This window comes from Gossypium raimondii, chromosome 13, assembly GCF_025698545.1.
Source record: "Gossypium raimondii isolate GPD5lz chromosome 13, ASM2569854v1, whole genome shotgun sequence".
Lineage (NCBI taxonomy): Eukaryota > Viridiplantae > Streptophyta > Magnoliopsida > Malvales > Malvaceae > Gossypium > Gossypium raimondii.
In genome coordinates, this window is record NC_068577.1 from 15568592 (window position 1) to 15640680 (window position 72089).

A 72089-nucleotide genomic window follows, 5' to 3' on the forward strand; every position below is an offset into this window, starting at 1 on the left:
CAAAAATTTAATGCTTGCAAACTCTCAAGTTAAATTCCATATTTTGTGAACTTGTGTTGTGTTTCCAATCGTTATCATTCCAATTAAAATATCATATATATTTTCTAATAAAAAAACAAAGCTGATGTGATATAGTTTATATATATTGTCATTTGTCACGTTAATATGATGACAATTATAGTTAATAGGGTTGATAAAAAAATTATTAAGTATAGATTTTCGGGCAATTTACAAAAAAAGCCCTTTTTTTTCAAAATTTACCGAAATGTGATGATTTTTTTATTATTTACCGGAATGGACCATTTTTCGGGAAATTGCGTCCACGTCGGCGCGATGTCGAGTGCGATGTCGGGACAGGCGTCACGTCAGCAGCGACCTGGCGACGTGGAAGGAAATCGCGTCCTTGAGGGGCGATTTCCTTCCACGCCGGCAGTCGCTACCGACGTGGACGCGATGTCTCGACACGTATGCTGCCTCGGGACGCGATTTTGACGCATTTTTCACGTTTGGTTTTTTTTTGGCTTTTAGGGTTTAGGGTTCAGGCTTTTTAGGGTTTTTAGGTCCCAGAATAAATTATTTTGAGTTGACGTTTCTGGTCAAATAGTATAAAATCGCCTCTACCAGGATGCTATTTGAGAAGAAATTGTGAAATCGCGCCCTCGTGGACGCGATTTTGCTACAGTAGGTCATGTAAGAAATATTTTTTTTGACGTTTCTGAGCAAATAGTATAAAATCGGCTCTACCAGGATCTATTTGAGAAGAAATTATGAAATCGCGCCCTCGTGGACGCGATTTTGCTACAGTAGGTCACGTAAGAAATAATTTTTTTGACGTTTCTGAGCAAATAGTATAAAATCGCCTCTACCAGGATGCTATTTGGGAAGAAATTGTGAAATCGCACCCTCGTGGACGCGATTTTGCTACAGTAGCAAGTTTGGGCTGAGGCTATAAATTAGGCAGAAAATGTTCTTAGAAAGCATAAGTCATAGCAGAAACAATTTAGAAAGGCTAAGAAAGTTAGAGTTTCAAAATGAGTGAACGTATTAATGCTGTCATTTACTACGAGTGGTAAAAAGGAGAGCTCCCCGACGGCCCCCCTTGCGATCCCTCCTGCGCCACTGGCCTAGATATCGGTGGTCCGCTCGGCATAACAGGAAATGGAGCTGAACCGGGCATTTGGCTCCAACCTGCCATAGGATTCGGAAAAGGATACATGTAAGGGTTAGGGTACATATAAGGGCTAGGAAACACACCTGGCATCATAGGGAAAGGCGGTTGCGTGGGCATCATCTGTTGAATTGCTGCGTCAGGCGGTTGCGTGGGTATCATCTGTTGAATTGCTGCGTCAGGTGACTGCGTCGGTGCTCTTGTTGGGGACGGTGATTGCATGGCCGCTGATGATGAGCCGGGTGACTGTCTGGGCCTCGTTGAGGGGTTGCCTTCGTAGTCTTCTCGTCTTGGATTTAAAGGCCCGCGCATTTCCCTTCTGACACGTATTTGCCGCTGCCTCTCCTCTGGCGTAAGTAAATACGGCTTGCCATGGATCCTAAACCATGGCATGTATTCTGGAACGCACGCTAACTCCGGAACGATGATTTGTTCCCGAGTAGGTAGATATTCATGCCGATTTTCCCACATTTCTGTGTACTCGGACTAGTATCTAGGCCAATCTGTACCTAATAGCCGAAGGTCGATTTTGTGGTGATCATCAAACACCTCAGGGTCCGTAAGAATCGGTTGTCTACATCCAAACTGTCGTAGCACTCTGTTTGTTTGGTGGGGCTCCACGGTTGCATAGTTGATCAACACCACTTTCGTGTGCCAAGTGTTCGGATTTTGTAAAACTCTTCCGGGATTACTGCCCGAATTGCCGGATCCTTGTATGGTGTCCATTGAAACTATATGAACATGATAGAAATATTAGTTATATACATAATACTAAATATCAATCGACTAGCGAATGTATGGAAATATCTATTTGCAATAATACTTACTTTTGCTTCCGACCGTTGCTCCAATAGAAGCCGTATATCTTCAAGTTCAGACGGTAATCCACGATAACTTGTCGGATGGTTCCACCTAATTAAATAAATTTTTAGCATACTTTTATTCTTACAAAATCTACATAATAATTCCAAAATGTAATATAAAATTTACCTCGTTACGAGTGGGAATGTATATGGGTGGTTCACTCGAGGACGTAGAAATGGAAAGCGAAACCGTGCCTATGATTGCAGTAGTGACAGGCAACCTCCGATGTTTGCTCTCCTCGGCCGCGTCACCCCGCACATCTCCCGATATAATGTTGCCATGACGGCAGACCCCCAACTAAATTCACTGGCTCCTCTAAAATCAACGAGTTTTAGCAGCCACATTAGATGTACACGGCTCCTTGACGTGTCAGCCATCAGATAATCTCCAATTATTTGAAGAATGTATGATCGAGCATATCGGATTCTTTCAATTTCGGTTGAATTTTCCTTCGGATCGGGAAAGGTGGCATGTAACCAGCCCATCTCGACCTTACCTCCATCCATTTTATCCGGAATAGCGCCCAAAAGCTCGTAGCACACCGCCTCCCAATTGCTAGATTGGGCAGACCCAGTGACTGGGTGTCGTCCACGGGCAATCCCAATTGCAGATGGACATCTTCTAGAGTGATAGTGCACTCTCCACATGGAAGATGAAATGTGTGCGTCTCGGGTCTCCACCTCTCGATCAACGCACTGATCAGTTTCGGGTCCAACTTGCATCCTCGGCCTACCGTCGCCACGTGCTAGAAACCCGCTTCCCGCAGGTAGTTCTCTACTAACGGTGATGGAGGAGCATGCATATTCCGGATATTGCATTCCAATACCCGATCTTCAGACTTTTATAACAAATAATAAATTAATAATTATCTAAAAATACATAAATAAAAAAAATCTTAAATAATATTTAAAAATTAAATTTAATACTTACCATTTTCATTTGCTCCACCAATATGTGATTCCTATCAAGACGAATTAATGATCCGACCATTGATGAAAATATAAAAAAATTAAAATTATTTTAAAAATTTAAAAAATTTAAAATTATTTTAAAAAATGAAATTGAGGGGAAATTGAAATTAAATATGGATTTGAGAGAATTTTGGAAGGAAATTGAGAGGAAATTGAAATTAAATATGGGTTTGAGAGAATTTTGGAAGGAAATTGAGAGGATTAGAGAGGAAAAATTAGATAGGATTTGTTTGTGAAAAAAAATAAAGGGGTGGAGGGTATTTATAGTTTTCTTTTGACCGTTGGGGGGGTAACGGTCAAAATTTTGACCGTGAAGTCTTGTTCACTTGTTGCCTACATCAGCGTCCACGTCAGTACGACTGCCGACGTGGACGCGATGTCTCGACATCGCACTCGACATCGCGCTGACATGGACGCGATTTCTCGAAAAATGGCCCATTCCGGTAAATAATCAAAAAATCGGCCCGTTTCGATAAATTTTGAAAAAAACCGACTTTTTTTAGTAATTTGCCCCAGATTTTCATATTGAAACAGAGAAATCCAGCCAAAGATAATATTATAATATTTATTAAAATAAATGATAAAATATGATGAGAACTTTAATAGATTTCTTTAAAAATTATTATAGGTTTACCATAAGTACAAATTTTAAGATTCAATCAAAGATAATTAAATATTACAATATTTATTAAAATAAATGCTAAAAATAGAAGAAGAAAAAAACAGTTCAAGATAATTAGCGATTACACATATTAAAAATGAATATTAACAATTTTAATATTAAAACTAAATAATTTAACAATATATATATGAAATAAATAGCCTATAAAAATCACAAATAATATTATTTAAATTAATGTTAATATTCAAATTATGATGATTCTTGTATTGTTTTAAGATTAAATAATATTAAAATATTTTAAATTACATTGTTTTTTCGATTTCTTTTAGAAATATGTTATAAAATATATTATAAAGCATCGCATGAAAATATAAACTAATTATAAATTCTAAATAAATTAAACGGATGATATTTGTTACATGGTGAGTAAGTAACTATTTCAATTTATTTTTATACTTGAATTATACCATTGCTATCTCATGCAGTTACGATCCCAATTCAAAGGTTTAAATGTTTACAATTTTCGTAATTTAACCGATGGATGTAAGTATGATAATGAAAATGATTGTATAAATTTATGATTCTATGTCTTCAATAATAGAATGACAAATTAGATTTTTTTCTCATGATATTCAGCTTTTTCTCCTAACAAAATTCAAATCTAACTAAAAATACTAAAAATCTAGAGGAAAAATCAGATTTGTCATTCTCCTATTGGAAAGGGATAGGATGACATAGAATCACAGTTTTTTACAATCCCTTCTTTATTATGCATACTTTCTTGGAATATAAAAATGCCTACGTAACCAAAATTTCACTATAATTTATGATAAAAAGAGAGTTATTTCTTTGAGTTTTGAAATTTTTACTTTTTTAATTTACAAAAACTCAAACAAAGCATTGAATAATGAGGAAATATATCATCCATTGAAATCTATTAATTAATGAAATTAATATATAGAGAATTCAAGTTCGATTAAAAAGGAAAAAGAATTATAAAGTATGATGTGGTGGTTGTTCACCTTATCTTTTAACTATAAGGTCAGGGGTTGAAGTAAAAAAAATCTTTTTTTTTTGTCCAAGTCGCTTGCTTCTTATATTTTGTTTTGCTCAGTGGTGGTACCAACCTTCATGCCGGCTATCGCTCGCCTTTTTTCTCTCCCATCAACTCTTTCTTTCTTCCTTCTTCTCATCCACTATACATGCCTTCTCTCTTTTCAGTTTACAGATCTATTTTGTAGGTATCTTTGTTGTCTTCACAAGTTGTGATGGACAGAAGACGGTGCCTGTCGTTCGTTAAAACTTCATCAGCCACTAGTAGTTTTTCTTGGAAAGTGAGTGGCTCTTCGTCAACTTCTTAATCTGTTTCTGTTTTGAGAGTATTTTAGAATACTAAATTATTTCATGTGTCGATTTGAACCCATGTTGTCTTAAGTTTTATATGTTTTTTTGTTTGTTTTTCCATTGTTTAATAATTTTTCAATTTTAGAAGTTTTTGTCTGCTCTTTTAGCACTTTTTTTAGTATTGCTTATGCATGTAATCTTAGTTTTACAAGTGATCTTAGTTTTACAAGTGATTTTAGGGATGATTTTGTTGTCTTCTTCTGTAGTTTGGGGAATGCTTGATTCTTTTGTCGATTTTTGCTCGCCGCTTTGGACCATCCGAGGCTGATTTCCTTATCGTATTAAGTACTAGCAATCAGTCCAGATATGTTATGCTTGAATTGTGACAAAGCCAATTGTCAACGAGTCATAATACTCTATTGATGCTGAGGTTAAAGCCTTTGTTGTGTTGATGGAGTTTGTTCTTCACCATCTACGACAGTGTTTGCTATTTTTTTCTCTGAATTGTATGGTTTCATTCGTTAAATGAATTAATAAATTTACCTTTCAAAAAAAGAAACCATGAGGTCGGGGGTTTGATCCTCATCCATGAGAATAGAGCATATTTTATTACCAACCGTTTACTTCTTTAAAAAACACTCCCAACGAAAAGATTTATCATCACTACCTAATTTTGACAAAAAAAAAATCATTATATCTTTGACTGTGTTTAGTCACAAATTTTAAAAAAGTAATTTGTTCAAAAAAACTTTTACGCAATGAAAAATAAATTAACAAATTGAAATGCAATAAATCAAAATCAATACAGTTTAAAAAGCATATAAAACAATTTAAGATTCTTTTAAAAAAATCATTTCAATACTAAAAATAAATGACACATCAACTAAAGCATTAAACGTTAGTAATTATATGCAAATTATGGCAATAATTTTGAAATGGAATTTATTTTTTGTTTTAATTACTTTTTGAAACGGTACGTTTAGCTTAGTGAGTGAAACGGTGCGTATAGTTTGTTAGACAGCTGTAGGACCGTTACCTTCTCGCTCTCGATTATCAAATAAATTAATTGCTACAACCCTAAACCTAAATAACCCTACTTACGGTAATATCTCTTCAAAATCTCCACATATATTTTACTTTTACTCATTAACCACAATTCTTATATTATACAAAGAATCACGTTTTGACTTCAAAGTTCAAATCCATTTTAACTTTAGTTCAAATATGTGTTTCCCTATTTGTAAATTAATATCTTTACATTATTACATTACCGCCGCATTAGGATTAATCTAATCTAATCTAATATTTCCTTACTATAATGCAATATATAGTCATAATATTATATTCGTAAAAGTATGTCTCTACTCTCATTTCATTGAGTTGGTGTCATTCTCAATCAACTCATCACTCAATTTAAAAATTACGGAAATATCATTTTGTAATTAAAATAAGTTATATTAATCAATGGTAGTTTAGTTTTTCATTTTTAAAAAAACCAATACATATATGCATGTGATGAGATTTGTACCCAAATCAATCAATGCATTAGTAAAACATTTAATTTCTCACTTAGTTAAAATTTTATTTTGATATTTTTATACACTTTAGTTTTATCATGCACACTTTATTACTTTTATCATTTATATATAGAGAGATATTATATATTAATAATGTATTTGATTAAGTTGGTGTCATAAGTTATCCCGACACCAACTCAAGATTGATAACAATACAATGATAAACGATGTGTTTTTTTTAATTTTAGTATCTTATAAATTTCATACGTTATTATTAATTAGTTTCAAGCCTTACTTTTTATTATTTATTTTATGTTATTTTTAAACACACATTTTCATTCATATTTGTGGTTTTCACATGCATACGTGTGTATACTGAATTCTAGTATAATTTATGGTTAATTATTTGGTACATGACGGAAATTTTTAATTCCACAAGCGGGTTGACATTTCTTCACATGTTCTATTTATTTGTTTTTAAGTTTTTAAAATACAATTGACCTACCGTAATTTGAGATGTCAAATTAGGCTCTTTCGAGTACCTAATGAGCTTGTTTTCAAGTTATTTACGAGTCTTTTTTATTTTTTTATCAATTCTTAAATTTTAGTATCAATGATAGGTTTTCTTATATATTTTACCTCTTTTGAGACCCAAATTGAAAAAACTATGTATGAGAATCTAATGATTGATTTGAGCTTATGTAGGGAGATGACTAAGGTCAAACATGAAGGAAGGCCTCAACTGTCGTGAGTGTCGCGACATTGATGTCAGGATGTCGCGACAACGAGCCTCCATCACCTCAAGGGAGCAGGACTTCAATGAGAAACAAACTTGGAGCAGTCTACCGAGGATGTTGCGACACTAGGTGTATTGTGCCGCAGTACCAAGCTTGAAGTCATAACTCCCAACCTTCAGGGTCGCGATACCACTGCTGATGGTTAAAGTGAAGGAGCCAAGGCCACTATCGAGTGTGTCGCGACACTAGCTACTTAATGTCGCAACATTAAAAACCCCCAAAGCTAAGATCATGCCCACTACCACGAATGTTGCGACATTGAGGTCTAACGGGTGAAAAACTGTAAGGGCAATTTTATATCCAGACAAGTTTAAGTCACTTTGTATGTAAGGGTTTAATTGTCAATATTAGATTAAATGTTAGTAGACTATAAACATTACCTTATAAGCTTTTGAGACCAGTTTTTTGTGGTTGAACATCTTTCTTTAGTTTTCATATTTTTAAGTTAGGTTTCTTTCTTTTTTTTTTCTTTTCATTTTTAGGTTAGATTTTTCCTTTTATTTTTGTTCTTTTATTTCTTCTTCTTATTAAAGACTTTTGTAAATGAAGATGAATCAAGCTTTTGGGTTTCATTGGTTCCACATCTAAATGAGCATTTCTTGCCCTTACCTTTATATTATGCATATCAACTATTCGATTAAATGTCTATTTGGGTGTTAAGCTTTATCATGTGTTGATATTGCTTGTTGGTTAATTGATGAATTGATTGTTAAATTCAGTTAATGTATATGCTTGATTGTTTGGTTGTTCTTTTATATCGAAATGTTTAATACGCTAGAATTGAAATCTCTAGTGAAAAATCTAGATAAATAAGACCGAACAGAGAGTTTATCGTTAAATAGTTCAATATAATTGTGTCGAATAATGAGGTCAAGAGGAGATCTATATGTCTAGGTGAGACTGAGAGGAGAGCTTAGGTGGTATATTTTAGTCTAAGATGAGATCGAGAGGAGATTTCTAGCTAAGAGTGGTAAACAATATAATTAGTATAAGCTTATTAGCTTAGTTAGCAATTAATGAATCAATCGGTCATTGTTTTAATCATTTACATTGTCTAAAACAATAGGAAAAAGTTTAGCTTAATTTGTTTAATAATTGTTTAAATTTAGTTTATATATTTGAATTTGCACTAATAATTTCCGACTAGGTAGATTAATAATTGCTTAACTTGATAAACACATTTACCAATTTCGCAATCCATTGGGTTCGATCCTTGGAATACTCGAAGTGTTCCATTGTAGTAGTTATAAATATTACAACTGACTTGTCACACTTGTAGCACACTGCTATATTTCTAATTATATTTGTGTTGATTCATAGTTTTGGTGCATGCACGTCAGGATGCGATTAACAACTTAATGACACATGACGAAATATCAACTCTACTTTTGGAGTTAAAAATTTCCACTGTCATTTACCAAATAATTATTCATAATTTAATCACTTTACAGCAAAAAAATGCTCTTACCATACCAAAAGTTTTTCTCTAGTTAAACTACACCCAAGGTTACTAAATTATTAGTAAGTCTATATTTTGGTCACTAAAATTCAAAATGTTACTAAACGGTCATTGATGTAACGACCCAAAAGCCAGTGGTGTCAGAAAGTGTATTTTCGAGAGTCCATTTCTATAAACCGACCCATAATCTGTAGGCTAATTGAATTTCAAATAGGTAATTTCATTTACGTGGTGTTTAAATTAAGTACGGGGACTAAATTGCATAATTGATAGAAGTACAATTTATAAAAGAATTGTAATTTGAAATAAATAGGAAGGACTAAAGTGGCAATTAACCATTAAATGGGTTAGTGCCGTTTAGGTGTGTAATTGTTTGTTATAATATATGTTAATAATAATAAAAGAAAAAAATGAATTTTTATAAAATAATCAAATAAAGGAACACTTAAAGTAAATAGAGAATTTTCTCGTATCTTCTTTTTATTTACAAAAGAATTCTATATATAAGCCATTGGCATTCAATGTAACATAAATAAATGAAGCCTATTTAATCGCTTCATTAACATGTACATTAAACATCTTTAATAATGAATGGGGGTTTAACTCATTACTTTTTTAAATGTTTAAAGGTTATAGACATCAATTTAATGTATTTACAACACTCCTCCTTAGATGTCTTTTAAATAAAAATGTGTCTCATTAAAACCTTTATTAGGAAAAATCCAGTGGGATAAAAATCTAATGAAGGAAAAATAGTACACAATCTCTTATTACAAGTTGCCTCGTTAAAAACCTTTACCAAGAAAACCTAGTGGGATAAAACCTTGGTTAAAGGAAAAGAGTGCAATGTGTTTTTGACTCCCCCTAATGGCAATATCACATTACATCTTTCAGTTGACGTACCAATCTTGTGTAGTATTCTTTCAAATGTTGAAGTTGGCAATGCCTTGGTAAAAAGATCTGCTAAATTATCACTAGAACGAATTTGTTGAACTTCTATATCACCATTCTTCTCAAGATCGTGAGTGAAGAATAATTTTGGTGACATATGTTTCGTTCTGTCACCTTTGATATAACCACCCTTTAATTGAGCTATACACGTTGCATTATCTTCGTATAAGATAGTTGACATCTTTTCCTGTAAAGGAAAATTACATATTTTCTGGATATATTGGGTTAATAAACTTATCCAAACACACTCTCGGCTTGCCTCATGCATTACAATTATTTCAACTTGATTTGAAGAGGCAACAACTAATGTCTACTTTGTCAAACGTCATGATATGGCAGTACCTTCACATGTAAATAAATATCTCATTTGAAATCGACCTTTATGTGGATCTGATAAATATCCAGCATCAGCATAGCCAACTAATAGGGATTTTGAATCATTTGAATAAAATAACCCCATATCAATGGTCCCTCTGAGATATCTAAATACATGTTTAATTCCATTCCAATATCTATGTGTTGGAGAAGAACTAAATCTTGCTAACAAGTTTACAACAAAAGCTATATTAGGTCTTGTGTTGTTTGCAAGATACATCAATGCTCCTATGGCATTTAGATATGGTACTTCAGGACCTAGAAACTCATCATTCTCGCAAGGACAAAATTAATCTTTATTCACATCTAACGATCGTACAACCATCGGGGTACTCAATGGATGTGTTTTATCCATATAATTTTTTTTAAGATCTTTTTCGTATAAGTTGATTGATGGACATGAATTCCATCTTTTAAATACTTGATCTGCAAGCTAAGACAAAACTTTATTTTTCCAAGATCTTTCATCTCAAATTCTTTCTTTAAATAATTTACTACATTTTGAAGCTCTTCAGGAGTTCCACTAATATTTAGATCATCAACATAAATAGCAATTATCACAAAGTTTGATCCATACCTTCTTATAAAAACACATGGGCAGATTGGATCATTTTTATAACATTCTTTTAACAAATATTCACTAAGACAATTGTACCACATACGTCCAAATTGTTTTAATCTATATAAACTTTTCTTTAATCTGATTGAGCAATTTTCCCAAGAAACTCTATATCTTTCAGGGATTTTAAATCCTTCTAGGATTTTCATATAAATTTCAATATCAAGTGTACCATACAAATAGGTTGTAACAACATCCATTAGATGCATGTCAAGTTTTTCACGTATTGCCAGACTAATAAGGTATCTAAACGTAATTGCATCCACTATAGGAGAATATGTCTCTTCATAATCAATGTTAGGTCTTTGCAAAAATCCTTATGCTACAAGTTGTGCTTTATATGTTACGACTTCATTTTTCTCATTTCATTTTTGCACAAATATCCATTTATATCCTATCGGCTTTACATATTTAGGTGTTTGGGCTATAGGTCCAAAAACCTCACGTTTAGAAAGTAAATTTAATTCTGCTTGAAGTGCGTCTTTCCATTTTGGCCAATCTTTTCTATTTCTACATTCCTCAATAGATTTAGGCTCAGGATCATCATTTTCTTTTGTTATTTCAATAGTAAAATTATAAAAAAAATTGTTGTCGACAACTATATTTTTTCGATTCCATCTTTTTCTTGAAGTAACATAACTTATTGAGATCTCTTCATTATCACCATTTTCAGTACCTGAACCTCTTTTAGGGTTTTTAATTAGTTATATCTTTGGCCTATTCTTGGGCACTTACCTCCACAATATTACCATCTTGAATAATTGCTCATTTCCTTTTACTAGGATTTTTATGTTTGGAACCGATTGGCCTTCCACGTTTTAGGCGTGGATTACTTTCTTTTGCACTAACAATTTGCTCGATTGGGATATCAATTCGTATTAAAACATTTTTAGCTGGTATGTGAGATTTTGTAATTCTCTTTAGGTTAGTAAATGAATATAGCAGTTGATTGGCGATGTTTTGCAAATGTATGATCCTTTGAACTTCTTGTTCATATTGACTTGTGCGAGAATCTAATTGAAATAATGATGACCCATTCTATGTAATTTCTTTTACCAATTTTATTTTCTCTCCCCCTAATGTTGGGAATGTTGTTTCATCAAAATGACAATCAATAAGTCGTGCAGTAAATAAATCTCCAGTTAATCGTCATATTTAATTATAGAAGGAGATTCATAACCAACATATATTCCCAACCTCCTTTGAGGACCTATCTTTGTGCATTGTGGTAGAGCAATTGGAACATATATTGCAAATCCAAAAATTCTAAGATTGGAAATATTTGGCTCCTAACCAAAAGCCAATTGTAATGGGGAGTACTTATTATAACTTGTTGGCCTTAAGCGCACAAGTGCTGCTGCATGCAAAATAGTATATCCCCAAGCTGTAATAGGGAGTTTTGTTCTCATAAGCAATGGTCAAGCTATTAGTTGAAGGCGTTTGATAAATTATTCAGCTAAACCGTTTTGTGTGTAAACATAAGCTACAGAATTTTCAACTTTTATCCTAATTGACATACAATAATCATTAAAAGCTTGGGATGTAAACTCACCAGCATTATCAAAATGAATAGTTTTGATTACATAATCTGGAAATTGTGCTCTTAATTGAATTATTTGAGCAAGTAGTCTCGCAAATGCCAGGTTGTGAGTCGATAATAAACACACATGTGACCACCTACTAGATGCATCTGTCAATATCATAAAATATCTGAATAGTCCACATGGTGGATGAATGAGCTCACATATATCACCTTGAATACGTTCCAGAAATGCGAGAGATTTAGTCCCAACTTTAGCTGGTGATTGTCTAATAATCAATTTTCCTTGAGAACAAGCAACACAAGATGAATCCTTGAATTCAAGAATCTTTTGGTTCTTTAATGGGTGTCCAATTGAATTCTCAATGATTCTTCGCATCATAATAGATTTGGAATGGCCTGACCAGTCATGCTAAATAGTAAAAGTATGTGGTTCTACAAACTTCTGGTTTGTAGTAACATGTGACTCAATTACACTAATATGTGTATAATATAAACTTGATGAAAAAGCAGGTAGCCTTTCCAAAATATATTTCTTTCTACATTCAACATTTGTAATATATAGATAATCAATATTTTTCTCATTCATAGTCTCAATATGATATCAATTAAGATGAATATCTTTAAAACTCAATAAATTTCTTTAAGACTTATTGGAATATAAAGCATCATCAATGAAAAATTTTGTACCTTTAGGTAATAATATAATAGCTCTTTCAGAGCCTTCAATAAGCTTTGAACTACTCGATATTGTATTAACATGGACATTACTTATTGTCAAATGAGAAAAATATTTTTTTATCTTTGAGTATCGTATGTGTTGTAGCACTATCTCGCAAGACATATGCCTCCATTGATTTTGGGTCCATTGAAATTTTGTTGAATATTTATGTTCTTCATAAAACAAACAAAATATAATATGAGAAACATTGCAAATATTTATTAAATATATAAATTATTCTTTATGTAAGAAAATAAAGCATACTTAAAACAACATAAAAATATCAAAATAATATCAATTTCTCTAATGATTCTCAAAGAAATCTGTCACATCTAGGTGAGTTATATTATTAAGGTCATTAAATTTATCACCCTCGTAGGCATGATTGGTTTTAGTATTATAGTGAATATCTTCATCTTTTGCCTCCATTTCATCATTTTGGGATAAAATTTGTCTCTATATGCTTTCCCTTCTTTTTAACGGATGCTTGATAAAGTTTTACTAAATACTCAGATGTACGACAGGTACGTGACCAATGCCTCTTCATACTACATCGGTAGCATATATTCTCAACAATCTTTGAAGGATTATTTTGACCATTTTTTTCTTGTATTTCATTGTTATTCTTTTTTTGGTGGTTAGAAGTATTATTGTTATGACTACCATGATAACGATTACTAGTACGTCCTCGACCACGTCCTCTACTATGTCCACGACCACGACCTCTATATTTTATATTTTCATAATTATCGTGTACTGCTACATTCACTTCAGGGAATGGTGCAGAACCAGTGAGATGAATTCCATGATTTTTCATCAACAGCTCATTATTTTGTTCAGCCACCAAAAGACATGAAATTAATTCAAAATACCTTTTAAAACTTTTTTCACGGTATTGTTGTTATAGGAGCACATTAGTAGCATGAAAAGTTGAAAATGTTTTCTCTAACAAGCCTCATCAGTTATGTTTTCTCCACATAATTTTAGTTGAGAACTAATTTTGAAAAGTTCTAAATTTTATTCACTTACAATCTTAAAATCTTGCAACCGTAAGTGCATCCAATCATAATGAGCTTTAGGGAATATCACTGTTTTCTGATTGTCAAATCATTCTTTCAAATTTTTCCACAATTCAATAGAGTCTTTCACAATGAGATATTCCACTTTTAATCCTTCATGTAGATGTTGACGAATGAAAATCATTGCTTTTGCCTTGTCTTGATTAGATGCTTCTTTATATGCTAATATACTATTTCCTAGACCTTTAGCATCTAGGTGAATTTCAGTATCTAACACCCATGACAAATAATTCTTGCTTGAGATGTCTAAGGCCGCAAATTCAAGTTTGGCAAGATTTGACATTATAATCACTTGAATCAAAATAAAAAAGATATTAGTAAAATAATAAGCATTCTCAATCATAAAATAATTCAATTATATATACCAAATTTGCTAAATAATAATATGTATGTCAACTATTGGCATAGAGAGGAATAGTCATAATAATAACTTAACACAAATTACATTAATTGAAATTTCTTTTAATAAAAAACATGTATATATAATTATCATTATTAGATTTGAGTTGTGAAAATAAATGTGCAAATGTTACCCAAAGCAAATATTTCATCTAGAAAATAAAATAAAAGAATTATGAAAATATATATACCGTATATAGTTTAACGGAAGTTATACAGGAAAATTATATAAAGTCGAAATGACGTGAACTTCAGTATGAACTTGTAAAAGCTCGTACTGATAACGTGTTATAAAACAATCAAATAAAAGAACACTTAAAGTAAACAGAGAATTTTCTCGTATCTTCTTTTCATTTACAAAGAGTATAAGCCATTGACATTCAATGCAACATAAATAAATGAAGCTTATTTAAATGTTTCATTAACTCGTACATTAAGCATCTATATTAATGAATGAGGGGTTTAACTCATTACTTTTATAAATGTTTAAAGGTTATAGACATCCATTTAATGTATTCACAACAAAAATGTATTAAAAAGTGGGAGCGGGTGAAAAGAAACATATTTGTTTCTTCATCCTATAGACCATCAATGCAGGGGAAGAAAAAAAATTGGAGAAAGATTTTTGGGTTCTCTAAGGTTGAAGCTTAATTAGGTTAGTACAATTTTATCCGTTTCTAATAATTTTTATGTTTTTAGAGTCTTCATAATTCAACCTAGCTGACCCATGTTGTAATTTTTGATACTGTTAAAGTTTGATAAAGTTATCATTGTTAGATAGTTAAAGCTTTTGGTGATATCTTGATACTTTATTATGGTTGTTTTAATCTGTAGTTAACATCGACACGGATTCCTCGAAAAAGAAAGGAAAAACAAAGTCGTCGACAAATAGCTCGGAGTTTACAGTTTGTGTTTCTATAATTTGAACTAACTTATAAAATGTTGCATACTAATTTATTTATTCATGGTAAGATTATAAGGTGAGATTACTTGTTCATTTGTAATTATTTGAATCGATTGATTATTATGAGGATTAAATTTAGTATATTTGGAAAATGTGTGTATTCTTCATAAATGTGAAAATTGAACATGATTTGGAATAATTGTGGTTGCTATATATGTTGAATCAATGTTTATTTAATATAAATAAATGTGAATTGAGACATTGATTGATATTGAATAATGAAATGGAAACTTTATTAACTGTTCGGGTAGAGTCAGATATAGTTGGCATGCCATAGGATAGGAAGAGTTTAAGGATTCTTTAACTATGAGTTGATGAGGCACTGGGTGCAAATTTCCTTCGGTTTAACCGATGAGGCATTGAGTGTCAAATTATTTATAGTGTTGGGCACAACTATTTACTTTGGATTTATCCGATGAGGCACTGGGTGCCAAACGGGTGTGTTGGTTGGATCCGTGTATCCGTCCGAGTCCGAATCGTGTTAATAGGGAAAGAAAATGATAAAATCAAAATAATTATTTTGATCTGGTAAATGACATTGAAATGACAATGCTAATAAAATAGAAAATGTTTCGAAATGAAATGAAATGTGAATTGAAAATTAAAATAGTGAATGGTTATGTGAATAAGGAATGGTGTTGATTTATGTATGAAATGTACTGAATTATGGTTGATGTGATCATGGTATACATGGAATTAGGCTTGAATAGAATATTATATGTTAATTGAATTTGTCATGTATTATTATTAGTAAAATGTATTTGATAAATTAATGCATATTTTAACTTGCACGCTCGATATGACATTTGTATAGCATTATCTAGTTTTAACTTGAGCAATTTGTATTGTATTTTGCTTTTAATGTTTAGATTATAGAAATATCACTGAGTTATACTAAACGTACGATTTATTTTCCTGTGCGCAGGTTAGGTACCTATCGATTCGATTGTCGACTCAGCATCCAGCGACAATCCCGAACTCAAATATTGGTGAACTGTTCATTTTGGTCTTGGCATGTACCTAAGGTGTTTAATAATTAAATGGTTATTTTGTATTTAGTTAGCCTTTTTGAGATTATGTAAAAATAAATAAATGTGATGGAAATGGTCATGTGGTTGATAATTTGATAGGTTGCTTTGGTAATATGCTTAATGTTTTCTTAGTTGAGAAAAATATTATGCTAGGCAATTTAGTTGGTTGATGCTTGATTTTGGTTTGATAGATAATATGCTTAGATTATAAGTAAGAAATGTTTTGGTAAGTTTAATACTTAAATATGTGATGGTTGAATGATTGAATGTATACATGTGTGGCTTGAATAATTGAGATAACATTGAAGGTATATTTGTAAGAATAAATGTGGTCATGGCTAGTTTCGAATTGTTGAATGAGGTGCTAATTTGACATATTGGTTAGGCACTTAGGATGGTTGTGTAAAATGATGAGTTTGACTTGAAGTGATAACTTTTAAAGATGTTAAATTTGTTTTAAATGATAGCTTGTAGCTTTGTTTTGAAATGCATTTTCCAGGTACATACGGTCAGGGGACACAACTGTGTGTTCCCTATATGCAGGTTTCCCTTATATTTTTTTATTCAATTTAATTCTTGTTCATTACCAAATTGTTTTTAGGCTTCAAATACTTAATATTTATTTGAATTAGATTGAATCATGGTCATATATATGCTCGTATGTAATTATTTAATATTTGTTCATGATTTTGAATTGTAAATTATTTTAAATTGTTTATTATTGTGTGTTAATTGTTCGTAGCACCTTATGGCTCGGGTCCGGTGACCGGACCGGGCGAGAGGCATTATAATTGAACTATTCAAAAGTTTTCATTTAAACCACTGAGCTGTTAAAATCGCTACTATACAGCTTTCTTTGTTTGCACCGCCTGCAGCAATCGAAAACTCTAATTCATCTTCTCTTCAACAATTCAATTTTTTTTCATGAAACGCTCTAAACATCACAAATCTACAAACCAAAATCCAAACAGTTTTCTTCTCTAATCTCCAATATTGATTGTCAAATTTACTTGGATCTAAGTTATGTTGTTCTACTTTCTACTTGTCAATAGGTACTGATCCACTACATCGATCGTCGAATCGTCACTTGAAGCTCTCTATCCGAACTTTTAAAAAAAAATATTTAACCATCTAGTGATTTGAATAAAAACTTTCAAATAATTTAATGACTTAAATGAAAACTTTTAAATAATTTAATAATCATTTTATAATTTTTTGAAATTATATAAGGTAAAGCTACTTATCATTTACCTTCTTTTTTTCTTTTATATTTGAATGGTTGCCCCTAAAACATTTAGGGCCAGTTCTTCTGGCCGGTTGAAAAGTACTTTTACATATAAAAGTGCTTTTGGGTGAAAAGTAATGAAGAACACACTTCATTTGGGGCCAGTAGACTAACTTTTTTGAAGTACTTTTGGGCAGATGAAAAAGCAGAAAATTTCTGCTTTTCCGGCCAAAAAGTGCTTCTAAGTTGCTCTTTTACTTTTTTAGCCACACACACAAACTGGTTCTTTTTGCTCTCATCTCTTCTCTCATCGTTGGTTCTTTGTTCCTCTACTGCTTCTTTGATCCTCTACTGGTGCTGGTTCTCATCGCTGGTCCTTTGTTCCTCTGCTGCTTCTTTGATCCTCTGCTGGTGCTGGTTCTTTGTTCCTCTGTTGGTGCTGGTTCTTTGTTCCTCTGCTGGTGCTGGTTCTTTGTTCCTCTGCTGGTGAGTTTATCTTTTTTTTTATAGGATGAGTTTTGTTGCCTTAAATTTTATGCATGATGAAACAGATGATATTGGTTGCTAAGATAATGGACAAAACAAATGATGTTAGCATAGGGTTTCTGGAATCAAAACCCAAACCGAAATTTAACCATTTCTTTGTTTTGGCATGCTTTATTTATTTGGGGGGTTTGTAATCCATGCATTCATCCTAACAAAAACTAAAAACATTGAGTTAAAATAGAAAACCTATTTCTCTAGCTCTGTGTCTCTCTTTATCCGTATCCATCAGTTTTGAAAACCCGGATTCAATGTTCTACCACTCCCACCAAATACAGCAATCCCTTAATGCAATCTTTGAGTTCCTGTATAACAACAGACCAATCAATGTGGTAAAGCACAAACCTTCACAAAGGAAACAGTTTCAAGTTCAATCATTCTAATCTAACTTAAGGAAGCAAACCTTTCTTAAATGAATGTAAAGTTCAAGCTAAAAGGAAAAACCAATCAATGAATTAATTAGAGCCTAGACTTGATCATTCTAATATACCAAAGTCCAAATCAATGTGACATAAAAACACTTAAAAAGCATAATAGCTATATTTAATAGATTTTGTTTTCAAACAATAGGTTATTGCATTCTAATTCCACTAACAAGCCAAAGACAAGAAACATATAGTTCAAATTGGTGGGTTTTCAAATAGTTAAAACTTTTGAATATAATACTCAATTAATTTTCCGGTTTCCAAACATTTCTCAACAACCAAACGAACTTTGAATTCCACGATTATTGCAATTTTCGGTAATAGATTAAGAGTTTATGACATTCTTAACCCCATTGATAAGTCGAATATAAGAAACATATCGTCGAAATACTTCAAAACTGAATGATTCATATAATCTAATACTTATATTAGCTTTCCAAGCATTTTCTCAACAACCAAATAAAACTTTCAAGAACTTCTAAATTACGATTGAAATAAAATAAAAGAAAAGACAAAAAAAGATATTCTAATATGGTTGCCTAAATGCAGGAAAGAACAGATTAGATCCACTAACAGAAATCAAATCCTAATAAAATACTCATCGATAGAGATTCAGAAATATAATGAAACAAATTAGATATAAATAAAAAATAAGAAAAATAATAATTGAATAATCAAAACTGAAAATTTCCATTATCGAGTATTAGAATTTTCGCTGGTTAGCAATGGAGAAGATGAAAGGAAATGGCAAACCTCATCTCTATGCGTGCACTTTTACTTAAAATTCAATATTAAGTCCCAAGCAATCTGAAGAGACATTTGGGAAGCAATTAGGTAAAAGAAGGGGGAAAAAAAGAAAAAGAAGAAGATATCAAAGATGGGGGGAGAAAAAGTTATCGAAGAGAATGAGAGAATGGCAGAGGAGGCGTGAGAGAAGAAAATAATGTAAAACGTCTTTTGACTGAGTTGATTTTCTTGAATGAAACAAAGGGACTAAAATCTCACAAATATATAGAAAATTTTGTCAATAGCAATAATAATAATTAATAATCATCTTAAAGAGACTATTTTTAATTACATAAATATTAATTAAAAACTTGTGCCTATAAATGTTTATCAAGAGTAATTTTAGCCCTTAATTCTCGTGATTTTTTTTCATTTTTTAATGATGGTAATGATAAAGTTATATCATTTTACCATGTTAATCAATTTCTTGGATTACTTCATTATTATCATTATTACTGTTATTTGTTCATGTATATAGTTAAAATTTTGATACACATGTAAACATATATACTTATGTGACATTTGATTTTCTTGATTGCTTTACTCGCTGAAACGAATTTGTTCGTATACACAATAGATGAGTACTTCGGCTGTTGAAGTTAGTGATGAAAAAGTAAAAGCAATGTGGGATAAGAGATTGACAGAAATATTTTGTTATATTTGTATTAAAGAGATATTGAAAGGCAATAGGCCCGGTACTCATTTCACAAGAGATGGATGGTTGAAAATAATGACAAACTTTGAGAAAGAAACGAGCAAGGGTTTTTCACAAAAACAACTTAAAAATAGGTGGGATGCCCTAAAAAATAATGGAAAGCTTGGAAGAAACTTAAAGGCGAAGATAATGGTTTAGGGTGGAATCCTATAAAAAGAACCGTTGATGCATCGGATGAATGGTGGGAGAGTAGGCTCTAGGTACATTAATAATTCTAATTTTTTTTTATTTTTTTCTTATTTATGATGTTATTGATAATTACTGTTATTAAACTATCATTTTATATATAGGTTGTGCCTGAAGCTAAAAAATTTAGAACATCGGGCATTGATCCTGAATTCGAAGGGAAGTTGGACCAAATGTTCATGGGGATAGTTGCAACAGGTGATAAAGCATGGGCACCTTCTTCTGGTACACTCCCTACTGATTTTTTTGAGGATGTTAACAACGAAATACCTGAAGAGAATGAAGAAGAAAATATGAGAAATGATGTTCACATTTTAAATGGTGTTCACATTTCAAATGATGTTCACATTTCAAATGATGTTCAAATTGATGGAAACAGTCAAAAAAGAAAAAACCCTGAGATGTCAAGTTCACATTTTAAAACTGGAAGAAAGAAATCCTCAAAGCAAATTGGAGGGGCTGCAAGATTGTCCAGTCAAATAGAAAAATTATGCAATGTAGCTGACAATATGAGTCAAGCCACATCTAGTTTAACTCCTGTTATGGATCCATTTGGTATTCCACAAGCAGTCAAAATGCTTGACAGCATGTCGGAAGAAGTTCCAGAAGCTAGTCCACTATACTTTTTCGCACTTAGATTATTGCTCAATAAGGACAAGCGATTTATGTTTTTATCAATTAATCCCAATATTAGAGCTTTGTGGCTTAAGACGGAAATGGAGGATAGTTGAAAATTTTCTGATCTTTTAGGGTTCAAAGATATCTATTATGTGACTAAACAACAATGCTAAACTAGTTTTATCAATAATTATTTATGTTTGGTTTTTGGATATTGAATTTATGTTCTACTTATTTATGTGTAATCTAGTTTTATTAAAAGTTGTTTATGTTTGGTCTTTAGATATTGAATTTATATTCTACTTATTTTTTACTAAATTAGTTTTATCAATAGTTGTTTATATGTGATTTTGGATATAAAATTTATTCACATGTGATGAGTATAGTCGAGGATTATAGCAGTGATGAAAGTGACGATGAAAGGGAAAAGAAAGAGATTTTACAACGCATGGAATGTTTTAACCGATTATTTGTTGTTGCATCTTCTTCCATGCAATTATATTACGAGAAGTATATATTGAGGCAACCATGCATGGATTCAAAACAGTCAGGTGAGACATGGATCCGAGAGATCCTTGACGGTCACGAATCACGTTGTATGATTAATTTTAGGATGCCTAAAATGGTATTCACAAGTTTGCTGAGAGTTTTGGAGACAAGATACAACTTGCAAACTTCAAGAAACATATCTTCTACTGAAATGTTGGGAATTTTGTTATACATCTTGGGCACCGGTGCAAAAGTTTCCCAATGTCGAGAAAGATTTCAAAGGTCTGGATCAACAATAAGTCGACACTTTGCAGTTGTGCTTGAGAAAGTTTCAAGGATGGCCATTGATCTAATTGCACCCGAAGATCCTTTTTTTAGCTCAATACCCGAACAAATACGTAATGATTCTAGATATATGCCGCATTTTAAGGTTAAAATTTAATTTTATATTATTATATTTTAATATATTTGGTCGACTAAAAATATGCACGAGATTAATATGATTATTTGTTCAGGATTGCATAGGTGCAATTGATGGTACTCACATTGCGGCTATTCTTCCACCAAATGAACAAATTCCCTATATTGGAAGAAAATGTATCCCGACTCAAAATGTTATGGCAGTATGTGATTTTAATATGTGTTTCACATTTGTCATGGCTGGATGGGAAGAATCAGCACATGACACTAAAATATTTCTTGATGCAATTCGAGATCCAAAATACAAATTTCCGCACCCTTCAAATGGTTAGATATTTTATTTATATGTGATTTTTTAAATAATAAAGTATAAGTTCTTTAATTGATAATTTTATTAAAAAAATTCTTGAATTAATTGTTTGTTATATTATGACTTATAGGAAAATATTATCTTGTTGATTCTGGGTATCCTCAAATGAAAGGTTATCTTGGACCATATAGAGGTCAGCGATATCATTTACCTGACTTCCGTAGAGGTAGACCGATATCTGGTAAAGAAGAGATATTCAATCATTCACATTCATCATTACGTAGTGTGATTGAACGAACTTTTGGTGTTTTGAAAAAAAAATGGGTCATTTTAAGGGATATGCCAAGTTATAGTTTTGAAAAGCAAACGATGATTGTTATTGCTACAATGACGATACACAATTTTATCCGAAAACATGTCGATCGAAATGATGTAGATTTTATGGAATACGAAGATATTAACTGGGCATATGAGAATAATATTGATTCAGAAAATGCGCATGGTCGAGAAAGTGATGATGATGACGACAACGACGATGATAGTGATGATGGCGGTGAATCAAACAATTTTAGTAGTTTTGAAATGGAATTAACAAGAGATGCTATAGCTTCTAGTTTAATAAATTCACTTTAAATTGTAACTGCTATTGTAAAATTTTTAGTATATATATGTTATATACAAATATTATCCCTTTTAAAACTTCAATCCAAATATATGTAATATTTTAATTTGTTAGGTTTATGTTTTCTATGTTATGTTAATATCTAATATAAGTTATATAATCAAATACATTTTAAAATAAAATAATACAAATGTGTTAAAAGCATTAATTAAAAATAAAAATAATTTTTATAATAATACAATTGTGTCAATATCTAATTAAAATATTTAATTATTATATTTAAATATTTAAATATAGTTTATATATTCTAATTAAATTTAATAAATAATTAATATTAATTACTTAGAAATATTTAAAATTAATATTATATATTAAAATATTAACAATAAGTTATAATAAATTATTTTTTTATATTTTTGCTAAAATATCATAATATTAACTAATTTGAACATTATTTAAATACATATTTGTTACTTTATAATATCATGTCTAGAATGGACATTTTATTCTTCAAAAGCACTTCTCAAAAGCATTCTGAAAAGCACTTTTCAAAAACAATGAAGAAGTGGCCCTTAGAGAGAAAAAAGCGTATTCATTACTTCCTTCCTCTACTGCACCACTCAAATCCAATTTCTAAACCAGTTCAATATCTATCTAGAATGGTCTGTTGCCGAGTAAACTATATAGTTTTATGTATTTCTACTTTTTTGTCTAACTAGGAAATACTGTTCTCTCAATTATTTCTTATATTGTATAATACTTTCGTTTTATATTTTTACCGGCAATATTTTCATTTTCAATATCCATTTTAATTCAATTATTGGTATGAAATATTCTAACTTAAATTTCTTTTCCCATTTATACATGTAGCTAGTAGTTCTACAACTACAACTACAACACCATACAATTCAAGCCAACATGAAATCGTTTCCATCAATGTTTAGTTTTACTTACATCTCATCATAAGTTGCGTCAGGTTCAGGTTAGGTCGATACAAAATTTTAGACCCATTTGTTAGATTTGGGTTGAAAATAGATCTAAATTTTGTCCAAGTCTGATCCAGATTAAAAATATTAAACTCGGGTCCGATCCGGCCCTTTCGTAGTAAAAAAAATTAGATTATTATTTTTATATAAAAAAATTTTAAAATTACAATACATCAAAGACACTAAAAATATTAAAATAAATATTTTCTAAAAAATTAAAAATATATTTAAAAAAAGCCCTATACTTAAATAACACTAAGATAGTTGCAATTTAACAAGCAAATTTCTCTGAAATAATAGCAAAATTAACAATAATATAAGAGTTATACAATATCTAAATAATGACAACAAAATAGTAATAATATAAAAGTAAAATGACATCGAAATCCAAACAAGACAACAACAACAAAAACATATGAAGTTTAGGTCAGTTCAAGTCGGGCCAAGGTAAAAAAAATCTACCAAGACTTAGCCCATTTTGAAATGAGCCCTATTTTTTCTAAACTCATTTTTTGTACCGATATATTTATTCAGAACCTTGTATTTTGTATGACAAATCTTTAGACCTGAACAAATAATCGACCTCTAATTAAGTCTAATTTTATCTACATATTAAATTTCTAATTATGTAGCCATAAATTAAAATATCTTCCTAATATGTTTATTATTATGCATATTATATTTATCCGCTTTAACTAAAATAAATAAATAAATAATAAAACCCATGTTATATTGTATTATTTTATTGACATTTTTCATATTTAGCCCTTTTATAGATTGCGTAAAACTTAAACAATTCTTTATCAGATCTTCTTCCATCACAAGCCGTTTTAAATCTACTTACACAATTACATTATATTAAAATCGCTTACCATAATTTTTAATATTAATTCTTATGTACGTTTATCACAAGAATACCTTACATGACTTTTTGCATATCAGAAGGAGATCCAAAGGAGGAATCAACTATTTTTGAGGATTGAGTCTTAGAGTTTGTTTCATTGAAAATTATTTTCGGAAAATGATTTTAAAAATAATTTTTTGAAAAAGTTAATATTTTCATTGTTTGGATGAATTTGTGTAAAATATTTTTTTGTTTGATAAATTTTTAAAAGCTATTTTCAATTAAAAAATACATTCGAGATTTTTTATCTTTTATTGTTTAATTGAGTTTATTTTATATCTACTAATTTATATTTTACATTGTTTTTACATATATTAAAAATATTTTGTTAAATTCAACTTCATTACTGACGTCATTTTTAGTTACATGACTACCAAGTGCATATTTTTATTTAAACATGTGACATCAACAAAACGATAAAAAATTAACAATGTCAACAATTAAACTTGATTTTCAAATTTGAAAAAGTAGAGGGCTAAATTCTTGAAAATAAAAGTACAAAGACTAATTTGCAAATATGTGAAGAGTACATAGACTTATGACATATTTTAACATTTATACTACAAAACATTTATTATTAATATATTTATAATTTTAATAAATATTTGTTATTAAAATATTAATATTGAATATTTTGAATAATATATGAAGAATATTATTTAAAATTTTTATTTTAAAATTTATTATTAAAATAAAATTGAAATATTAAATAATTTATTAAAATAATAAAAATCATTATATGACTAAATATAAATAATTAAATATGTATGTTTAATTATATCAAAAATATAATATTTTATATTAATATTTTAAATATTTTTAAAATAAAAATAATATTTATTATCAATATAATAATATTAAGCTTGATTTAAGTTAATTTTATATAAAAATAAAAATACTTATAAATGAGTTCTTTTCGAAAAATGACTTTGTAATAGCCCACTTTTTAGTGGTTTCGAGACCACAAATCCGACAAGTGAGTTCGAATAATTAGTATTTAAATTATACGAGTTAATAATACTTTTTATTGAATTCTGATTTGAGGAATTTTAACCAATTGAATTAAAAGTTAGTATGAGTGGTTTGGTTCAAAAGCCAAGTGGTTATTGAAAATGAAGTATTAGGACCTCGTTTTCGTAATTTAAGGCCGTAAATATTTTTATTAAATATTTACAGTCGTATTATATTTGAATTAAAGTTTGGTTCGATAATTTTGATGATTTATTGCTTAATTACGGTAAAACGATTAAATTGTAAAAGAGGTAAAAGTCAATTGTTACAGATTTAAAATAGTAAAAGGACCGAAATGGTAATTAACCATGGTCAAAAAGTCCAAGCGGTGGTGGCATTATTAAATCCACTAACCTTTGGGTTATTTGCTCATTTAGTCCTAATTAGTTTAGGACTAAATTGAAATTAAGCTTGTTTAGTTAAAATTTAAAATAATTAAAGGACCAATTGTGAAATTAAACCTTCCTTGGTTGGTAATTATACCATATACTTAAATTCTGGACATTTATGGACATGATTTAATAGTTCTACAAGTTATATTATCATCATTTTTTCTTTCTTCTTCATGGGGGATAACAGAATACACCATGGGAGGACCTTGCAAGTTTCGGCCAAGCTAGGGTTCCTTATTTAGTAGGTAATTGTTGCCCATTTTTAATAATTTTTATGTTTTTGAGCTCATATTAGCTTAATCTAGTTAACCTCAGGGACTAATTTATAATACTATTAAATGTTTTGGATTATGCCGTTGATGAAATTGAGTTGTTATTGAAGTTTTATGGCAGAATATTAAGCTTGGTTGCTAGATAGGGCTATTTTGTAAAGTAGTTTTTGTTTATTTTAATGTTCAATGACTAAAATGTAAAAATAGTAAAAGTACAAGGACTTGATGCAAAATAACAGCAAGTATTTGCTGTTATGAAGGGGTTAATAGATCAGCTAAGCTTAGATTTAAAAGAAAATGGTTAAATTGCATGATTTGGACCTAGGGATCAAATTGCATAAAAATGAAATATTAGAGGTAATTTCATAAAAATGTCAAAAATGAATTAATTGGATAAAATGAGTTATTTTACTGTTGGAATTAGTTAATTGAATGCAAATATTATTTTAGATCAAGAACGAGTGGAAAACCAAGGAAAATAGAAAATTATCGAATAGTCCCTATACTTTTGTCATTGCTGCAATTTAGTCAGGTAAGTTCGTTTGGTTTAATTTTAGTACATTTATAAATGTATTATATAAACCTAATTGCATAATGTTGAATTTTATTGATGTGTGTAATTGAAATGGAAATAACGAATTGAAATAACGTCAATCACTGGCTGAGATACTCTGAGCCGTTACTGCAAATCAATCTTGTAAGTTCGTACGTTTATTTATACTTATAATGATTTTTATATTCTTTGTTAATATAATTTTCTTAAATTATATATTGTATAATGGTATGATCTTGAAAAAGAAAAAAAATGGAATATTGATTCTACTAAAGTGCTCAACGAGTAATATCTATTGATACTACTGAAAGTGCTCAACGAGCAATATCTACTGATCCTACTGAATGTGCTCAAACGAGAAATGTCTACTGATTATACTAAAAGTGCTCAAACAAACAATATCTACTGATACTACTGAAAGTGCTTAACGAGTCATATCTACTGATCCTACTAAATGTGCTCATACGAGCAATGTCTACTGATTCTACTGAAAGTTCTCAAACAAACAATATCTATTGATACTAATGAAAGTGCTCAACAATCAATATCTACTGATCCTATTGAATTTGCTCAAACGAGTAATGTCTACTGGTTCTACTGAAAGTGCTTAAACGAGCAATATCTACAAATTCTACTGAAGTGCTCAATGAGCAATATTTACTGATCCTACTGAATGTACTCAAACGAGAAATGTCTATTGATTCTACTGAAGTGCTCAATGAGCAATATCTATTGGTTCTACTGAAAGTGCTCAAACGAGAAATGTCTATTGATTCTACTTAAGTGCTCAACGAACAATATCTACTAGTTCTACTGAAAGTGCTCAACAAGAAATATCTATTGATCCTATTGAATGTGCTCAAACGAGCAATATCTATTGATCCTACTAAATGTGCTCAAACGAGCAATGTCTACTGGTTCTACTAAAAGTGCTCAACGAGCAATATCTATTGATCCTACTGAATGTGCTCAAACGAGCAATGTCTACTGGTTCTACTGAAGTGCTCAAGCGAGCAATATCTATTGTGTCTACTGAAAGTGCTCAACGATCAATATCTACTGATCCTACTGAATGTGCTTAAACGAGCAATGTTTATTGATTCTACTGAAGTGCTCAATCGAGCAATATCTACTGGTTCTACTGAATAGTTGCTCAAACGAGCAATATCCACTGATTATACAGAATGTTTTCTCAAATGAGCAATACCCACTGATTATACTGAATGTTTGCTGAAACGAGCGATATCCAATGATTATACTGAATGCATGCTCAAACGAGCCATATCCACTGGTTACGTTAAATGAGGTCTCACTGGACTGATGGTTCGGAAATAAATACTAAAATAATGTTCTAATCATTATTCATCCATCGAAAGTTGTGATTGATAGGAACTATGTTTACTAATCCTTATTTGAATTATTATTCATGTTTGATTTGATAAGCTTTACTGTTTAATTGACGAACTTATTAAGCTTTACGAAAGCTTACTCATATCAATTATCTTATTTCTTGTAGATTCGTTTATGGATCGAGAGATCGGATCACCATGAAGAAACCACACTATCTGGGAATCTTTGGTAAACTTTGATTTGGTTTGTTATATATGGCATGTAATATGACTCTTTTGGATATGTTGTATTGATACTTAGTTTGGTGCAAGTTTACACTTATAGTTTGTGGTGTTGTGTTTGAATAACTATGGAAATATGCTTGTTTTATCTAAGTTGAGTTATGATATGAAATGAAATGGATGTAGATTTTGATGTGTAAATTATGTCTTGTATATGCAACTATGAAAGTGAAATGCTATGAAATACATTGTGGTGTCAATGATGGCACATTGGTCTGACACTTTGATTGATTGTGTTTGTATGTTTTGATTGCTTGTAAATGGTATGTTTAAATATGTTTTGGTACTTATGCATATGGGTGAAGAAAATAACATGATTTGGGTCAATTTTAAGTAAACACAGGCTGTTACATGGCCGTGTGTCACACACGAGAAATCCACATGGGCGTGTGCCTGAGTGTGATCAAGTGCAGTATACACACGATCTGTGACATGGCTGTGTGAGGGTATTTCAAATGTTACGCGGGTTAGCACATGACCTGAGACACAACCGTATGGAATTATTTTGAAAGGTACATGGTTTGCCACATAGTTGGCCACACGAGCGTGCCCCTGCACCACATGACCTAGGCTGAGTCACATGGCCGTATGACCCCTTTTTTTCTAAAAATTTCTAGTTTTTCCCCGAGCTTTCTGATTTGCTTTGAAATGGTCTCTGATTATTCTTATATTATTTTTAAGCCCTCGTAGGTCTAATTTAGGGTCCATAAGTGTATGTTTACTTCGATCTGAATTATTTGAAAAAGAAATTGTTAATTATTCTAGTGAACTAGATGTTATTGTTACTGAATGTTTTGTAATGTACAGTGATACTTCGTAACCCTAATCTAACGACGGAAGCGATTATGGGTGTTACAGACTTACGCTTTTCATAATGGTAAGTTATTTCATATAAAAATGTCTTATTTTACGTTGATCTGTAAGTCATTTTCCCTTGACCAAACTGTTTTATGTTAAACAAACACAGGAAAATGCAAAAAATATTTTCTGTAATACCTTTTACATGTAAACAAACGGACCCTTAGTTCGATTGACATTTCTAATGCCCCAAACTCGGCCTAGATGTTATGGTCGAATATCAAAAGTTACATTAACAACGTTCGAAATTATTTACTTATTGAAAATAACTATGTTTGTGTTGTTTTGTGAAAACTTAAAAAAAATTAAATATTTAATGATTTTGTTTCTTTCAGAAATATTTATAAAAAAATGTAATCATTTAAAAGAAAAGGACGACATCATATTGTAATGTCATTTTAAGATGTTTGAAAAATAAAAGAATTTACATTATAATTATTTATTAAAAAGTCTTGGGTAAAAATATTGTAACACCCCTAACCCTTATCCGTTACTGAAATAGGGTTATGGAACATTACCGAACTTTACAAATTAAATACGGGCACTTCCCAACCTTTGTTACACATATTAAGAATCAATCATATAACACTCATATTGTCCCTTAGATGGACCTTTGTTACACATTTCTTCTTCGGTTGGTACAATTTCTCAAGCATACCTGCTGAGGTATACAAATTCCCTCTCGTATTCAGCTACTGACCGATTTCCTTGTCATAAGTTAAGAAATTCCCTCTTCTTTTTATCCAAATATCTCTTGCTAACATATTTCTTTATAAATTTACTCTGCAAGAATTCCCAAGTGATTTTCTCTTTCGGCACCACAGCCATTATAGTCATCCACCAATTATAAGCTTCTTCTTTTAGTAGTGACACAGCACATCTTAGATAATCTTCAGAAGAACAAGCTAATTCCTTAAAAACTCTTATTGTGTTCTAAAGCCAGTACTCAGCTTTGACAAGATCATCATCTGACCTACCTCAGAATTCTTCGACCCCACATTTTCTAAGTTTTTCGATCGAAGTACGTTTACTGGATTCAATCACCGGAGGAGGTGGAGGTGCTACAGGAGGCACTTCGGACGGTGCAGTAGGGGGAGGAGGTTGTTGAGCCTGATTTCTTTCTTGCATAAATTCATTAAACCATTGATTCATAAACCCAAAGAACATATTTTTAAGTTCTTGTTCTTGAACCGGAGAAATTGTGACGCTACTACTTGTCCTGTGCTAAGATGTCTGTACTCTATTATTGACCTCATCATGTTCAGCTTGTTTAGATCTATCTGACATCTTTACAATCTATAAGAAAAGGAAGAGTTAGATCGGATCATACACATCACAATATCACAAATTTATATTGCATGTATTTCTAAACACTTACACATTACTACAATTCTGAGAATCAACTAAACCGAAGCTCTAATACCAATGAATGTAACACCCCTAACCCTTATCTGTTATCGAAACAGGGTTACAGAGTATTACCGAACTTTGCTAATTAAATACGGGTATTTCCCAACCTTTGTTACACATATTAAGAATAAATTATATAACACTCATATTGTCCATTAGATGGACCTTCGAGGCCCAATATTCACCTTAGAAGTGAATCGGGACTAAATCAGGTACGTAGGGAATTTTTCCAAAAATTTGAAAAATTTTCTTAAAAGCAAGGGACACATGTCCGTATGGCCGACTGTGTGGCTCACACGGCCAAGAAACACTTCCATGTCTTAGGTCGTGTGGGCATTTGATATGAGGCAAACGGTCATGTCCCAGCCCGTGTCCTTACCCATGTAACTCTCTAACTTGGGTCATACGGCCAACCACATGCCCGTGTGCTAGGCCGTGTGTAAAAACCTGAGTATTATGTTTTGAAATTCAAGGTGCAGGGGACATACGACCAGACTACACGTCCATGTGCCAACCATGTGTCACACACGGTTGAGACACACGCCTATGTCTCTTCCCATGTGGACGAAAATAGGTCATTTTAAGGCCACTTTTCTCACCTATTTTGACATTAACTTGCACTCAACATTCACATACACCAATATATCCCAACCAAGTAATCAATACAAGCTAAAACATGTTCTCAACAAGACATAACATCACAAATATTTCATTTACTTATACCTATCTATTTAACTCATTTTATTGATTTATCAAATTCTACTACTAATTACATACATACAAACATTTAAGATTCACAACCACAATTCAAACTATTTAATTGCCAAAACAACCCTATACATGCCATATAAACCAAAATTTATATTGCAAAAACTATAGGAATAAACTGGATAGTATAACTTGATGTGTTGATCCGATCTTCCAACTACACGTTAATCTATAAGAACATTAAACAACACGAGTAAGCTTAATGAAGCTTAGTAAGTTCAATAGGTTAAATTGATCTTACCAAACTTAATATAATATAATAAATTAAATTGTAAATAAATCATACATTTTTCCCTGTCGAATATAATATAATCAATAAACACACTTCCTTCAGATCAATATCAATAATAATCTATAAATCTTTCAATTCAATCACATAAGTCTCTTATCATTTCTTACTGAATTGAAGAACGACCTACGGATATGAGTACATTGTTCTTTTTGTGCCATAGTCCAACTATGGTCTTACACATGCATTACCATGGCCCTGCCATAGTCTTACATTTGTAGTGCCATAACTCAGTTATGGTCTTTTCATTAAAATGCCATAGCCTAGCTATGGTCTTACATTTAAACATTTCCATGGTCCAACCATGGTCTTATCCGTCAATTCATTCTTTGCCACGGAACGATTGTACTCAATCCTACGTTCTACTCGTTTTAAACATTCAATTCAATTTTCATACTTTTACAATAATCTTAATTTTAACAAAAAAATTGAATAAATATATTGTACCATTCCTAAATTAAAAAATAATCATGAAATTTTAACCATATGAACTTACCTGGGTTGGGTTGTAAAGTTGGTAGTAGTTCAAAGACTACTCGGCTAATTTCTCTTTTTCTCGTTGATCTACGAGCTTTTGATCTAGAATGTAAAATTTTTCATTAATTAGCATATATTTCAATTTTAGTCCACTTCACAATTTATACCCTTCAAATTTTGAAATAACACAATTACCAACTTTTATAGTTTTTGCAATTTAGTCCCTCACCAATTAACTCATCAAATGAGATAATTTTTCTCAATTAACACTTTATCTAAATATTATAAGCTATTACAAAACCTTTAATAAATATAATTTAACACCAAACCCTAAGATTTAATCTTTTTCACAATTTGGTCCTAAAATCAATTTCTATTAAAATTACTTGATAAAATCTTCATATAACAAAATTAAAACTTCAAATCCATGTTAATTCATCATAAAATCCATCAATCATCAATGGTAACTTTCAAAATTACTCATAGAATCAAAAACTAATGAATTAGATAGTTGGACCTAATTGTAAAAGTCTTAAAACACAAAATTACAAGAAAAGAGCAATAATTGAACTCACATGATGTAAAAATATGAAAAAAAAGCTTATAGGACCTTCAATGGCGTTTTTGGACTGAAAATTAGAAGAAGAATAGCCTAGAAAATTTTAGAATTCAATTTATTTAAGTTAATTTCACGAAATTTGCAATTTTTCCCTTTAATCACATGATTTTTGTTTTCTTTTCTGCTTATGATGCCTCATGCCTTTATTTTAGGCATAATTTCTCCTTAATTCCTCCTTTTTTCATTAATTAAGCCATTTAATCACTATTTCTTTAATTAGCAAGTTTTGCACTTTTTTCAATTTAGACCTTTTTAGTTAATTAATTATCGAGACGTTAAAATTTTTTGACGAAACTCTAATACTACCTTAATGAAACTTTTTAAATATTTATAAAAATATATACAGCTCGGTTTATAAAATCGAGGTCTCGATACCTCGTTTTCAAAACCAATTAATCTAACAAATATTTCTAAAGCATAATTCACTAATTCATAAGGCTTCCTAAATTCACAATCGACTCATAAAAACTATATAATAAAATTTACGAGCTCACTTGTCAGATTTAGTGGTCTCGAACCACTGTTTCTGACTCCACTGAAAATTGGGCAGTTATAAATATTTTGTAGCAGACTTTCATAAAGCTACTTAGAAAATTACAAGTTATAATTTTGTTTAAAACCAAGTAAAATCGTAAATAGTTTAAATAAACTTAATATTTTAAAATACTTGAAATCTCATAAATTTTGCATGCATGTATGATAGTTCAAAAATTTATAAAAATAAACCACAACCTAAAATAAAAAGAAATGTCCAAAGCCAAAAGTCCACAACAAAATCCAAATAATTTTAAAATTCATTATTAAAAACTCATAAGAATAATCCATCCGAGAGGCTCCACTGAATGCTGAATCCAAGTCTTATGTCTGAGTATTACCTAAACAATGATAACATTAAAGGGGTGAGTTTTATGAGCCTAATGTGGGTTTTTAACAAATAAATGTAAATAAACACATAATCATCAATCAGATAGATATTTCATTTTATGCACATGATCATAGCAATGCGGTTTTTTATAAAAAAATTATGCAGATATATTTAAAACATCCTACCCATCATCACTGTACACCACAATTGAGTTCCCCAGAACTCGTCCATCCAAACACTCCAATTTGTGAACAGTGTCACAGTAATGCAGATAAATTGCCACTTAATAATATTGTGGACAAGCCACCAGTTTTACAGAAAAACTGCCACTTCTTCCACCTTTCACATATCCCACCCCATGCATGTGATATGGCCACAAAAATAACTTTTTCACTTTAAAATCAAATTTTCACTTTAGCATGTAAGACATGCTCATTATATTGCTTATCACTTAAAATCAAATAGGCATGCTTAACATGCAAATCATATATGTACATATTATATCAATATTTCTCATTTTATAATTCATGCGAAATTCACATACCATAACATCACATAACATGAGAATGAGACTATCATACACTTTGTTTCAAACAATAATAATCAATATCATACATCATACATCATACATGTCACAACCACAACGGTTTAGATCCACTTACTTGGATATTCCATTTCAATGGTTTTTTACTTCTATTTTCGAATACATAGAGTGTTATTACTAAGCACAGTTTTAATAATAATACTAATAAATTTTAATCAACATGAAACATATTTTCATATTTTTATTTTATGTTAAACCCACAGCTGATTGTAGATCCGATGTGTTACAACTTTTTTAAGAACGTTTATACTTGGATCTAACCAATGGATTACCCTTATGAATGTTAAGAATCGAGATTCCTTTTCCAAGTTTAAAGATTTCTCGAGTTGATGTCGATCGGCCACTATCTCGGTTGAAATGGAAAGGTCGATGGTTCGTCTTAATTTTGATTCAGGAAAATTAAACGATAATCATCGGTAGTGGTGCTACGAGGACGACAGTAGTGGTCTGACAACGGAGGTGGTGGTCCAGCGGAGGAGGAAGAAATAAGAAGGGTTTTGGTCACTTGATAAAAGAAGAAGGAACTAGAAGAGAAAAAATAAAGAAAAATGAGTGATGATTTGCTGTGGCACGCGGTGGTTGTCACGGTGGTGAAACAAAAAGAGGAAGAAAAGTGGCGATGCAAAGGAGGTTTAGTGGTGGTGATGGTGGTTCAAACCAAGGAACAGTGGAGGAGAGGAGGAAATAAAGAAAAGATGGGTGGTTGATGGCTAAACAAAAGAGAGAAAATGAGAGAATGGGGAGGAGTTTTTAGGGAGGTGCAGCAATGAGAGGGGGAGAACAAAAAGATGGATGAAAAGGTGTATTGTCAAACATGTCTAAGTTCAATGAACATCACTCATCGTAATGGTGAAGAGAATGCCAAGTTAGGGGGACAAGGGAACAAAAAGGGGATCATGTCCTCGTAAGCATGGTATGTTGATTAAAAAAAAAGGAAAGAATGTTCCCTTAGTATGGTAAGAAAGGTTGGACAACAAGGGGTATTTAGCACATGGAAAATTCACAAGAAAAATTAATTAAAAAGGGTAATGATGAGGAAACTTAAACCCAAGACTTATAAGATTTAATTAAAGCTCCTAACCACTTTAGCACATTACTCATTATTTTTATTTTAGCAAGAAAATAATTAAAAACATGGGATGTGACAACATTGGTATTGTTGAGTTTAAGTGCCTATTTAATGGTTGAAGAGGGATTATGGATAATTCTAGATATTATATCAAAAGAAAAGATATGATAAGAAGCAATATTGAAACTAATGTTAAAAAACTTTTTTATTAATAATACTCAATTGTTAGTACTCAATTTATTGATATTGTTTAATATACTTTATCTGTTATATTTTGATTCCATGTTTTGTCCTTATATAAACAATTAAAATTTGTTAACATAATTCTATTTTGTTTTACATTTACTTCAGCATAAATTAAATTATAGAAAAATACTCCAATTTTTTAGATGCATGGGTAAAAACAAGGTTAATATTTATTTTCATATAATTCTATATTACAGTAATGATGTGGGTGAAACTGAAATTAACAAAACTTGGTTGATTTAAATGATAATGAGCGAGAGAGGAGGTGAGTTTGTGAAATGGGTAAAAGGGTTTTAGTATATATATGAAGAGGATAAAATCGTATATTTATATTTAAAAATATTGAAGTTATATATTTTGATTTTTAAATTGCCTTTGTTTTATGAAAAATATTTATACTTTTTACATTTTTCTGTGTTTGTTTCATTAAAAATTAATTTAATCAATGAAAATTGACTTGCATATCAATAGAAAATAAGCTCATTTTCCTATAAATTGTCTTACCCATTTGAAAATCTTAAGTCATTTTATGGGAACAAAAAACTCCTTTATGAGTAACTTTATTTTTTATATAGAGGTGTGCAGAAGTCGAGTCAATCGATTTTGATTTTGTCGGGTCAATTTATTCGGCTATGATTTTAGGTTGGTTGTAAAGGTCAATTAAAATGGTTTAATCAGTCCAATAGATTACCCAAACCTAAAATAAATTCAATATGCCTAAATATATTATCTAAACACCAAACCCATCTAAAAATTAAACCCAATACTAAAGAAACATAGTAATGTCAATTAAGTCGGTTAACCGACTGAATCGATCGAAAAAAGTCGACTTGATTTATTCGGTTTTATTCATAAGGTCGGTTTTTATTTCTGGAAAATATGAAGTCAGTTAAGTCGAGTTTTAGGTTATTTAAATCGAACCGGTTGAACCGACTGATTGTTCACTCCTATTTATATAAAAATTAACTCGAATCAAACTTAATATTACTATATTAATAATTTTTTATTTTAATTTTTAAAAATATTAAAATATTAATATCAAATAATATAATGTTGAATATTACTAAGCATACATGTTTAATTATTTATATTTAATAATAAAATTAATTATTTAATTTTATAATTTTATTTTAATAATAAAATTTAACAATTATAAAATTGAGTTTTAGATAATTTTCTTAATATATTATTTTAAAATACTTATATCAATATTTTAATAATAAATATATATTTCAAATTATAAATATTTAATAATAAATGTTTTATAGCATAAAATGATTATTTCAATTATAGAAATAAGAGTAATCATTTATATCATTCTTAGCTTCATTTACCTCTTTCAATTATAATATGTTGCTATTCACTATCATATATGTTATTTAAATTAAGTTTTAATTAGACATTGTTTATTATTAATTTATATATGATATTTATTATTATAAAATAATTTTCGGTTGCCAAAAAAATGCTACTATAATATTATGTAGCAAATATATTTATGTTGTTAAAAATGATTTCAAGAAAATTTGTCGATAACGAAAATCATTTTATACAAAATTATTCCAACGTCGGAAAATCAATCTATTTTCCGAAGTTGTTTCTAGTAAAAGAACAATTATGAATTAAGATTTTAAAAAGATATACATTGTCAAGAAAAAACTTTCAATGAGTAATTTTAAAATATATATTTTCTATAAAATTTAATTGATTAAATAATTAAAATCAAAATTTAAAACAAAATTAATTTAAAAATATCAACGGTCACATTTTGATTAAAACAAAGAAGGCACTATAAATAAAAAGTTTAATCAAGCTCATGAACTATAAAGTATGATATTTAAATACTTAAACTTTGCTAATCGATAGCTTAAAATCGACTCAATAATAATAAATTAAATTGTAATAAATATTAAAATTATACACAATTTTATGTTGTGTATTACATACACAAATAATTATATTATTTCAATATGAAAATATATGTATATATTTATTTTCTTTAAATATAGACAATTAAATTAAAATCAAAATTATATGTGTGTGTATGAACGACATTTTCAACATTATACCAATAATTTCAATTTTTTTAAAGCTGAACTTAAATAATTCATGAGCCCAAGTATCTCACTTTTCACCATTAACTAATCACAATAGAACCAAAATTTGTCTAAATTAAATCAACGATATGGGGACCAATATCATAATTAAACCTATTCAATTTTATTTTAAGTAATGGTAAAACATTTAAAAAACAGCCCCCGGCGAGGATCGAACTCGCGACCTTTCGCTTACGAAGCGAACGCACTACCACTATGCTACGCAGGCAGCTGTTATTCATGGTTTTGATATTAAATAATTTAACTGGTCAATATTCCAAGGTGTCAGAAAATTCCAAGATTCTATTCAAGTTACAAAATATGTTTAATAAATTACTTCAAATTAATTATGTAATATAATTAGATCATTTAGTATATGAATTTTTTTTATTTTATAATTCTACCTATATTTTTTAACATTTCATATTATTTTAAAAAATCAAAATTTTGAACGTAAAATCTATAAATATAATATAACTCGTTTTTTTTATTCCGGGTTATTTTTGTATTAAAATATTTAATAGTTAGAATCATAAAAAAATGCTTTAAATTTTGATAAGATATTTAATAATCAGAATACCAAAATTGGCTACCAATAACTACAAAACTAATTGGTCCCCTCCCAAAAATAGATACAGGTAAAAGTGATTCTATAAAATACATCTGTGCCTACTTAAAATATATAGTTAGGACTTAAGAATCAAAACAATATTTATTTATTTTAAATTTCTTAACTTCTCTCTTTTATTTTATCTCCTGGATTATTTGTGTGAAAATCATGTATTTAGAGTACAAAGATGTGTTTAGAAATAACATCAAATAAAAATTTGTGACAACAATTTAATCAACAACATTGTCAATTCTAAAAATTTATCGCACGCATATGCATATTGCAACTATGCATTTAAAATGTAGATGTTAGTTTAAAAATAACATCCAATAAATAATGAAATATATGATTTAAAACTAATTAATAATAGCACATGAAATATGTACAATATTAAAATAAAGAATAGATTAAATTTTGAGTAAAATGAAATTTAAACACGTAAATACATCATATTAAGAACAATAAATGCACTACAATTATTTACCATACAGTTGTCATCAATCTTGAGTTGGGTCCGAGTTAATTTGTGACATCAACTCAATCAACAATATATATATATATATATATATAGTTGATGGAGGTAATAAAGTGTGAATTATAAAATTAAAATTATAATAAATATTTGATTGAGTGGTAAATTTAAGGTTTTACTAATGCAATTGACATGACTTCAAATCTCACCACAAATAAAATTTATTTTGGCCTTTTATAAAAATAAAAAGATTAAAGTACCCTCAAACAATATAACTTATTTTAATTACGGAAGAATATTTTTGTAACTTTCTTAACCGAATTGGTGCCACGAGTTAATCAAACTTAAATAATAGTATGTATGTGTATATATATAAAATATTATTTTATTTCATAACGTTTCACAAATATTTAAAAGATAATCTCAACAGTTACTTTTAGACTTTGTAATTTATATGATGTTAAAAATAAAAAAATAAAATTATTCTCCTTTAATTAATAAGTAGTTATTCATCTCCACTTTTATGGAAATTATTTTATCAAGTGGTTTTATTATGAATTATTAAAGGTGTTCGAAAAATTAAATTATTGGGAATATTGGGTTTCATTTAATTTCTAAAAGTATTTTTATTTTCATTTTTTAAAATAGTTTCTATTTTTATTTTTTAAAAGTATTTAATAAATAGAAATAAAAATTAGTTTTCAATAATGAAAATATGGTTTTAACTATTTTTCTGTAATAGAAACATATGAAATAAAATAAAAAAAGATTTACATTTAAATGGATTCAAACCATGGTAACAGATTTAATATTTAAAAATTATTAAAAAATATTTTACGTTTATATGGATTTGAACTAGAATTAATTTAGTTAAAGTTACAATTTTTCACCATTTTTAATTTTACAAAACATTTTAGTGAAAACTAAAAACAATGAAAATATTTTTTTATTGTTTTCTAATTTTAGCAAATAACATATTTTTATTTTCTAAAATTATTTTATAATTTTCAATCAAACATATTTTTCCAATGTTATCCATTTCCCATGCAAATGAAAAAACAAAATGGCATATGTTTAAGGTATATTCATTTTCAAAAATTATTTTTATAAATTATATTAATTTATTTTTCAACAACTTATCAAATAAGAGTTGAGTTGGTGTCACAAGTTAATAGAACACCAACTAAATTACAAAATGTCTTAAAATTATTATTTTTATAAGGAATTGCATCACCTCATTCCTTAATCTATCCTATTATAAAACTTTTAATTGAGTTTGTGTCACGAATTGATTGACTTAAAATTATTTTTAATGTGATATATAGTTTTATATAAAATTTTAAATAAAACAACTAAATCCATTGTTTACAATAAAATAAATATTCAAAATTAAACTCGATGTTAAAAATTGAACGTCGATAATAACAATGTAAAAAGATCACAAAGAAAAATAAAGAAAGATAGAACATACAGTTTTTACGTGGAAACCCTTTCAGGAAAAAACCACGGGCAGAGGAGAAGAAAATTCACTAATATCGAATTCAAATGATACGAGAGAAGTTTTGACTACATCTATTTATAGGTTGAAAAAACCTAATTCTAATCAATGTCAAATATATTATGCTAATAAATGCTAAATATATTATATTAATAAATACTAAACCTTCTAAAAATAAAATATATTTTGTTTAACTTGACTTGCAAGCAATCTCTTAGAATTTGGGTCACACAACTCTAACAATTTCCACCTTGACACGAATTTTCAATGAACAAATTCTTCACCAAAACTCTCAACGGACAAGTTCTCTACCTCTTCCATGAAACCCCTTAAGGGTATTCTTCAACAATGAACACCAACCAAGTCCAAGCAATACTCGAACTTGATTATAGGATGTGACTTGGTTATCATATCTACAGGATTATCATGAGTATTAACTTTGCTTACAACAGTATCACCACGAGCAATAATATCACACACAAAAGGCTACCGAACATTATTGTGCTTTATTCTTTCATGAAACATTTGATCCTTCATAAGAAAGATGACACTTTCACTATCACAAAACACCGTACTGATCTGAAAGTCTTTACTGAGTTCACAAAAGAGTCCCTTTAACCAAATAGCTTTTTTACAAGCTTTGGTAATTGCAATGTACTCAGCTTCAGTAGTAGACAAAGTAATTGTAGTTTGCAAAGTGGCTTTCCAACTGATTGCGCAACCTCCAATAGTAAAGACATACCCGATGAGAGATCTTCTTTTATCAAGGTCTCTAGCAAAATTAGAATCAACATACCTAATGACTTCATCTCTAATTCTTCCAGACTATAAGCAAACATCAGTAGTACCTCGTATGTATCTAAAAATCCATTGAACTATTTTCCAATGTTCTTTACCGAGATTCGCCATGTATCTACTAACTGCACTAACTGCATATGATAAATCTGGACGTGAGCAAACCATAACATACATGAGAGATCCCACTGCACTAGAATATGGAACGCGTGTCATGTAGTCAATCTCATCATCTGATTGCAGAGACAAAGCCGATGAAAGTCTGAAGTGGGCCGCTAATAGAGTACTAAAAGGCTTGGCATTCTGTATATTGAACCTGCGAAGAACTTTCTCAATGTATCCTTTCTAACTTAGGTACAATTTATATTCTTTTCTATATCTGAGAATCTCCATCCCAAGCATCTTTTTTGCAGCTCCCAAATCTTTCATCTCAAATTCTTTACTAAGTTGAGCTTTGACCTTTCTTACTGCTATCAACATGTCATCAACATAAATGAGTAGATACATAAAAGAACCATAACTGTTTTTCTTAAAATAAACACAACTGTCAAAGCTGCGTCTTTTGAAATCATGAGTAGTTATTGTAACACCCCTAACCCGTGTCCGTCACTAAAACAGGGTTATGAAGCATTACTAGATGTAATAGGCCATTTTAGCCCGGGCCCAATGTATAAACCTTAAAATAACAAATACAATAAACAATCCATTTTTACAAATAACCCAATCGGCCCAATAGCTTATCCCAAACAGCAGAAATTGGCCCAATTGGCCCACAAGATGTTTTTGGCAAATGAGGCAGAAACCCTAGGACGCGCTGCACGACTCCCTCGCATGCCTCCGCGAATGTCGCCCCACGTCGCTTCTCTCGCGTTCAGTAGCCTCACACGTTATACACGTCTCCTCTAGTGTTTCTGAAACAAGTCACGATCAGCACATTGGGCAGTTTTTTTTCACATAGTGGCAGCAAATAAACTAGGAACAGTACTAAAAGAAAATATACAGCAAAAAAAGAAGGTAGAGGGAAAAAAAAGATTTCTGTAACTGGGTTTTTAGCAAATTTTTGTACCGAAATTAAAGAAAAAAATACAAAAGAGAAAGAAACGATCTTTTGAAGGTGACCACTGGGGTTTTGTCTTTTCCCTTTCCTGTTTACTGTTTTTTTATTTCATTTTCCTCTTTGTTTTTTTTAAAACAAAACGTGAAAAAAGGGAGCGGAGGAAGACTTACCCTCGCGGCGTCGTTGGAAAACCCTTTCGTTTCGCGGTTGTCGGAGCGAAGTGGGTCGGAAATGATGGAGAGCAGAGGTGCTGCTGCGGCACATTTTGGGAATGGCAGAGGGGAATTATTTTTTAGGAGTTGAGAAAAGGGGTTTATTTGATTTGAAAAACGGCAGCATCCATTTATTTCTTCAAAATGGACCATTTTCGCAATTGATCCCCTAATTTTTACAATGTGTTTAAATTAAATTTATTACTTCTTTTAAATTCCACTGCACATTTTATTCTTTGTTTCAAATTGGCTCAATGATGGGCAGTGTTTTGGGCAGCTAGGGTAATTTGCTCTTTCGGTCCTTTTCCTATTGTGCGTGTTTTAAATTGCTCCCTTTCTCATTTTCTATTTTTGAATTTAGCCTTTAAACTCTGTTTATTTTTAAATTAATCCTTAATTCATCATTTTATGTTTTTTTTTACATTATTTTTTATTAATATTGTTAAATTGTTATTATTATTGTTTTTTTATTAGTATTATTTATTATCATATTAAATATTAATGTTATTATACATATATATATTCGTATGTGCGTTAATATATATATGTACATATTTTAAATGGTTTTAAATACATATACATGTCTTATATATATTATTATCACTTTATTTTTCTTAGTTTTATATACATATATATGCGTACATATACTTATATTTTTCATATCGTTTTTCATATTGTTTTAAAAAAATTCAAATATATATATTATATTTTTATATGTGTATGTACATACTCTATTCTAATCTATTATAAATATATTTTCTGCATTTTTTATATACCTATATATCCATATTTTCATAATTTACTAATATATTATGCTTTTTATTATTCTTAAAATGTATGTACATATTTTATATAAATTTTATTATTATTTTATTTTCATGACTTTTTATATATATATATATATATATATATATATATATATGCATTGACATTTTATAATACATATACATCATTTATATTTCATATTCCATGCACATATATATACACGCATTTTCTATAATATATGTATATGTATAGTTTAAATTAAAATATTTGTTTCATATTACATCAATATTTTTAACGTATCTTTTAGAAAATATATATTTTGATTTTGTCAAAACTTTAAAATCATTTTCTTTTGATTCAAAGGCTTTTAAAATAAAAGTGATATTCGATATTCGGGATTTTTGAGGAAATCGAGCCCTAACGTATTGGGTTCCGATTTTCTTTATTAATCCTAAATAATCGAGAATTTTCTTTTTCAAAACGCATAAGCAAAAATTATTTTCGTGAATTCAATATGTTATGTCCTAACGCATTGGGCATGACATATAGCTTTCTCGAAATGAAGATTTTCTTTAAAATTTTAAAATGATATTCAAAGTTCGGGAGTTTTGAGAAATTGTACCCTAACGTATTGGGTTTCGATTTCTTTATCTAACTTGAACATTTGATTATCCGTTTCAGATTTCAACATTAGAGTTTAACAAAAATCTTTTTAACCTTCGACATTAAGACATTAAACAATCAATTTGGTACCGATTTTTGGGCGTTACGAGGGTGCTAACCCTTCCTCGTGCGTAACTGACTCCCGAACCCGTTTTCTCAAATTTCGTAGACCAAATTTGTTTTTAAGGTAGGCCGATCACACCTCAATAAAGGATCGGTGGCGACTCCAGTTTTTGTTTCTAAAGTCGACAATTACATTTTTTTGTTTTTCAAAAAAATGGTTTCGACACTAGACCTATTAGAAAATTTACAATTTATATACAAATAATTATCAAATATAATATAAAATAATCTTAAAGTCCCTTAGATAAACTTTCGAGGTCTATAATATGAGTTAGGAATGATTCGAGACTAAATAAGAAACTCGGGGAAATTTTTTCTTGTGAGAACTCAATATAACCCCTTTATAAATATCTAACATTCCCTACAATTTCAGCCGCAACCAATTTACAATCAATATGGAAACCAACACATTTTCACATTCAAACATATTTAAATCATGCCTAAAACATTTACTTATCAAATTGATCAGCAACATTCATAATACTATATAAAAGTTAACTAATAAACTTCGTTCATTTCATTTCAATTTTAGTACCAAACTAACTCAAAAGTATATCAATTTAACTTACTATAACCATCAATTCATCTTAAGTTCAAACATGCATTTTCTCAACACTTAAACACCCAATTCATAAGGCCAAATACACACCAACCTTTAAAAGCCAAATCTCATGGCTAATATCATAACTCAAAACATACCAAGATGACACTTGCCTATACATGCCATATACCATATATATACAATTCAAAAGTACCAACTTAGATGTCCGATAGCACGATGATGTTCCTGATGACTTATGGATCCGAGCTAGCCTTGATTCTCTATAAAACATAAGAAAATAACATGAAGTAAGCTTCATAGCTTAGTAAGCTCGTAAGTGAATAATTCAATACATCAAATACATACAATTCAACTAATTGTACATAACATCACCATATATACAATTACAACAAACCTTTCTCATTTCTTAAAACATGATAAAATATCATTTCATTATCTTTCTCTATTAAATACTCGAATAGGTTCATGACGCACTGTATTTTCTCATACTAACCTCTTTCTCAATCATCTCAATGATATTTATAAACATTTAACTAACTCATATAATTGCATACTATCACATTAAGTACTAAACTTACCTTAATATTGCATGAACATATAACTTCACACATACCTGAACCATTGAACTCAAATTCACATTCAGAATTGTTAAGATCATACGGAAATCATATAAAACATTTATTTACTTATGAACTTACCTCGTACTTGGAATTGACGAATTGGATCGATTACTCGATAATTTTGCCTTTCCCCCGATCTAATTCCAAATTCCTCTTTTCTTGATCTATATGTATTAAAAATTAACTCATTTAATCATATAATAATTCAATTCAGTCCAAAAACACATATTTAAGCCAATTTGCACTTTGGCTCTAAACTTTCACATTTCTTACAATTTAGTCCCTATTTCACAAATACATAAAATTCATAAAATTCAACAAGACCCATGCTTGGATGAATTACCATAGTGCCCTTAACAGCCCATATTTCACATTTATTCACACTTTTAACCCGACATTTTCATCTTTTCACAAGTTAATCCCTAATTTGCATTTTCATCAAAAATCACTTTATAAAATATAAAAATCTAACATCAAATATTCATATTTCACCATTAAACATCAAAGAACACATAAGCTCATCAATGGAAACTATCAAAATCTTTAACAGTTTTGAAATCGAAGACACGGGCTAGCTAGTACTAGTTGCAACGTTCACAAAAACATAAAAATAATTAAAAATGGATTAAAAATACATACCAAATTGAAGGATATAAGATTGCCGAAAGTTAAGCACAAAAAATGGCTTTCTTATTTGTGAAATTCGATTGAAGAAAGATGATACAAAATGGTGTTTAATGTGGTTTTATTTATTATTAACTTTAATTACATAATTACTTAATTAACCTTTATAAACTTTAAAAATTACACAAATTCCAAGCCATTAAAATCCACTATTAACTCTAATGGGCTAATTACCATATAAGGACTTCCACTTTAAAGCCCTATAGGTATTTAATGCATTTAGCTATTAGAACTTAACTTTTACGCTTTACGCGATTTAGTCCTTTTTACCGAATTAAGCATTCAAACGGTAAAATTTCTTTACGAAACTTTCACCTAATAATTCTACATGCTATAAACTTTAATATAATAATAAAATTACTATTTTAAATTTGGATTTGTGGTCCTGAAATCACTATTCTATTTTGACCCAAAAACGGGCTGTTATAGTCATAAAAGAATCAAACCTTTTGTAACACTGGCTTGGTAACTGTTTCATGCCATAAAGAGACTTTTTCAGCAAACAAACATAGTCATTCTTTTCTGAGGATATAAAACCCTCTGGTTGTTGCATGTAAATATCTTCCTTAAGTTCTTCATGTAAGAACGCTATTATTACATCTAACTGTTTAAGCTCCAAATCATACATGGCCACAATACCAAGCAAGGCTCGAATTGAACTATGCTGCACAACAGGAGAAAACACATCTGTGAAGTCTATACTTGGAATTTGACTGTAACCTTTTGCAACCAACCTTGTTTTATATCTGGATTTTTTAATTCCTAAGGTCTCTTATTTCTTCTTGAACACCCATTTATAACGAACAACCTTTTTACTCTTAGGAAGCTTCACTAGATTTCATGTTCTATTCTTATGGAGCAATTTCATCTCTTATTGCATGACAAGCATCCACTTTCCTGAATCTTCATAGCTACTACCTCAGAATAAGTAGATGGCTCTTAATTTGTATTTATATCTTTAGCCACGTTTAAAACATAAGAAACTAGATCAGCCTCGGTGTACCTCTTTGGAGGTTTAATTTCTCTTCTAGGTCTGTTCTTGGCAATAGAATATTGTGGTGAAGAAATAACTCTACTCTTGAGTTTCTGTACTAACATGAGAAGTAGACTCTGTTATAAATTCTAGATCAATTTATAGCTCCACCTGCTTTACATGTATGCTTGGACTTTGTTGGTCTTTGTTGGAAGAGTCTTTAAGAGGTAAGTTAGACAACATAATAGTATCAACAAAAATATCATCTCTTTCTAATAATAACTTTTCTATTTGCAGGACACCATAACTTATATCCTTTAACACCAACCTTGCAACTAAGAAAAGCACATTTAATGGATCTAGGTTTCAATTTCCCATTATCAACATGAGCATACGCAGGACACCATAAAATCTTTAAATTAGAATAATCAGCAGGACTACCAGACCATACCTCTTGTGGAGTCTTTTCCTCAATGGCAATGGACGGAGACCAGTTAATAAAAAAACATGTGGTAGAGGTCGTTTCAGCCCAAAACAACTTCGGTAAACAAGTATTCGACAACATACATCAAACCTTTTTCATGATTATTCTATTCATCCGTTCTGCGACACTGTTTTACTGTGGAGTATGATGAACTATCAATTGTCTCATGATCCCTTCTAATTTGCACAAGTCATTAAATTAATTAAAATAGAATTCCAAGTCATTATCTGTGCGGAGGTGTTGCAGTCTCCATGAATGAGCCAGTTTGAACGAGCCCTTTGTTCTCAAAATATTTCCTCATTGTTGGCCTCGAAATTTAAACCTAACTAAATTTTAGTCAATTCTACAAGGGCATCATCTGTCTGTTCAACATCATGTAATTCCTTCATTCTAGCGACTAACTTCTGCTTGTGCACCTTTCTATTCCTCTATACTGATGAATTCCAAACAAGAAGCTTCTTACCCAAACCTTCAAGTTTCGTAGGGAGATTGTTCGAAGTAGCCTCCCAATAATCCCTAACTACTTTTTCACAATCACCTTCAAAACACCAATCTGCATTAAACTGAAACTGCCTTCTACCAATTCTGTGAGATGAAGGGTTCCATCCTCTTGTATTTACTAACAGAGGACAATGATCATAAATTGAATGACATAAATGAGTTACTAAGAAGTCAATGAACAAATCCCACCAGGCCTGATTAGCAACTCTTCGATCAAGTTTTTCGCGTTTATTGTGTCGGCAAATTTTTCTCTTTTCCAAGTGTACCACCTTTTAAAAAACCCCGAGTCCATAAGATCACAAGCAGATAAAGATAAACGAAAAACCACCATATTTTTCTCTGCCCTTATACGACCTCTTTTTTCCTCAAAAGAAAAGACAATTTCATTAAAATCCCCAACAACTAACCAATGGAGACTTTGATTGTTACCCAACCAACAGAGAAGATCCCAAGATAGTCCTTTAAGCCGTTCATCCGAATTACCATAAAATCCAGTAAATCTCCAACGCGACCCATCCTGTTCATCTTGAATTTCAACATCAATGTGATTGTGGGAGAAACTCCAAAGAGTAACTACATTTTGTTGCGTCCACCTTAGGCACAATCCACCTTTCGAACCCTCAGCACCTACCTCTATACCATTATGAAAGCCACATTTTCTACGGACACCTTCTATTTTCCTCGTACTTATTTTTGTTTCCATTAAGAACAAAATTCGGGGACGAACTTCCCTTAGGTAATTCTTGAGACGATAAACTAACTGTGGATTCCCTAGTCTACAGACATTACAGCTAAAGATTTTCATAATGCCTGGCTGCTCTGCCTAGCAGAGTCAGCTAATTGATCATCTTGTTCACATGACATAATTGAAACTCCTAGGACTTCCGTAGTACCAACCAAGGTCCTTTGGCATTTTTTCCTTTCATCAGTTAGAATTAGGCTACTTTCTCCGTTAGACCCCAAATCCATGAGCCCATTAACATTATCTCCAATACCGTTCGGCCCAAATCCAATTTTAATACCAACATTAAATACAGGCGATATACCTCCATTAATGGCAGCAAATCCCTGCTTAGAATGAGGGCCTAAATTACTCAAACAATCTCCAAAATTATGCATGTTTAGATCTCTTTCCTTTTCCGGAAACCAACAACTCGTTCCATCCGGCTGTTTCAACCATTTGTTCGAAGCGTAATATCCCAGCTAAAAACAATCTTCTCCAATTCTACATGAGCACGTATCAGACAGAAACTTTCCCCATGTCCAAGCTTTCCGTAGATGAAGCAGAATAAACTAAGTTTTTCGTATTTAAAGTTGACATAATATGTTTTATCTCCCAACAGTACCTTTTTCCTCCGTTTTAGGGGTAATCCCACATCTACTTGAACCCTTATTCGCATATACCGTTGTAATCCCAAAGATGAGATCTTGGTATCATACTCTAAAAATTCGCCCAAGAAAGACCCAAATCGCCTAGCCATTGTTCCGACATCAGACACGGAGGCAAATCATGTATTTGAATCCAAAACACAACATAGTTAAGATTGATTGTTAACGGATCATCAGACAATCCTAGTTTATGAAGCAAAAGAATATGATTATTAAAAAACCATAGCCTGCCATCCAACACTCTTTTTATGTCAATCGCATAAAAGAATTTAAACAAGTACCGTTTTTCACCTAAATCTATAATAGCAATTCCACCGATTGGGTGCCATAGATCGGCCATTGTGTTTTGGAGGGACAGAAAGTGGACAAAACTATTCGTTAGACAAGTTCCCACGAGACAAAATTGCAAGTGATGGTCGGTCTCCTTAGGATCTTCTTGGAAAGCATCTTCCTCCTCGTCAGCGAGATGCATATTTGCCAACTCATCCTTCATGACGTTCCAGAAAACTCGCTCGAAAAACCTAACCAGAATTGCCAGAAATTAAAGAAAAAAACAAATGTGTCAACGAGGACAGACGAAAACCCACTTTTGGTTTGATTTTTTAACCTTAATTAAAATTTACATGTTTTGTTAAGCTAAGCTCCCAATAAGATATATAATTATGTCAAATAAGCTTATATTTATTATTTGTAATTTTTTTAACATTAATCTCATTATAGGTTCTTATCATATTTGTCTTTTTTATACTCTCCCTAACTCTTAAATAAGAGGATAATGCGCTTTAGTACATTCAAATCCACATCCTCTCAAACCGACAATAATATTAATATCAATCGAACTTTATTTATAACTTTATATATATAATTTTTCTTTATAACTTTATATATATGATTTCCGAATATAGATAGGACCAACACACCTACCCTACCAACTAATAAATTTATTTATACAGGTCTTTATTAAGAATTATCAAATACTCTTTTGGAAACATCTTGTATTTAATATATTATACTTTTAAATAGTACTTGTATTATACTTTTATCTAATGTGGTCCTTGCATTTTAATATTCAAATGTAACAATATTAACATTTTAGTGTTGAATTCGAGTTTTAGAGTTGATTTGATGAAAGTTAATTGCTAATATTAACTAGTTATGAGTTTTCATCAAATCAACCTTAAAACTCGAATTAAAATATTACATCTATTGGATTGTATTTAACAAACTAAACGTAAAATTAAACAGATTCACAATTAACAAATTTATTATATTAATAAAATCATAAAAATTCAAACATGATAATATCAATCCTAAAACTTGAATTAAACACTAAAAATTAATAGTATTACCTTTGGGTACCAAAATATAAAATTTTGTCAAATACAAATATTAAATTAGACAAAAAAAAGATGAAAAAAGTGTAATTAGATTTTGGATCGAAATTGCTTTCATTTTATAATGAAATATAAAATTGTTGGAATTTCACTAGCTTAAGACGCTTTATCATTGTTTGGTGATATTTATATTATTAAAAGCATATGTATATTTGGTATAATACTTTTGTTGGAAAATACTTTTCAGAATTAAATTCAAATTCTTAAACATAAAGCAAAACTCTTCTAAAATTATTATTTTTAAATACAAACAAATGAAGATTGAATATATGTTGATGTTCCATCCATCCATCCAATATTAGAAGGAAAGATTGCACATAAGGACCCCACCCTGACCCTTCGCTTATAATCTAAGCTACGACTTCCACTCCCACCCATTTTTGGCTCATTCCACTATAAACCATTTCATACTCCCCAACACTTTCCATTTTCCTCCTTTAAATTACAGCTCATCAACTTGTGGATTTTTCTTAAATACACTCTTTTAACTCTTTATGTAAATAACACAAAAATAATAAAAATTTATGAAAATAGCACGAGTTAAAAATTAATTATAAAAATAAAATGTGTTTTTTATAAAATTAACTTAATGGATTATATAATTATTAAAAATTGTAATAAAATAAATAAAATGCCATTTTAATAAAAAGGAGTCGCATTTCACCCTGGGGATACCCCTATTGTAAAGACATTTTCTTTATTTTTATGTTATTTTTTGCAATAATATTAAATTTTTATTGTTTTTACTATTATTAAAATATAAATTTTGAAAATTTCATTTCAAAATTTAAAATAAAAATTAACATAAATTTTTTATTTTATAAAGAAATAAAGTTGAAAACTTTTTATTTTTATGTTTTTACTGTTATTTATTTAAAATGTATAATAAAAATTAATATAATATTTTTATAAAATAAATTTGAAAAATTAACATAAAAATATAAAAGGAAAAATTGCTAGCGTTAGATAATGACATTATAAAATAGAAGATCAATTTATATTAAATTAAAATAACTGAATATAGTAAAGGGACTAAAACTGAAATTTAACCTTTTAAAACCAGATTTGAAAATTTGAAATCGTGGAATGAGTAAAGCTTAGCAGTGAACTCATGACATTTCGTTTAAAATTTCAAAAAAACATAATAATTTTAATTTTCAAAAAAAGTAATTTTGAATCATTTTCTATATAAGAAACGCTCGCATTTCGTTTTCCTTTTTCAGTAGGCAGCTGCTGTTACTCTCCTAACTCTCCAACTGTTGTTTCCACTTCCTCTCTTCCAGATCTGAATCGCAAAAGGGAATTTTCAGGTAATTTCAAAACCCTAACCCTAGATCTTTATTCTTCTCTGCGTCTATAAGATTTTGTGTTGTGTTCACGGAGTTCGGCCGTCAATTTATTGATTTTAACCATTTTTTTTAACTATATCTGGTTTTATGTTTATATTTTTCGCTTTGGCCGCTGTTCGTTTTTATGCTTCATTTGATTTGTTTAATTTTTGTCGTTTTGGATGTGAAGTAGGATGTCAAAAGGTTTTGGATTGTGACGTTTGTTTTCTTCTGATTCGTTGACTGTGTCGATGTTGTAAGCTTATTATTCGATTGTTTTTAAGCTGGAAATGATTAGGTTTTCTTTTTTGCGTTTATGTTCTATTTAATACTTATTATATTGTAAATTCTATGAAATTATGAGATATGTGCTTACCGGCTGGTGCTTTTGTTTCATTGAATGATACCTGGAACGAGGATAGGTCTGGTACAAGGAACAAAAACAAGAAAGCAAGTCGATGTTTCTAAAAACCTAATTCGATAGGAGTAGTCTTTTCTGATTTGCTTTGTTGTAACTACAAATGATTTATTGGAACGGTTTTTTAGGAAACCTATATATATATAGTTCTTGAGTTCACAAAAACTTATAGTTCTAAATAAATTAATTTTGAAATTTGTGAATTGTTTGTTTTGCTCAACAAATTTATAATAAACCATATTTATTAGGATTGTTAGTTTTACTGAATTGGATCGCTAGTGCTCCCAAATTGAGTATATGCTTACCAATTAAAAAATCACTAGGGAGATAGCGATTTCTGGTAATAGAGTTTTTCTTTATTTTATTAATGAGCATTTGTTTTATGATCACAGTAGATAAATCTTCATTTCTGTAGTTGAAAATGAAAAGGGGATTCCATGGCTAATGGAATAAAAAAGAGTGTTCTTTGATTTGATTGGGGTATTATATACTATAGTCCTTTATTTTTATTGCACATTTGGAACATGCCTGACAAATGTTTAGGATTTTAACTTTTGTATTGGGATTTGTTGAGCTACTTTTAAGTAGCTAGGACATATGTTGTAGGTTGCACTGTCATGTACCAGATCTTCTTGATTTGAGTGGGATGTGCTAAAACGAGAAATTGAACTGTGAAAGAAAAGGTGACAAATTGAAAACAACAAAGAGCCAGTATGTTATGGTGGAACAAATGTTTATGTGACCTCACAATGTGTTGTGCTATCCTTTATGGCTAACCATTAGGGAATTTCATCAAGTTTTACTCTTTTATTTTTGGGTGGGGGTGGGGGATTCACAGGATAGAAAGAATCTTGTTTGAAAGTGTTATTAAAGCTTAGCAGGCTAGCATTGCATTCTAGAACATTAATGAGGGTTATTAAAGCTTAGCAGGCTAGCATTGCATTCTAGAACATTAATGAGGGTTCTCTCAATATGCTTGTTTTGCTTCCTATCTTTTGCTTGTCATGAACAACGTAGTTTAAATCTTCTCTAGTCGTATAATGTCAATTTATTTATACTCAAACCATTTTCGTCTGCACCTGTTGCTTTTAGATTCTTACTTTGAGCTATTTGTATCCTCCCTTTTCTTGGTAAGTTGAAAAAGATGGGTCGCGGAGTTAGCAGTGGTGGTGGGCAGAGCTCATTAGGTTATTTGTTTGGTAGCGGAGAAGCTCCTAAAGCAGGGACAAACAACTCCCAAGCTGCTCCCGCTGAAGCACCAGCTGTCTCCAAACCTGCCCCTGCTCCTGAACCAGTAGATATTTCCAAGCAAATTCCGGCTGGTATCAACAGTATTTCTGCAAACAATTACATGCGTGCTGATGGTCAGAATACTGGCAATTTCCTTACGGTATAGCCCCCTTAATGATTTTGCTTTAAGGTTTTTAATTTATAGAATGGTTACTTGTCGCTGAAATCGTATACTTTCTAACTAGTTGTCTTTCCATGAATGCAGGATCGACCTTCCACCAAGGTTCATTCTGCCCCTGGAGGCGGATCTTCTCTGGATTACCTATTTGGTGGACCTGGAGGTAGTAAATGAGATTGTGCCTTAATAACATCTTTGATAAGGGAGAGTATTGTTTGTGGATTTGGGGGAAGCAGTAAAGCTGTGGATGAAATGCTGTTCTTATAATCTTTGAACATAGAAGCAATGAAAACATGCCTGTCTCTTGTGGTGTAATATTGCAGGTCTTGTGGTGGTTGTTTTGTTGATTCAATCAAATGAGTTCTCCAGATTAGGTGCACAAACATCTAATTCTGCAGAGCTGGGTTAAAAAGAACATTGTTATATTTTTCATGTTATGCATAGTTTTGTCGTTTTTCCTTACTCTACCCACTCTTTTATTCAATTTGGCTCACTCTTTTCTTTTAAGCGCTCTCAACCTTTCATTATTGAAGAAGTCAGTCTTAATAGACTGGATTGGGTTAAGATTCTATTCCAAATGCTTCTTTAAGTTCGGGCTCGAGCTTGACCTGGTTTAGCTATTTAAATAATAATTTTATTTAAATATAAATATAAATTATTTCTATATTTATTATATGAATCGTAAATTGAGTTGGGTACGGCTAATTCAATATTGTATAACTTACCATGTAATCGTTGGTATTATTTTGGTCAAACTCTGCTATTAGAACTTTGTATTTTGAGTAAGTTGTTTTAATTTAATTATTTTCAGTCCTTATAATTCATTAAGTTAAAATTTGTTATTTTTAAAATTTAATGTGTCAAACATAGATTTGATCATAGGTTGGGTTGAAACAAAATTTTAAGCTTGTTTTTTAAGCTTGGGCTTGGTCAGATTTGAAAAATGGGCGTAAAATTTTGCTCAAGCTTAGTCCAAATTAAAAATGCTAAACTGAGTTCGATCCGGCTTGCTCCTATTAAATTTTTTTAGATTATTTTTTATATAGAAACAAATTTTCAAAAATAATATAACACATTAAATACACTAAAAATATTAAAATTTTTCAACAAACTGCAAATACATTAAAAAAGTCTTTATATTCAAATAACACTAAAATAGTTGCAAATTAACCAATAAATGCCTCTAAAATAGTAGCAAAATTAATAATAAAATTAGAATTATATAATATCCAAACAATAATAACAAAATAGTAGCAATATAAAAATGAAATAGTAACAAAACAATAACATAACAACAACAACAAAAAAAAGGGAAAAAAGTTGAGGCTTATTTGGGGCCAAAAAATCTACTCAATGTTCGATTCATTTGGAAAACGGGTCTTATTTTTTATCCGAGCCTATTTATTTTTGTCCAAACCCACTCACTTTTTAAGCGGGCATTCGGGCCTAGGCGAGTTGCCCGATTCATGATCAAGTCGAGTCGAATATATTATCACATGTGTAATGTTATGTCTATTTATTATTTTCACATATTACTCACAAAAAATCAGTTCAAGGATTTAACGACAGTTTACATTAAGACTAAAATTTTGAAATTTAACAAATATAATCACTAAGAATAATCCAATTAGTGAACGTGGATTAAATCTATAACTTTATGCATAATATAAGGATAACAACATAATTTAATCAAACATATTTAATTGTTATCATTGGGTCTAGATTAAAATTTAAAATTTAAATAATATAGGAACTAAAATTAACCAAATTAAAATAAAAGTGTTAAATTCACAAATTGCACAAAGTACAAAGTCTAATAGCATATGTATTATTTTTGCATCATGTCATGTATCTTGTCTAAATTTATCCTATATTTTATATAATTTTCATACTATTTCATTTTAATTTTAAATATATTTCCTTACAATTAAAAATAATAATTTTCTTAAAAATTAGCGCAGTACACATATCTTAGAAGTTATACGGATATAACTAATACAAATATTATGTTTACTGAGTATCTATAATAATAACATACGTAAAAGAGAAAACATGGTTACTGTAGAAATTCAATGACGCATGTTTTTTTCCCGATGTGGTTCACCCATGCTTTTGGGTTAGAATGATTATTTATTTGTGTTAAAATAAAAATAAAAATAATTTATATTTTAGAATTGAATCGGTGATAAAAATTGATCAATCATTGATTCGTACAGTTGAATTAAATAAAAAAATTATAAAAATGAAAAACTAGTTTAATTGATTTTTTAACATAGTTCAATTGTTCTATATAAGTTCGTGGATTCCTCTCTTCGAATCGATATCCTGGTAGATTCTCAATTCGAACCATGTCCTTAAGTCTCTACACTTTATACATTTAGAATTTAGTTCTCCTATTTTTATTTTTAAGAATTTAATCCTTTTATGTTTTGGATTTAAAATTCACTTTCAAATTATATATATCCACATAACATTTTAATTAAAAATTAACGATATTAACGATTTACATTAATTAATAACATTATAAACATATTGAATTAATGAATAATATTATAAAAATATAAAAACTAAATTACGTTAGAAATTAAAATATAAAGGCTAAATTTTAAATTTAAATATATAATAAATTAAAATAGGAAGTTAATCATTTTATAAAATGAAAAATAAAATAAAATAAAATGATGTGTGCATTATGTGTTAGCATAAGGAAAGTGGAAACTACTTTCCTTTTCCTATATAGGTATGCTTTTAATATAGCTTGCTTCACCTTCCGCTCTTATCATCCGATGAACATTTGTGAAGAGCAAATCTCTTGTCGGGGACGGCTTATGATACCCGATCAAGGTTTTTCCTTTTCTTTTTCCCTAGAATTTGGAGCCTATATTTCGGTATCAATTTCAATTTCCTCAATCTCTTTTAAATTTTTTGAATTGTCTATCATAATTTTACTTGATTTTCAATATTTTTATATTAATTTTTTATTTTTAACTTTTAAACTTATTTTGACAAAATAAATTTTGTTTTATGATTTTTAAATATTATTTGTTAAAATCTCAAATTCTTTTTCATAAACATTTCTCAAAAAATAACTTTTAAAAACTTTTACATTATTTCCACTATTTTAAATATAAAATATTTATTTTTATATCATAAAATTAAAATTAATTAAGTATTAAATAAAAAGAGAAATCGATTCAATTTTTAAACTTGCATTTCACAAACCGTTCAAACACATTAATTTGGATCGATTTTCAATTTTTCTTGTTCAACCCTAGCTATAACTATATTACCTATAAACTATATATAAAAGAAAGTTCAAAATTGACACATGGCACCTTATGATGTATATATTTTTGTTTTACATTATATATTAGTGATTAAATTTCAATTTTGGTCTCTCTATTATGTTTAATTTTGTGATTTTATCTCTATACTTTAATTTATAACGTAATTTGATCATATCTTTATAATATTATTAACTAGTCCAAATAGTTAATATTGTTAAATTTGTTATTAACATATTACATTATATATAATTTGAATATCTTAAGAATTTTAGAGACTGACAAGTGATTTCCTATTTCTTTTGAGTTCGTCTCTGCTTTTTTTACATTATAAAATAATAGTCAAATTTCAATTTTGACTCTTATGCTCTGTTTGTAACATCCCACAATTGATCTTATTATCGGATCTGAATGTAAGATATCACATTATGTTGTTGAAGCAACTTAGACTAGCTTAATACATTTCCACAAATTTAACTTATAAATATCATACATATCAAATCCATCATCATTCATATCCATATACATGCATTATAAATGTCATATCCTTAATTATCAAGTCTCGAGGTTGTATGGTTTCAATTTTGGAGTTAGGATACAGATCCAACTTAAAGTACCGAAATTCAACAATATGTCTATAACAACCCAATTTTGGGACTAGTCGGAACAGTGGTTTCGGGGTCACTAATCCAACGAGAAAAAAAATTTAATATTCTTATATTTTTATGATCTGCAAATGTACGAAATGATTTCGTGAAAATTTCGTTCGAAAATTTTGACGTTTGGGCACTCAATTTAGTCGAAAGGACTAAATTGTAAAAAAAAGTGCAAAACTTGAGTTCTAGAAGCTAGAGGTGTCTAATTGCCATGAAATTTTAAATTGGAGGTCCTTAAAAGGTAACTAGATCATTGGTTAATTTGTTGGACAAAAATGGATATGAAATAGGTGAAATAGAATATTTTTAAGTTAAGGGCATTTTAGTAATTTGGTGATTAAATGAATTAAAAAGCCAAATTAAAAGCCAAATTTTGCTCATCTTCAACCCCTTGGCCGAATTTCACATGAGGAAGACATAGCTAGGGTTTTTCAAGCTTCCAAGCTCGATTGTAAGTCCGTTTTAGCCCCATTTTTAATGTTCTTTACATTTTTGAGATCCTCATAGCTCGATCTATTTCTACCATTATTTTGAGCTAGGGTTTGTGTTTTAAAATTTACCCATGGATGACTTGCATGTGTTTTGATGTTTTATGGTAGAATATGAAAGTTCAAAGTGTAATAAACAACTTTTACTAAGTAATTTTTAGTGAAATTGCATAAAAAGACTTATTTGTAAAAGTTGTAAAATATGTACAAAAAAGGAAAAAAATGTGATTTAGTGAAAATTGTGGGCTACTATAAGAGGGAATATGAATCTGCTAGGCTTGAATAATGAGAAAAATGAGTACTTTTCATTTTACAAGCCTAGGGGCAAAATTGTAAATATGTGAAAAGTTAGGGGTAAAAATGTAATTTTGCCATAAGGTGTTTTTGGGGCTGAATTGAAAATGTGTGTATTAAATGAGTTAAATGTGTTATTATAGATCAAGAAAGACGAGGAATTGACCTTGACCGGGGAAAAGGTAAGGTTGTGGACTAAGACGCAAACATTTGATATTTTGGACCAAGGTAAGTTTGTATGTAAATAATGCATCGTTTTTACTTACGCTTTCATATTTTGATATATTTTGTGAAATGTGGCTGAATATTTGATGTATTTGACAAAATATCGACAAGTGAGAAATTTCCCGGTTGAACCTTAATAATAGAATAGGATACAAGTGACATGTCACTAGGAACCTATGTGAAAACTACGTGAAATTGTGACTAAGTGAATCCAGGTGCTGGTCTTATAAGTTCTACCAGTGACTAGATAATCCGGCATGTGTTGCGAATACCTGACAGCTTGTGTGAGCAGCACTGAGTAGTTACGAATGACCTACAGCTTGTGTGAGCAGACCCGCGAATATGAATAGCTCGAGAACGAGCCTATGTGTGATAAGTGATGTGAAGTAGTTTTGGCTACAAGTGTGGCACTATGTGCAATATTATGAATTATGGCATGTATAGATGACTTGATTATTTTGTTATGTGTCATAATTGATTTGGCCTAAAATGTTGGCTTATGTTATTTGATAGTTCATTTTGTATAAGGCCATTGATGTTGGCTATTAGTGGTTAAGTTGTACGTTTATGGTAATGCCATGTTGTGTGTTGATAAATTTGGTATAAGTATGTAAATTTACCAACCCTTTTTCCATCCAAACATTTACACACTTATACTAAATTTCTCAACATACAACATGGCATTATCATAAACGTACAACTTAACCAATAATAGCCAACATCAATGGCCTTATACAAAATGAACTATCAAATAACATAGGACAACATTTTAGGCCAAATCAATTATGAAACATAACAAAATAATCAAGTCCTCTATACATGCCATAATTCATAATATTGCTTTCAAAATACCAAAAGAGTGTTGATAGTGTGGATGGATCTCTGACGATCTCCGTACCCCGAGCTAGCTTGGTGACACTATAAGACAAGGGAAAGAAAAGGGAGTAAGCATATAGCTTAGTAAGTTGGCATGTAAATAATAAATATTTATTAACATGCTTTTATCAATCATCATAATGTGTTCTCAAGATAATACAATCATATTTGCACATAGTTTCACTATTCACTCATGTTCATATCAAGCTGTCCACGCGAGTCATAGTTAATAAATTATTTATATCTTGAACTACAAAACTCCGAATTAAGATCCGATAAATTTCTCTGAAACTACACTCACATATCTTCTTACCATAAAAATTTCAGAATTTATGGTTTAGCCAATAAGTACAGTTTATTCTTTAAAGTCATCCCTGTTCTGCTGTTTGACAATTTGGCCCTTCTTCACTAAAAATTAATTATCTCCTCGTACGGGATTCGGATGATGTTCCCATTTGTTTCTATTGAAAATAGAATCATTAAGAATTTTAAGCATATAAATTCTAACCCATAATTATTTTTATAAAATTTTAATGAGTTTCCAAAGTTAGAATAGGGGATTCCGATATCACTCTAACCCTGTCTCATAAAAATTCAAATATCTCATAATATGAAATTCTCTTGCTTACACTATTTCTTCTATGTACAACTAGACTCAATAAGCTTTAATTTAATATCTTATTCAACCTCTAATTCAATTTTCACAATTTTTGGTGATTTTTCAATTATACAACGGCTGCTGTTCAAAACTGTTTTATTACTAATTTTACTCTTTCATGTTTTCTTTGTATTAGCTTTCATTTACACACACATAACACCAAGCATGTCCATAACTAGCCATTCCAATAGCTATTATCAAATATTTAAAAGTCTTCATAGTCATACTTATTCCACATCAACCTTACCAAAATTCGATCACATATCGAGCACATTGCTCATGAATATATATACATACATGTACCTACACTCATTCATCACATAATCACAATCATTTACACTTAGTCATTTCCTGTTGAACACATTAGAATATTAACGGATACATTGAAATATTGCAGATAGTGCCACACTTGTAGCCAAAGCTACTTTACATCACTTATCACACATAGACTCGTTCTCGAGCTATTCACATTCGCGGGTCTGCTCACACAAGCTGTCGGTCATTCGTAACTACTCAGTGCTGCTCTCATAAGCTGTCAGGTATCCGCAACACATGCCAAATTACCTAGTCATTGGTAGAACTTATAAGACCAGCACCCGGATTCACTTTGTCACAATTTCACATAGGTTCCTAGTGACATGTCACTTGTATCCTATTCTATTCTTCAGGTTCAACCGGGAAATTTCTCACTTGTCGATATTTTGTCAAATACATCAAATATTTAGCCAAATTTCACAAAATATATCAAAATATGAAAGAATAAGTAAAAACGATGTATTAAACGATGTATTATTTACATACAAACTTACCTCGGTCCAAAATATCAAATGTTTGTGTTTTAGTCCACAACCTTGCCTTTTCCCCAGTCAAGGTCAATTCCTCGTCTTTCTTGATCTATAATAACACATTTAACTCATTTAATACACACATTTTCAATTCAGCCCCAAAAACACCTTATAGCAAAAATTACATTTTTGCCCCTAACTTTTCACATATTTACAATTTTACCCCTAGGCTCGTAAAATGAAAAGTACTCATTTTTCTCATTATTCAAGCCTAGCTGATTCATATTCCCTCTTATAGCAGCCAAAAATTTTCACTAAATCACATTTTTTCCTTTTTTTACACATATTTTATAACTTTTACAAATAAGTCCTTTTTTGCAATTTCACTAAAAATCACTTAGTAAAAGTTGTTTATTACACTTTAAACTTTCATATTCTACCATAAAACATCAAAACACATGCAATTCATCCATTGGTAAATTTTTAAACACAAACCCTAGCTCAAAATAATGGTAGAAATAGCTAAATCGAGCTACGAGGATCTCAAAAATGTAACGAACATTAAAAATGGGGCTAAAATAGACTTACAATCGAGCTTGGAAGCTTGAAAAACCCTAAATATGTCTTCCTCATGTGAAATTTAGCCAAGGGGTTGAAGATGAGCAAAAATTGGCTTTAAATTTGGTTTTTTAATTCATTTAATCACCAAATTACTAAAATGCCCTTAACTTAAAAATATTCTATTTCACCCATTTCATGTCCATTTTTTCCCAAAAATTAACCAATGGTCTAATTACCTTTTAAGGACCTCCAATTTAAAATTTCATAGCAATTAGACACCTCTAGCTTCTAGAACTCAAGTTTTACACTTTTTTACAATTTAGTCCTTTTGACTAAATTGAGTGCCCAAATGTCAAAATTTTTGAACAAAATTTTCATGAAATCATTCCTTACATCTGTAGATTATAAAAATATAAGAATATTAAATTTTTCCTTGTTGGATTTGTGGCCCCGAAACCACTGTTCTGACTAGGCCCAAAATCGGGCTGTTACAGTGTCTCAAGACAATGAGACCTGCATCCTTTGCTTACTATTTTTTCTATGAAGTTGATAGGTCTCGAGACATTGGGTACATGTCTCGAGACATACTTCCCATGTTTTCTTAATTTAGCTTCGATGTTTGAATGTTTCAAGATAAGTGGTTCTTGTCTTGAAACCTAGAACAAGGAAAAACAAATCTAGGTTCGATGTTTATTAGCCTTGAGACAATGGGATATTTGTCTCGATACATAGCATTATGTGTCTTAAGACATAACCAAATTGTCTTGAGACCTAAATTGAAAAATGAACGAAATGGTCATTTTTGTTATTGTTGTCTCGAGACCTGACCATAGTGTCTCGAGACCAGCATATCAAATTATCCAAAATGCAACATTTCAAGCATAAGATTCATATCCAAATATTACCTAAATTTTTATAACATCGTACCATATCATTTCACACATGATTAACTTATTAAATACATTCACAGTTCTTGAAAACATGATATTTAAAGCATCATATTTTCACTTGAAAAGGTAGATAACAAGGCAAACAAAAACATGCATTTAGTTGTCTAAGCAAGCATCAAGATTCATGTTTAGGATAACTATAAGTCTAATATACACCAAAGCATATCAAAAGGACCCAAAATGACATTAAACCATATGACTCAACCTAGGTACATGCCTTTAACCATTTGTAAGCAAAAAACACAACCTTGGTCTGAGTTAAGCTGTTGAGGCCTGGATGCTTCATGGGTCTTTTAATCTATCAAAACCTGTAATAACCCGTGAATGGAAAAATTTGTATGCTGAGTATTGAACACTCAATAATGCTAAAATAATTCAAATTCAATACAAAATGAAGTAAACAATAAACAAGTGTGTAATTTTGAAACATAACATCATCTTTTCCCATGTTAAGAAGAAAATTACATATTCCAATATCACTTTGTATCTCAACACCAATTATTTTTGTATTAATATACTAAAAGATCATGCCACTTTCAAGGTATATTTGCCTATCTTTTCACAAGTTTCCATATATTCATGTATATATTTGCATCTCATTCTTGCATATATTTTTCCAATTTCACCAATATTTCATTTCGTTAATGCACCTTGATCTACTGCAGTTTGTTAAAGTAGATTAAACTATTTTCCATACTTAAATTAGCTCGTAGGAAAACAATTTATTTATATTTTTATTTAGTTTTCATTTTTAGTTCATGGATAATAAAATTAGCAATTTTGACATTTATATGACCGTGTGGGCTAAGAGAGGCCTAATGGTAGACTAACCTATTCAATTAGGGTGTAGGACATTATTCAGAGGCACGAAGATAATAGAATGCCTGTGATGTTGCAACATGGAGCTTCGATGTCGCAACACAATGAACAAAATACTAAAAAGGAGTAGACTACCTTCGTTGTTGCGACACAGCCAGAGGGTGTCGCAACACCAACATGACAAGGCCAACTAATGAGCCAAGGGTGTTTTTGTCTGCACAACAACTTTTAACGGGAAATAGCCAACCAAATTAGGTCAAGGTCTGATAGCCAACCCTAAGCTTATAAAAAAGGATTGCTCTGCTTAGTTTATGAACAATTTTTCAGTTTCATTTTCCATTGCTTGTTTATTTTTATTTTCTATTTGTAATTTAGGTTTCTTTTCAATTGTAATTTTAGTTTAGTTTATTTCGTTATTTGTGGAATTTAGATTGTGGATTCACCAAACTATTCGACATATTACCATTCGCACTACTATTAATAAATTAAGAAAAGAGGAGAGAACAAAAAGAAATAAAAGATGAAGAGTGAATCCTACTAGCATTTGAACTGGGGCAATATAGAAATCTAATTTGGAAAAGAAGAGAAAAAGATGGCGAAATTCTAATTCTATTGGAATTTTGAGAAAGAGCAAGATATGAATTTTAATTAGGAATGAATTGGTTAAATTCTAGGGGTTATACATGCAAATTTCCCTTAGCCTTGTTGAAATTGGAAAAATGAAGGGAAATGAGGGGACTTGAACCTTGGCTTTTAAGGAAGATGTAGTAACACCTAACCATTCAACCTACATCTTATTTCTTGCTTATTTTAGACATTTAATCATATATATTTTGGGGCGTATTTGTCGAAATCACTAAATTAAAAGGGAAATGAGGGGCTTGAACCTAGGATCTCTAAGAAAGAGCTCTAGCGCTTTAACCATTGAGTCTATAGCTCATTTCATGCTTAATTTAAACATTGAACCATACATAGATATTTCGGGGTGTGAAAACTGGATTACCAAAAATAATAAAATATGAGAGGGAAAAGGCTTGAACTTAGGACTCTAAGGTGGATTTACTAACACTTAACCATTAGGCTAATAACTCATTTATTTAACAAATGCACAATGATAGCCTTATAAACCAACGCATGGCCACTCTCGATTTCACAAACCCAATTTTTCTAACCCGATTTTTTGGATGTGACATTTATTCCTAATTTTGGATATATTTGTAAGTATTTTAAGTTATTTAGGAGTTCTATGTTTCATAGTCAGCAAGAAATTTAGTTTAAAACTACTTCTTATTTAGATTAATTAAAGTTTCAGTATACTTGAGAGTTTTACTTGGATGTAATTACCTATCCTATATAAATACCTGTTCATTGTTTATTAGAGACATAATTGTTTTACATTAGTAAAATTTCAACTCTAGGAGTTAGTTTCTTTTGTGCAAGGTTGCTTCATTGTGATTTTTAGAAGTAATTTTCTTCTCTATTTTCTTCAATTAGTCTTGGGAATTCATTATTCATCCTTCAATTTGCCAAGAATTATTTATTGGAGGGTTTGTTAGAGCCATTAATTGAATTTGTTGGGGGTTTATATATGAAATGGTTCAATTGAACACATATCCATCTATCCATCATATCCACCGATTTATTCGATCCTGTAACACCCTTATACCCAATCCGATTACCGGATTAAGTATAAAAGTGCTACATTGGTTTTCAGAAACTATAATAATAATATCTAAATAAGATAACATTATAATTTGTACATATTAGTTCCGTTATTTCAATATATATATATTTTTATTGATATTTGGGATAAGCCGAAATAATATTTTTTTAACCATTCTTGCATTTAGAATAATTTACTAAAGTGAAATAAGGGCCATTGTGAAAAATGGGGAACACGACTGTGTAGATTTCAGGAACCGTGTTTAAGTTTGAAATTCAATGGACAGTTTGCCAAATTAATTCCTAAAATTTACCTAATTTAACCCTTATTCAAATCTCAAAATTTTAAGCCAATTTAATTCAATTGTAAATCGTAATTAAGCATTCTAAAATCTAATTTTCTTATATCATTTAATTAACATTTAAACTATTTCACATGAATTAAGAAAACATCGAGTTTCACATTTGAGTCCTATCACATTCAACCTTAATACACCCATCTAGATACATGCCATTTACTGAAACAACAGAAATTAATACTTTACCCCTTTCTCGGATCCACTAATGTGATGAGATGAGGTGCATTCAATCTTCAAAGATCTTTTTCTTCTACTTTTAACCTACACATATAAACATGCGTTAAGCTATTTCTAGCTTAGTAAGTACAACTATTATTTAGATCATAATCTATATTATAAATTATAACTTATTTATTATCACCGCACGTAATCATTTAAACGACTTGCTTGTATTCATCATACATAATTTACCAATCAATTAACTTATTTTTTACAATTAAGTCCACATTTATTATTTACTCATTAAACACCAACTAAGCATATTGATTTAATTATCATCTATATAATACTAGAATCACATGATTTATTTTAAATTCTCATTTACTCTATTTAGCTAAAATTTCGATAATTTACTTTACTTATTTCAACAATATATTTTCTTATTTTTTCTCAATTTCATAACTTTTCAACACATATAATCTATATGATTCAATAATCACTAAAATAGTTTTGTACCTTTTTCAGAGGCCCAGTAGACTTAATAGAACACACAAGATATACGGAACATAACAGAACACCATCGAAACGGATGAACAGAGAGCACAAATGTGCTAATTGATGAGCACTAACATGCTAATAATCAGAGAGCACCAACGTGCTAATAATCAGAGAGCACCAAACACAAGATATACGGAACATAACAGAACACCACCGAAACGGATGAACAGAGAGCACAAATGTGCTAATTGATGAGCACTAACATGCTAATAATCAGAGATCACCAACGTGCTAATAATCAGAGAGCACCAATGTGCTAATAATCAGAGAGCGCGCTAAGGTTCCTTAATGGCATGTAACTAATATCTCAATAGTTCTTATCTCGTCTACTTGGGCAAGTCATAGTATACACACGTCACTTTTACACTTTTTACCATTTAATCCTTTTAACAATACTTCATATAATTATATCTTCCTCTTTCATTAACACATGTACCTTGTCTCAATATTTAATAATCTTCCATAATTTCATTAATAATTCTTATTATACATTTCACCTATCACTTTTACTTACTTTATGATTTAGACATCATCATGACATTTCATGTAACAATATCTTTTCTTTTAATAACATATATAACATATTTCATTTCTTAGTTTAATTTCCATACTTCACCACAATTCTTATTATCATATTTATATATCATTCTTAGTCCTTAGGTCATCAATTCGCTAAATAGAACTTTCATATCTTTTTAATACATGTAGCATGTTTCGCTATTTAATATAATTTCCATAATTCATCATTTATTCATATCTTATCTAGCTTATACTAATTTTACATTTTTAACAAATTTTAGTCCCTGTAACGATAGTTTATTTAACATTATTTTCCACTAAAAATAATACATGTATCATATCTCATATTTATTAATCTATCATAATTTACTATTCATTCTTATTATATATATTTTCATATATCACTTTTACACACTTTACAATGCAATCTCTTTCTTTCTCATATTTTATTATATTTAATCCCACAACATTACCACATCAATCTACTCATCAATTATATATATCATCTCATACACTCATTTTATTATTTATAAAAATTAAAGCTCTATTAACTTTTGTACCTCTTATGAATTAGTCTTTTGTACACTTCTAATCTTTTCCTTACTTTTCTATTTTCTCTATTACATTTTACTTAGTCAATTCGCCATACCAATATACTCAATCATTATCACATTTTATTCTTAAATTATATAATATGTAAATTTCTAATTAAACACTTTAGATTTATCCTCAACAAATTTTACTTAATAATTCATCACATATTTAAAATAAACAAAACTTTAGTTGTACTTACAACTAAAAATATGGAATCAAGCTTTCTTCCTTTTCTTCCGCTTTAGCTCCTCCTTTGCTTTATTTCTCTACTTGTTTCTCACTTCCCTTCACTTTTTCTTCATTTTCCATATCAAAATACACAATATATATACATTAAAATCATATTCACATATCATATTTCATGTTTTTCAAATAAAATCAACATGTATTTCAAGAGAAGTTTAACTTTCTTACCTTAATCACTTGTATTCAACACTAATTGTTGTTTTCTCTCTCCTTCGAGACAAGTATGGATGCATTTCTTTTAACAGTTGGGTAGTTACTACACTTCTCTACTAATTTTACTCACTAATCTTGAAGAAATTTGGAAGAAACTAACTTAATTGATTTGTATTTGGTGAGAGGGGCTAAATTGAAAAAATAAAAGTTGCAGTGGTGTAAAAATGGTGACTAACGTGAAACACTATGGCTGATGGCTTTTTATAGCCATTTCATCCTTTCTTTTCTCCATTTCTTTACTTTCTTCCATCAATTTATCTATACAAAAATATCTTTTTATGTTATTTATCTATACAACTCCAGCATGAAAGAGAGAAATATTGTAATTTCTTTAAGATTTAGGTAACAATACTTCTTGAGAAAGGAAGAAGAAAAATTCCCTCTTTTCTAACCTGAGTATCTCTATAAATAACCTAACCCCTTATTGGAACTTGATACGTATCTTAAACTTTCAAGATTCCCTTAATAAAAATGGTTTACATCTATATATAGAAATTTAATAGTTTTTTACTTTTGGTCAAACCCTTCGTTCCCTCCTAACTACCTCGTTAGTACGTAACTAACTTGATATCCCAATAAACTGAGTGTATAATACCTTTAGCTATAACTCAATTTACCCAAAAATCCTCATCATTCTTAGCAATCTCTTCCTCTTTAAAACTTACCACATTCAGAGAACAATCCTTGCATAATACTCTAACGTAAACTATGCGCTTGACCTATACGCTAAAATAATTTATTGGGCGAATAGGACTTCGCCACTCAAACTACTTTTGGGTTACCCGTCTAGCTCAATACCCGCCAAAATTGGGTGTTACTCATTTTGAGTGAGGGTGTTACATATATACTTATTAACAACACTACAAGACATAAGAGAACAATATCTAATCATCTAAATCAAGTGAATAGCCTTTAATTCTTTATTTTTTTATCCTCTTGTACATAGTTCTAGCGAGATTAATTCTTGTAAACACATGCCTTTTAGAGGTTTATTTGTTTACTTTCCTTTTACTATTTGTAAATTCGGAGGGTTATAGTTAAGTCTTAAAAAATTAGAGGATTTTAGTTAAGCCATAAAAAAACATGTTGGAATGGCCAATTCTTATATACAAAAAGAGTTGTAAGAGTCATACAATTATATCTTTGAATTGAGGTCCAACATTCAAGTATTTTACAATTTTATGCTTAAAAACAATATATTCGTACAAAATTTTTCTATATGCCTTGATATGTTAAGTTTTTCAACGTGCAACTCATTTCGTTTTGCTTTTCTTTATTCAACGTGCAACTCATTTGTTTGACACTTAGAAACTTAAGTACTCTGATATATTGCAATTTTCAACTATTATTTTAGAAGCTCCAAGAACCCAAATGTACCTTTATTGATTACATCACATATTTCTCATTTTAGAAGTACCAATAGCACAAACCATGAATGAAGAAAAAAAATCAAAATTGAAAAAAAACTATATACATATAAATAAGAATGAAAATAAAATTTACCTTTGTTTTTGAGAAAGTCATGAAAGAGAATGAGGCTAGATCTCGAAGCAAAGGTTAAAAGGAGGCTAGATCAAAATTGAATACCCAACATTGAAAAAGAAAGAGCCTCAAACCATTGGTGAAGGAGGATCAATTTTGCAAGGGTAAAAGAAATGAAGAGTGATGTCATGAAATAAGTTGGGTAGAAGAAAAGAAATGAAGAAAATGTTAGGACTTTATGTCCCTAGTGCAGTGATTTCATCATTCTACTTGTTAATTTCTAATAGATTGAATAAATAAAATCCTACAATTAATTTATTATATCTATGTATGATTTTCCTCAATTGCACAATGGCCACTCAACTCATAGAGCTTGTGCATACTAATGTATGCAGTCTCATGAACATTAATGCACGAGGAGTTTATGATTCTTACATAACCTTCATAGATGATTATTTCATATTTGAATATGTTTATCTAATGCACCACAAGAGTGAAATTTTTGGTAAATTTCAAGAGTTTTGTGTAGAAGTGGAAAAGAAACTAGGTTTATCTGTTAATCCACTTCGATCTAATTGAGGTGGAGAATATTTATTAATTGAGTTCTTAGGTTACCTAGTAGTGATAGATAATTGAGCGGAGGAAGTGAATTAGGATCGTATTCAAGTTGTTCGACTTGAAAAAGAAAGATTTGGATTTAATCTAAAAAGAAGAAATTTAGAAATTAGAAAAAGGAAACGGAAACAATAAAAGAAGAAATTTAAGAACTAAGAATAAATATTCAAAATAATAACTTAATAAAGACAACATAGATTAAAACAAAGTGGAAGATGAAACAAGTAACCCGATGAATATGATGGATAGAAGGATAAGTGGCCAATTGAAGTCTTTGAGATATAAATCCCAACAAACTCAATTAATGACTCTAATCGACCCTCCAAGAAATAATCCTTGACAAATTGCAGGGTGAAAACTTTACTAATAAAAACAATTGTATATCCTTAATGAAGAATGAAGAAGCCTTTATATAAGCTAGCTAAGGACATCCAAATAAAAATATAAAGTATAATGAAACTCTAATTTATCTAAACAAGAATTAAATTTAAGCTAAACTTCCTTATTTGACTAAGAAACATAAAACTCCTAAACAACTTAAAATATTTAAAAGATCCAAAATTCGGAATAAATAAATAAGAAAATATTAAAACCTAATAAATACAATATTGGGCTCATATATAATACAAATTAAGCCTAAAATTCGAATCCAATATGATTTAAACTCAAAGTAAAATCCTAAAATTTATAAATTCTGTCATAATTTTGTCTAGAAATTCTACTTGCACAGTCTTCACTAAAACAGTCATAACTGGAGCTCCCGAACTTAAAGTCAAGTGATTCAAAGTGTGTTTCAAAGATAAGAGATAGATATTAAAACTCTATGCATATATACAAGCCCATAAATGCCTGAACCCCATCAAAAAATTTGTCACAAGTTGACTAATCTTTTCAGTTTGAAAATTGGTAGCTTGGTTGATTTGACTTTAATAAATTTCACCCATTTCGTGCATGTATCATTCATCGTTTCCTAGAAAATATTCATCCTCATATATTTTCTTTGATCGAATCTTGGTTTGATTTGCTTGGCCTTTAACCTTGTTGTTGATCATTGAGGTAGTGTAAGTCCATCACATCCATGAGTCTAAAATTGGGTCTTTAGACTTGCATCACATAGATAATGGGATTCTATCCCAATTAACTATGATGGACACTCCACAACAGAATGACTTGACAAAGAGAAGGAATATAACTTTGCTAGACTTGGTTTCCTCAATGTTAAGGTAGTCACAATTTCTAGTATCTTTTTAGGGATATACACTAAAAATCAGTTGTTATATTTTGAATGATGTGCCGACTAAGTTAGCACCTAGAACTTTATATGAAATGTGACGTGGCAAGAAGCCGAACCTAAACCATTTTAGGATATAGAAATGCCTATCATATGTATTGAATAAGGATGCAAAGAAGTTGGACTCACGGATGAAATTGTGCATGTTTGTAGGATGTCTAAAATGAATAAATGGTGGATCATTTTATAATTTGGAGGACCACATAGTTAAAGTGTCAACATATGCAAATTTCCTAGAGGAAAGTTACATGGATATAAACCTCGATGTATATTGTTACTAGAGGAATTATGGAGAAATAAAGAAAACCTTCAAGTTTTGATATTTGATTCTATTCCATATAATAGACATGCAAATAATCAACAACATAAGGATCATTTTCGTACTGGGTGACTTGTTAAGAAACTAGATTATTTCTGTCGAAACCAATTTATGAAAAAGGGGTCGACTTTAATTTTGAAAACGAAAACGAACACGGGAGTCTAGACCAATCTTTTTTATTTAGATGTGATCGGATCATCTTATAATTTAAAATTTTTTAAATTCATTAAAATGATAATTTTTGGTCTACAAAATCCAGAAAACGGGTTCGGGAGTCGGTTACGCACGATGAAGGATTAGCACCCTCGATACGCCCAAAATTGGTACCTAGTTGATTACTTAATGTTGAAAGGTAAAAATTTGAAAGGAAATTTAAAATACGATCCCTTTTATATTAATGTTATTAAACTTGAATAAATCGAAAAGAGAGTTAAAGACCCACTCGTCCCAAGGTAACGAAATACCACATCCCGTAAGTTAGGACACGATATTTAGGACCCTTGAGAATAAGCTCGCCTTTAATTTTTATTAAAATTTTGTATTTTAAAATTTTAAAAGGATATTTTGCTATTTAGGTTTAACGAGAAAATCGAGACCCCGTAAATTAGGGTACGGTTTCTTGAATTCCCAAAAATGTGAAGTATTGCCTTATATCGAGATTTCTTTCATTTTGAAATTTTAAAAGGATATTTTTCTATTTAGGTTTAACG

General features: G+C 30.2%; 3 protein-coding genes, 1 long non-coding RNA gene and 1 other non-coding gene across 7 annotated transcripts; 3 read left to right on the forward strand and 2 right to left on the reverse strand.

Annotated features, from left to right (window-relative positions):
- Nucleotides 1–19966: 19966 nt before the first annotated feature.
- LOC105784228 (uncharacterized) lies at nucleotides 19967–21076 on the forward strand. Its single transcript, XM_012610043.2, has 2 exons — nucleotides 19967–20315; nucleotides 20406–21076. Exon 2 carries the CDS (start codon nucleotides 20475–20477, stop codon nucleotides 21030–21032), a length of 558 nt encoding a protein of 185 aa, XP_012465497.1. The 5' UTR covers nucleotides 19967–20315; nucleotides 20406–20474; the 3' UTR covers nucleotides 21033–21076.
- A 219-nt stretch (nucleotides 21077–21295) lies between these two features.
- LOC128036140 (uncharacterized) lies at nucleotides 21296–27960 on the forward strand. The gene is made up of 4 exons (XM_052627021.1): nucleotides 21296–21838; nucleotides 21924–22155; nucleotides 22269–22691; nucleotides 27809–27960. Exons 1-4 carry the CDS (start codon nucleotides 21296–21298, stop codon nucleotides 27958–27960), a joined length of 1350 nt encoding a protein of 449 aa, XP_052482981.1.
- Nucleotides 27961–37967: 10007 nt separating this feature from the next.
- Nucleotides 37968–38039, reverse strand: TRNAT-CGU (transfer RNA threonine (anticodon CGU)). Its single transcript has one exon. It is a non-coding gene; the product is annotated as a tRNA-Thr (tRNA).
- A 3648-nt stretch (nucleotides 38040–41687) lies between these two features.
- On the reverse strand, nucleotides 41688–42616 carry LOC128035978 (uncharacterized). The gene is made up of 2 exons (XR_008192681.1): nucleotides 42413–42616; nucleotides 41688–42096 (listed from the first exon to the last, which is right to left on the reverse strand). It is a non-coding gene; the product is annotated as an uncharacterized LOC128035978 (long non-coding RNA).
- Nucleotides 42617–51747: 9131 nt separating this feature from the next.
- On the forward strand, nucleotides 51748–54228 carry LOC105783260 (protein SPIRAL1-like 1). Of its 3 annotated transcripts, none has more exons than XM_012608609.2 (3): nucleotides 51748–51922; nucleotides 53451–53748; nucleotides 53854–54228. In XM_012608609.2, exons 2-3 carry the CDS (start codon nucleotides 53503–53505, stop codon nucleotides 53938–53940), a joined length of 333 nt encoding a protein of 110 aa, XP_012464063.1. In that variant the 5' UTR covers nucleotides 51748–51922; nucleotides 53451–53502; the 3' UTR covers nucleotides 53941–54228. The 3 variants fall into 3 exon arrangements, with proteins under 3 accessions (XP_012464063.1, XP_012464064.1, XP_012464062.1); XM_012608610.2 differs by having other exon boundaries at nucleotides 51750–51922; nucleotides 53503–53748; XM_012608608.2 differs by having other exon boundaries at nucleotides 51753–51922; nucleotides 53494–53748.
- The last annotated feature ends 17861 nt before the right edge of the window (nucleotides 54229–72089 follow it).

Bases quoted from the DNA above. Each gene is read 5' to 3' on its own strand.
- LOC105783260 (XM_012608609.2), top strand. From the start codon at position 53,503: ATGGGTCGCGGAGTTAGCAGTGGTGGTGGGCAGAGCTCATTAGGTTAT. The intron at 53,749-53,853 runs GTATAGCCCCCT...CCATGAATGCAG, and splicing joins ATACTGGCAATTTCCTTACG to GATCGACCTTCCACCAAGGT.
- LOC105784228 (XM_012610043.2), top strand. From the start codon at position 20,475: ATGTTCATGGGGATAGTTGCAACAGGTGATAAAGCATGGGCACCTTCT.
- LOC128036140 (XM_052627021.1), top strand. From the start codon at position 21,296: ATGAGTATAGTCGAGGATTATAGCAGTGATGAAAGTGACGATGAAAGG. The intron at 21,839-21,923 runs GTTAAAATTTAA...TTATTTGTTCAG, and splicing joins GATATATGCCGCATTTTAAG to GATTGCATAGGTGCAATTGA. The intron at 22,692-27,808 runs GTGAATCAAACA...TTCTACTAAAAG, and splicing joins CGATGATAGTGATGATGGCG to TGCTCAACGAGCAATATCTA.